The following is a 62,247-nucleotide window of genomic DNA, read 5'->3' as shown; positions in this document are numbered from 1 at the left end:
TGCAGTTTCGTAATTTTTGGAATTTTTTTGTTTTTTTTTTTTTTTTTTATTTTTTTTATTTTCTAGTTTGGGTAGAGTAGAAACGGTCTGGATCGAGAATTTCTTTTTCTCTCTTTCTTACTTTGTCTCAACCCGTTTTGGCCTAAAATAATGCCGGAATGCAGTTGTTTAATTTTTGGAAATTTGTTTGCTATTTTTTTTTTCGAAGTTTTCTAGTTTGGGTCGGGTAGAAACAATCCAGGTCGAGAATTACTTTTTTTTTCTCTTTCTTGGCCTATGCCGACCCGTTTTTGCATAAAACAGTGCCAAAGTATGGTTTTTTTAATTTTTTTTGAACTTTCAAGCTAATTCTTTTTCTCAATTTTCTAGGTTTGGTCGGGTAGAAACGGTACAGATCGAGAATTTCTTTTTCTCTCTTTCTTGGCCTGTCCCAACCCGTTTTGACTTGAAATAATGCTCGAATGAGGTCTTATAATTTTTGGAATTTTTTCGCTATTTTTTTTTCCAAAATTTTCTAGTTTGGGTTGGGTAGAAACGGTCCCGATCGAGAAATTCTTTTTCTCCCTTTCTCGGCCTGTCTCGACTCGGTATGGCCTAAAATAATGCCAGAATGCAGTTTTGTAATTTGTGGAATTTTTTTGCTATTTTTTTTTCGAAATTTTCTAGTTTGGGCCGGGTAGAAACGACCCAGATCACGGATTTCTTTTTTCCCCTTTCTCAGCTAGTCCCAACCCGTTTTTTCTTGAAACTATGCCAGAACATGGATTTTTAATTTTTGGAATTTTTTTGCTATTTTTTTCTAAATCTTCTAGTTTTGGTAGGATAGAAACGGTCCAGATCGAGAATTTCTTTTTCTCTCTTTCTTGGCTTGTCCTGATCCGTTTTGGCTTGAAATAATGACTGAATGAGGTTTTCTAATTTTTGAATTTTTTTGCTATTTTTTCCGAAATTTTCTAGTTTTGATTGGGTTGAAACAGCCAAGATCGAGAATTTCTTTTTCCCTCTTTCTCTACTTGTGTCAACCCATTTTGGCCTGAAAAAATGCCGGAATGCAGTTTTGGAATATTTTTGCTATTTTTTTTTTTTCAGAAATTTCTAGTTTGGGTCGAGTAGAAACGGTCAAAGATTGAGAATTTCTTTTTCCCTCTTTCTCGGCCTGTCTCGACTCAGTATGGCCTAAAATAATCCAAGAATGCAGTTTTGGAATTTTTTTGTTATTTTTTTTTTTCTAAATTCTCTATTTTCGGTCGGGTAGAAACGGTCCAGACCGAGAATTTGTTTTTCTCCCATTTTTGGCATGTCCTGACCCGTTTTTGCTGGAATAATGCCGGAATGAGGTTTTTTAATTTTTTGAATTTTTTTGCTATTTTTTTGGAATTTTTTGTTTGGGTCGAGTAGAAACGATCCAGATCGAGAATTTCTCCTTCCCTCTTTCCCGGCCTGTTCCAACCCGTTTTGGATTGGAAAAGTGCCAGAATGCAATTTTTGAATTTTTTTGCTATTTTTTTTTTAATATTTTCTAGTGCGGTTAGCATAGAAACGGTCTGGATTGAGAATTTCTTTTTCTCTTTTTCTCGGTTTGTCTCATCGCGTTTTAGCTGGAAATAATGCCAGAATGCAGTTTTTTAATTTTTGAAAATTTTTTGCGATTTTTTTTCGAAATTTTCTAGTTTGGGTCTGGTTGAAACAATCTAGGTCGAGAATTTCCTTTTTTTTTTTTCTTTCTCGGCCTATCCCAACCTCTTTTTGCTTAAAACAGTGCCAGAGTGTGGTTTTTTATTTTTTTTTTTGAACTTTTCAGCTAATTTTTTTTCTCAATTTTCTAGTTTTGATCAAGTTGAAACGGTCCAGACCGAGAATTTCTTTTTCTCTCTTTCTCGGCCGGTGCCATCCTGTTTTTGCTTGAAATAGTGCAAATTTTTAGTTTTTTAATTCTTTGGAATTTTCTTGCTATTTCTTTTCGGAATTTTCTACTTTGGGTCGAGTAGAAACGGTACAGATTGAGAATTTCTTTTACTCCCTTTCTTGGCCTGTTCTGAGCTGTTTTGGCTTGAAATAATGCCCGAATGAGGTTTTTTAATTTTTGAAATTTCTTTGCTATTTTTTCCGAAATTTTCTAGTTTTGGCCGGGTAGAAACGGTCCAGATCGAGAATTCCTTTTTCTTTCTTTCTCAGTTTGTCTCAACCCGTTTTGGCCTCAAATAATGCCGGAATGCAGTTTTGGAATTTTTTTTGCTATTTTGTTTTTTTAATATTTTCTAGTGTGGGTAGGGTAGAAACGGTCTGGATCGAGGATTTCTTTTTCTCTCTTTCTCAGTTTGTCTCAACCAGTTTTGGCCGGAAATAATGCCGGAATACAGTTTTTTAATTTTTGGAATTTTTTTGCTATTTTTTTTTTCGAAATTTTCTAGTTTGGGCCGGGTAGAAACGATCCAGCTCGAGATTTTTTTTTTTTTTTCTTACTCGGCATGCCCAACCCGTCTTTGCTTGAAACAGTGCCAGAGTGTGGTTTTTTAATTTTTTTGAACTTTTCAGCTAATTTTTTTTCTCAATTTTTTAGTTTTGGTCAAGTTGAAACGGTCCGTATCGAGAATTTGTTTTTCTCTCTTTCTCGGCCGGTCCCATCCCGTTTTGGCTTAAAAAAGTGCAAAGTTTTTGTTTTTTAATTTTTTGGAATTTTCTTGCTATTTTTTTTTTGGAATTTTCTAGTTTGGGTCGAGTAGAAATGGTACAGATCGAGAATTTTTTTGCTCTCTTTCTTGGCCTGTTCTAAGCTGTTTTAGCTTGAAATAATGCCCGAATGAGGTTTTTTAATTTTTGGAATTTTTTTGCTTTTTTTTCCGAAATTTTCTAGTTTGGGTCGGGTAGAAACGGTCCAGATCGAGAATTTCTTTTTCTCTCTTTCTTGACCTGTCTCAACTTGGTATGGCCTAAAATAATGCTGGAATGCAGTTTTGTAATTTGTGGAATTTTTTTCCTATTTTTTCCGAAATTTTCTAGTTTGGGCTGGGTAGGAACGGTCCAAATCGAGAATTTCTTTTTCCATCTCTCTTGGCCTGTCTCGACTCGGTATGGCCTAAAATAATCCAAGAATGTGGTTTTGTGATTTGTGGAATTTTTTTGCTATTTTTTTCTAAATTTTCTAGTTTCAGTCGGGTAGAAACGGTCCAGATCGAGAATTTAATTTTCTCACTTTCTTGGCCTGTCCTGACCCTTTTTGGCTGGAATAATGCCGGAATGAGGTTTTGGAATTTTTTTCTAAATTTTCTTGTTTCAATCGGGTAGAAACGGTCCAGATCGAGAATTTCTTTTTCTCTCTTTTTTGGCTTGTCTCGATCCGTCTTGGCTTGAAATAATGTCTGAATGAGGTTTTTTTAATTTTTGGAATTTTTTTGCTATTTTTTCCGAAATTTTCTAGTTTGGGTCACGTAGAAACGGTCCAGATCGAGAATTTCTTTTTCTCTCCTTCGCTGCCTGTGTCGATCCGCTTTGGCCTGAAATAAAGCTGGAATGCAGTTTTGGAATTTTTTTGCTATCATTTTTCAGAAATTTTTAGTTTGGGTCGGGTAGAAACTGTCAAGATTGAGAACTTCTTTTTCCCCCTTTCTCGGCCTCTGTCGACTAGGTATGGCCTAAAACAGTCAAAGAATGCAGTTTTGTAATTTTTTGAATTTTTTTGCTATTTTTTTCTAAATTTTTCAGTTTCGGTCGGGTAGAAACGGTCCAGATGAAGAATTTCCTTTTCTCTCTTTTTCGGCCTGTCTCAACCTACTTTGGCTGGAATAATGCCGGAATGAGGTTTTTTTAATTTTTTGAATTTTTTTGCTATTTTTTTGAAATTTTGTTGTTTGGGTCGAGAAGAAACAATCCAGATCGAGAATTTCTTTTTCTCTCTTTCTCGGACTGTTCCGACCCATTTTGGCTTAGAAAAGTGTCAGAATGCAGTTCTTTAATTTTTGGAATTTTCTTACTGTTTTTTTTGGAATTTTCTAGTTTGTGTCGGGTAGAAATGGTCCAAATCAGGAATTTCTTTTTCCCCCTTTCTCGGCTAGTCCTGACCCGTTTTTTCTTGAAACTGTGACAGAACTTGGTTTTTTAATTTTTTGAACTTTTTTACTATTTATTCTGAAATTTTCTAATTTGGGTCGGGTAAAAACGGTCCAGATCGAGAATTTCTTTTTCCCTCTTTCTTAGCCTGTCTCGACTTAGTATGGCCTAAAATAATCCCAGAATGTGGTTTCGTAATTTTTGGAATTTTTTTCTATATTTTCTAGTTTCAGCCGAGTAGAAACGGTCCAGATCGAGAATTTATTTTTCTCTCTTTCTTGACTTGTCCTGATCCATTTTGGCTTGAAATAATTCCCGAATGAGGTTTTCTAATTTTTGAATTTATTTGCTACTTTTTTCAAAAAATTTCTAGTTTGGGTCGGGTTGAAACGGTCCAGATTGAGAATTTCTTTTTCTCTCTTTCTCTGCTTGTGTCAACCCGTTTTGGCCTGAAATAATGCTGGAATGCAGTTTTGCAATTTTTTGAATTTTTTTGCTATTTTTTTTAAGAAATTTTTTGTTTGGGTCGGGTAGAAACGGTCACGATTGAGAATTTCTTTTTCTCTCTTTCTCCTCCTGTCCCAATTCGGGATGGGCTAAAATAATCCATGATTACAGTTTTGTAATTTTTGGAAATTTTTTGTTACTTTTTTCTAAATTTTCTAGTTTGGGTCGGGTAGAAACAGCCCAGATCGAGAATTTCTTTTTCCCTCTTTCTCGGACTGTCCTGACCTGTTTTGGCTGGAATAATGCCAGAATGAGGTTTTTTTAATTTTTAAAATTTTTTTGCTATTTTTTTGGGAATTTTTTTGTTTGGGTCGAGTAGAAACAATCCAGATCGAGAATTTCTTTTTCACTCTTTCCTGGCCTGTTGCGACTCATTTTTGCTCGGAAAAGTGCCAAAATTCGGTTCGTTAATTTTAAGAATTTTTTTACTGTTATTTGGGAATTTTGTAGTTTGGGTCGGGCAGAAACGGTCTAGATCACGAATTTCTTTTTCGCCCTTTCTCCGTTAGTCCTGACCCGTTTTTTCCTGAAACTGTGCTGGAATTTATTTTTCTCTCTTTCTTAGCCTGTATCGACTCGGGATGGCCTAAAATAACCCAAGAATGCAGTTTTGTAATTTTTGGAATTATTTTCCTATTTTTTTTCTAAATTTTCTTGTTCTGACCCGGGTTAGCTAGAAATGAACCCAAACTAATATTTTTTATTTTGTTAAATTTTATTACTATTTTTTACGGAATTCTTTTGCCTGGGACGGGTTGGAACAAAAATCGGAACGAAGTTTTTTATTCATCTTTGTCAGGCCCTAGTGACCCAGTTTCCCTTGGAATATAGCCAAAAATGATGTTTTCTAATTTTTTGAATTTTTTTTACAATTTTTTTGGGATTTCTCTACCTCGGGTCGAGTTGGAACTAAAATCGGAACGAAATTTTTTTTTTTTCCACTTCTTTGGGCCCTCCTGACCCGGGTTACCTAGAAATGAAGCCAAAATAAAATTTTCTATTTTGTTAAATTTTTTTATTTTTTTTTTCGGAATTCTTTAGCTTGGGTCGGGTTGGGACGAAAATCGGAACGAAATTTTTTTTTTCCTCTTTTTGAGGCCCTCGTGACCCGGTTTCACTTGGAATATAGCCAAAATAACGTTTTCTAATATTTTGAATTTTTTACAATTTCTTTGGAAATTGTCTAGCACGGTTCGAGTTGGCACTAAAATCAGAACGAAAATTTTTTTTTTCCTGATTTTTTGGGCCCTTCCAACCCGGGTTTGCCACAAATTGCGTCGAAATGAGGTTTTTAAATTTTTTGAATTTTTTTATTCTTTTTTTGGGAATTCTCTCGCTCGGGTCGGGTTGGAATGAAAATGGGAATGAAATTTTTTTCCCTTTTTCGGGCCCTCCAAACCTGATATAGCCTGAAATGAGGGGAAAATGATGTTTTCTAATTTTTTGAATTTTTTTATTATTTTTTTGGGAATTCTCTAACTCGGGTCGAGTTGGAACTAAAGTCGGAATGAAAATTTTTTTGTCCGTCTTTTTTGGGCTATCCCAACCAGGATTGGCCAGAAATGAGGCCAAAATGATGTTTTCTAATTTTTTGTAATTTTTTTACTATATTTTTGGAAATTCTCTAGCTCTGGTCGAGTTGGAACGAAATCGGACCCTCCTGACCTGGTTTAGCTAGACACGAATCGAAAATAATGTTTTCTATTTTTTTCAATTTTTTCACTATTTTTTTCGGAATTCTTTTGGTCGGGTCGGGTTGGAACGAAATCGGAACGAAATTTTTTTTTTTTCCTCTTTTTCTGGCCCTCGTGACCCAGTTTCGCTAGAAATGAAATCGAAATGATGTTTTCTAATTTTTTGAATTTTTGTACAACTTTTTTGGGAATTATCTAGCTCGGGTCAGGCTGGAACGAAAATCGGGACGAATTTTTTTTCCCCCCCACTTTTTCAGGTCCTCCTGAGCCGGTTTGGCTAGAAACGAAGCCAAAATGGTGTTTTCTAATTTCAAGATTTTTTTTATTATTTTTTTTTTTTGCGAATTCTCTAACTCGGGTCGAGCTGGAACTAAAATCGGAAAGAAATTTTTTTTTTCCTCTTTTTTGGACCCTCCTGACCAGGGTTGGCCAGAAAAAAGCCAAAATGAAGTTTTCTATTTTTTTTTTTTTACTCTCTTTTGGGCCCTCTTGACCCGGTTTCGCTAGAAATGAAACCAAAATGATGTTTTCTAATTTTTTGGGGATTGTCTAGCTCGGTTAAGGTTGGAACGAAAATCGGAACGTAAGTTTTTTCCGCTTTTTCAGCCCCACCGACCCGGTTGGCCAGAAATGAAGCAAAAATGATGTTTTCAAATTGTTTAAAATTTATTTACTATATTTTTTTTGGAATTCTCTAGTTCGGGTCGGGATGGAACGAAAATCGGAATGAAATTTTTTTCCTCTTTTGCACGCCCTCCTGACCCGGGTTGGCTCGAAATGAAGCGAAAAATGATGTTTTCTAATTTTTGAATTTTTTTACTCTTTTTTTAGGAGTTCTCTAGCTCGGGTCGTATTGGAACGAAAATCGGAACGATTTTTTTTTTCCACTTTTTGGGGCCCTCCTGACCCGGTTAAGCTAGAAATGAAACCAAAATAATGTTTTCTATTTTTTTGAATTTTTTTTACTCTCTTTTGGGCCCTCTTGACCCGGTTTCGCTAGAAATGAAACCAAAAATGATGTTTTCTAATTTTTTGGGGATTGTCTAGCTCGGTTAAGGTTGGAACGAAAATCGGAACGTAAGTTTTTTCCGCTTTTTCAGCCCCACCGACCCGGTTGGCCAGAAATGAAGCAAAAATGATGTTTTCTAATTGTTTAAAATTTTTTTGCTATATTTTTTTTGAAATTCTCTAGTTCGGATCGGGATGGAACGAAAATCAGAATGAAATTTTTTTCCTCTTTTGCACGCCCTCCTGACCCGGGTTGGCTCGAAATGAAACCAAAAATGATGTTTTCTAATTTTTTGAATTTTTTTACTCTTTTTTTAGGAGTTCTCTAGCTTGGATCGAGTAGAACGAAAATCAGAACGAATTTTTTTTTTCCACTTTTTGGGGCCCTCCTGACCCGGGTTCGCTGTAAATGAAGCTAAAATGATGTTTTCGAATTTTTTGCATTTTTTTACTATTTTTTTGGGAATTCTCTAACTCGGGTCGAGTTGGAACTAAAATGGGAATGAAATTTTTTTTTCTTCTTCTCTTTTTTGGGCCCGCCCGACCAGCGTTGGCAAGAAATGAGGCCAAAATGAAGTTTTCTAATTTTTTGTATTTTTTAACTATTTTTTTGGGATTTCTCTAGCTCGGGTCGGGTCGGAATGAAAATCAGAACGAATTTTTTTTTCCACTTTTTGGGGCCCTCCTGACCCGGTTTAGCACGAAATGAAGCCAAAATATTGTTTTCTGTTTTTTTGAATATTTTTACTACGTTTTTCGGAATTATTTTGCTCGGGTCGGGTTGGAACGAAAATCGGAACGAAGTTTTTTTTTCCTCTCTTTCGGGCCCTCGTTACCCGGTTTCACAAGAAATGAAATCAAAACGATGTTTTCTGATTTTTTGAATTTTTGTACAGCTTTTTTGGGGATTGTCTAGCTCGGTTAAGGTTGGAACGAAATTTTTTTTCCTCTTTTTCGGCCCCACGCGACCTAGTTGGCCAGAAATAAAGCCAAAATGATGTTTTCTAATTTTTTAATTTTCTTTACAGTTTTTTTTAGGAATTCTGTAGCTAGGGTCGGGTAGGAACAAAAATTTGAACAAAATTATTTTTTCCTACGTTTCGGGCCCTCCCGACCCGGGTTCGCTGGGAATGAAACTAAAATGGTGTTTTCTAATTTTTTAAATTTTTGTAACTATTGTTTTGCGAATTCACTAAGTCGGATCGAGTTGGAACTAAAATCGGAATGAAATTTTCTTTACCTCTTTTTTTGGCCCTCCCGACCAGGGTTGGCCAGAAATGAAGTGAAAATGAAGTTTTCTAATTTTTTGTATTTTTTTACTATTTTTTTGGGAATTCTCTAGCTCGAGTCAGGTTGGAACGAAAAATCGTTGAAATGAAAATCGGAATTAAGTTTTTTTTTCGTCTTTTGTACTATTTTTGTGGGGATTGTCTAGCTCGGTTAATGTTGGAACGAAATTCGGAACGAAATTTTTTTTCCACTTTTTCGGCCCCACCCGACCCGGTTGGCCAGAAATGAAGCGAAAATGATGTTTTCTAAAAGAATGGGGTATCCTGATCCGTTTGAGAATATCTTTTTGAGTCGGGTAGAAACAGTCCAAATTGAGAATATCTTTTTCCCGCTTTCTAGCCTATCCTGATCCGTTTTGGCTCGAAATAGTGCTAGAACGCAGTTATTTCATTTTTTGAATTTTTTTACTATTTTCTTAAAATTTTCTAGTTTGGTTCAGGTAGAAACGGTTCGGATCGAGGATTTCTTTTTCTCTCTTTCTCGGCCTGTCTTGACCTAATTTTGCTTGAGATAACCCTGGAATGCAGTTTTTTTAATTTTTGGAATTTTCTAGTTTAGGTCGGGTAGAAACAGTCCAGATCGAGAATTTCTTTTTCTCTCATTCTTGGCCTGTCTTGACCCGTTTTGGGTTGAAATAATGCCAGAATGCACTTTTAATTTTCGGAATTTTTTTGCTGTTTTGTTTGAAATTTTCTATTTGGGGTCGGGTTGAAATGGTCGAGAATGAGAATTTCTTTTTCTCCGTTTCTCGACCTATCCAATCTGTTTTGGCATGAAATAATGCTGGAATGAGGTTTTTTAGTTTTCTTGTTTGGGTAGGGTAGAAATACTCCAACACGTGAATTTCTGTTTCTCTCTTTCTTTGCCTGCCCAAACCGTTTTGGCTCGAACTAGTGCCAGAATGTGGTTTTTTAATTTTTGAATTTTCTAGTTTGGGTCGGGTAGAAACGGTCTAGATCGAGAATTTTTTTTTCTCTCTATCTCGGCCTGTCCCCAACCCATTTTGGCTTGAAATAATGAGAGAATGAGGTTTGTTAGTTTTTTTGAATTTTTTTACTATTTTTTTTAGAATTTTCTTGTTTGGGTAGGGTAGAAATGCTCCAGATTGATAATTTTTTCTCTCTTTCTCGGCCTGTCCCAACGCATTTTGGCTCGAAATAGTGCCAAAATGCGTTTTTTTAGTTTTTGGAATTTTTTTCTAAATTTTCTAGTTTGGGCCAGGTAAAAACGGTCCTGATTGAGGATTTCTTTTTCACTCTTTCTCAGCCTGTCCTGGCCCGTTTTGGCTCGAAAATGTGCCAAAATGTGGTTATTTAATTTTTGGAGTTTTTTTACTATTTCTTTGAAATTTTACAGTCTGGGCCGGGTAGAAACGGTCCGAATCGAGAATTTCTTTTTCTCTCTTTCTCAGCCTGTCTGACACGTTTTTGCTTGAAATAATGCGTGAATGCAGTTTTTTAATTTTTGGAAGTTTTTTACTATTTTTTTGAAATTTTCTAGTTTGGGTCGGGTAGAAACAGTCCAGATCGAGAATTTATTTTTCTCTGTTTCTCAGCCTGTCTCAACATGTTCTGGCTTGAAATAGTGGCAGAATGCAGTATTTTAATTTTTGTAATTTTTTTGCTATTTTTTTCAAAATTTTCTAGTTTGAGTCGGGTTGAATCAGTCCAGGCCAAGAATTTCTTTTTCCCCCTTTCTCAGCTTGTCTTGTCTCCTTTTGGCGTGAAATAATGCCAGAATGCAGTTTTTGTAATTTTTTTGCTATTTTTTTCAAAATTTTCTAGCTTGGGCCGGGTTGAAACGGTCCAGATCGAGAATTTCTTTTTCTCTCTTTCTCGGCCAATCCCAACCTGTTTTGCTTCGAAATAGTGCCAGAATGCACTTCTTTAATCTTTGGAATTTTCTAGTTTGGGTCGGGTAGAAATGGTTCAGATCGGGAATTTCTTTTTTTCTCTTTCTCAGCCCATCCCGTCCCGTTATGGCTCAAAATTGTGCGAGAATGCAGTTTTTTAATTTACTGAATTTTTTTGCTTTTTTTTTTTTTGGAATTTTCTAGTTTGGGTCGGGTAAAAACAGTTCAGCTCGGGAATTTCTTTTTCTCTCTTTCTCTTCTTTTCCCAACCTGTTTTGCCTTGAAATAGTGCCAGAATGCGGTTTTTTAATTTTTGGAATTTTCTTGTTTGGGTCGGGTAGACACGGTCCAGATCGATAATTTCTTTTCCTCTCTTTCTCGGCCCGTCCCGTCCCATTATGACAAAAAATTGTGCGAGAATGCGGTTTTTTAATTTTTTGAATATTTTTGCTTTTTTTTTTTTTGGAATTTTCTAGTTTGAGTCAGGTAAACGGTCCAGATCGGGAATTTCTTTTGCTCCCTTTCTTGGTCTGCCTTAGGTTCATTTTGGCTTTAAAGAATGTTGGAGTGCGGTTTATTCTGGCACTATTTTTGAATTCTTTTGCACCAAATCAAGAATTTTTTTTTTTCCTCTTTCTCAGTCTTTCTCAACCCGTTTTGGCTAGAAATAGTGCAAGAATATTTTTGGAATTTTTTTCGGATTTTCATAGTTTGGGTTAGGCAGAAACGGCCTAGATCGAGAATTTCATTTTCTCTCTTTCTCGGCTTGTCCTGGCCCGGTTTGGCGGAACACTGTTTTTTAATTTTTGGGATTTTTTTGCTATTTTATTTCGAAATTTTCTGCTTTTGGTCGGGTAGAAACGGTCCAGATGTAGAATTTCATTTTCTCTCTTTCACTGCCCGTCCCGACCTGTTTTGTCTTGAAATATTGCCGGAATGATGTTTTTTAGTTTTTTTGAATTTTTTTTGCTATTTTTTTTTTGAATTTTCTTGTTTGGGTCGGGTAGAAACGATCCTGATTAAGAATTTCTTTTTCTCTCTTTCTCATCCTGTCTCGACCCATTTTGGCTTCAAATAATGCCTGAATGTAGTTTTTTAATTTTTGGAATTTTTTTATAATTTTTTTCGAAATTTTCTAGTGTGGGTCGGGTTGAAACGGTCCAGGTCGAAAATTTCTTTTTTTTTTGGAATTTTCTAGTTTGGATCGAGTAAACGGTCCAAATCGGGAATATCTTTTTCTCTCTTTCTTGGTCTGTCCCAACCCGTTTTGGCTAGAAATAGTGCCAGAAAGTGGTTTTTTAGTTTTTGAAATTTTTTTTTAGAATTTTCTTTTTCTCTCTTTCTCGGCCTGTCCTGGCCAGTTTTGGCTTGAAAAAGTGTCAGAATTACTATTTTTTCGGAATTATCTAGTCTGGGTCGGGTAGAAATGGTCCAAATCGACAATTACTTTTCCTCTCTTTCTCAGCCAGTCTTGACATGTTTTGGCTTGAAATAATGCCGGAAAACAGTTTTTTAATTTTTGAGATTTTTTTGCTGTTTTATTTCGAAATTTTCTACTTTGGATCGGGTAGAGTGGTCCAGATCGAGAATTTCATTTTCTCTTTTTCTCTGCCCGTCCCGACCAGTTTTGGGAATTCTCTAGCTCGGGTCGGGTTGGAACGAATTTTGTTTTTCACTTTTTTGGGCCCTCCTGACCCAGCTTAGGTAGAAGTGAAGCAAAAATAATGTTTTCTATGTTTTCGAATTTTTTTTTGGGAATTCTCTCGCTCGGGTCGGGTTGGAACAAAAACAGGAACGAAATTTTTTTTTCCCCTTTATCGGGTCCTCTGAACCCGGTTTAGCTTGAAATGAAATGAAAATGATTTTTTCTAATTTTTTGAATTTTTTTACTATTTTTTTGGGAATTCTCTAACTCGGGTCGAGTGGGAACTAAAATCGGAATGAAATTCTTTTACCTCTTTCTTGGGCCCTCCCGACCAGTGTTGGCCAGAAATGAAGCAAAATGAAGTTTTCTAATTTTTTGTATTTTTTTACTATTTTTTTGGGGAATTCTCTTCCCCGGGTTTAGTTGGGAAGAAAATCGGAACGAATTTTGTTTTCCACTTTTTTGGGCCCTTGAGATCCGGTTTAGCTTGAAATGGTGCCAAAATAATGTTTTCTATTTTTTTGAATTTTTTTACTATTTTTCTCGGAATTCTTTAGCTCGGGTCAGGTTGGAACGAAAATCGGAACGAAAATCGGAACGAAATTTTTATTTCCTCTTTTTCAAGCCCTCGTGACTCGGTTTCACTAGAAATGAAGCCTATATGATGTTTTCTAATTTTTTTGCGAATTCTCTAAGTCGGTTCGAGTTGGAACTAAAATCGGAATGAATTTTTTTTTCCTCTTTTTTGGGCCGTCTAGACCAGGGTTTGCCCGAACTGAAGCGAAAATGAATTTTTCTAATTTTTTTTTTATATATTTTTACTATTTTTTGGGAATTCTCTAGGTCGGGTAGGGTTGGAATGAAAATCGGAACGAAATTTTTTCTTCCTCTCTTCCGATCCCTCGTGACCCAGTTTCGCTAGAAATGAAAACAAAATGATGTTTTCTAATTTTTTGAATTTTTGTACGGTTTTTTTGGGGATTGTCCAGCTCGGTTAAGGTTGGAACGAAAATCGGAACGAAATTTGTTTTCCTCTTTTTCGGCCCCACCCTACCCGGTTGGCCAGAAAATAAGCCAAAATGATGTTTTCTAGTTGTTTTTAAACTTCTGCACAATTTTTTTGGGAATTGTCTAGCTCGGTTCGGGTAGGAACGACAATCAGAACGAAATTTTTTTAGTCTTTTTCGGGCCTTCCCAACCCGGGTTGGAACGAAAATCGGAACGATATATTTTTTTTCTCTTTTTTGGGCCCTGCCGACCCTGGTTGGCCTGAAATTAAGCCAAAATGATGTTTTCTAATTTCTTGAATTTTTTTACACTTTTTTTTTGGGAATTCTCTAACGAAGGTTGAGTTGGAACAAAAATCGGAATGAAATTTTTTTTTCCTCTTTTTTGGGCCCTCTCGACCATGGTTAGCCAGAAATAAAGCAAAATGAAGTTTTCTAATTTTTTGTTTTATTTTACTATTTTTTTGGGAATTCTCTAGCTTGGGTCGGGTTGTAATAAAAAATTTTTCCCACTTTTTCGAACCCCCAGTTTAGCTAGAAATGAAGCCAAAATAATGTTTTCTATTTTTTGAATTTTATCACAATTTTTTTGGGAATTGTCTAGCTTGGGTTGGGTTGGAACGAAAATCGGAACGGAATTTTTTTTCCCCTTTTTCGGCCCCTCCAGACCCTGTTTTGCTAGAAATAAAGCCAAAATGATATTTTCTAATTTTTTGAATTTTTTTACAATTTTTTTGGGAATTCTCTAGCTCGGGTCGGGTTGGAACGAAAATCGGAACGAATTTTTTTCCTCTTTTTCTGGCCCCCCTGACCCGGGTTAGCTAGAAATGAAGCCAAAGTGATATTTTCAAACTTTTTGAATTATTTTACAATTGCTGACCAGAAATGATGCCAAAATGATATTTAGGTATTTTTCGAATTTTTTTACTACTTTTTTGGGAATTCTTTAGCTTGGGTCGAGCTTGAATGAAAATCGGAACGAATTTTTTTTCCTCTTTTTGGCCATTTCTAGTTTGGGCCGGGTTGAAACGGTCCAGATCGAGAATTTCTTTTTCTCTCTTTCTCGGCCAATCCCAACCCGTTTTGCCTCGAAATAGTGCCAGAATCCACTTTTTTAATTCTCAAAATTTTTTAGTTTGAGTCGGGTTGAATTGGTCCAGGTCAAGAATTTCTTTTTCTCCCTTTCTCGGCTTGTCTCGTCTCCTTTTGGCCGGGTCGAAACGGTCCAGATCGAGAATTTCTTTTTCTTGCCTCAAAATAGTGCCAGAATGCCCTTTTTTAATTTTTGGAATATTCTAGTTTGGGTCGGGTAGAAATGGTCCAGATCGAGAATTACTTTTTCTCTCTTTCTCAGCCGTCCCGTCCTGTTATGGCTCAAAATTGTACGAGAATGCAGTTTTTTAATTTATTGAATTTTTTTGTTTTTTTTTTTTTTTTGGAATTTTCTAGTTTGGGTTTTTTTTTTTTCCTCTTTTTTGGCCCCTCCCGACCCGGGTTGGCAAGAAATGAAGCCAAAAATGATGTTTTCTAATTGTTCGAACTTTTTTACTATTTTTTTGGGAATTCTCTAGCTTGGCTCGTGCTAGAGAGAAAATCAGAACGCAATTTTTTGTTTTCCAGTTTTTCGGGCCTTCCAAACCCGGTTTGGCTAGAAATGAAGCCAAAATGACGCTTTCTAATTTTTGGAATTTTTTTTCTATTTTTTTGGGAATTCTGTAGCTCGTGTCAGGTTGGAACGAAAATCGGAACAAATTTTTTTTCCCCTTTTTCGGGGTCTCCCAACCCGGTTTTGCAAGAAATGAAGCCAAAATGATGTTTTCTATTTTTTGAAATTTTTTACAATTTTTTTTTGGGAATTCTCTAGCTCAGGTCGGGTTGGAACGAAAATCTGAAGGAAATTTTTTTTCCTTTTCTTTGGGCCCTCCTGACCCGGTTTGGTTAGAAATGAAGCCGAAATAATGTTTTCTAATTTTTTGAATTTTTTTTTGAGAATTGTCTAGCTCGGGTCGGGTCGGAACGAAATCAGAACGAAATTTTTTTTCCTCTTTTTCAGGCCCTCCGAGCCTGGATTGGCTAGAAATGAAGCCAAAATAATGTTTTCTAGTTTTTTGAATTATTTTCTATTTTTTTGTGAATTGTCTAGCTCGGGTCGGGTTGGAACAAAAATCAGAACAAAATTTCTTTTACCTCTTTTTCGGGCCTTCCCAACCCGGTTTGGCTAGAAATGAAGCCGAAATGATGATTTCTAATTTTTTTGAATTTTTTTTTAGGAATTCTCTACCTCCAGTCGTGTTGGAACGAAAATCGGAACCAATTTTTTTTTCTTCTTTTTTAGGCCCTCCCAACCCACTTTGGCTAGAAATGAAGCAAAAATCATGTTTTCTAATTTTTTGAATTTTTTTTTTGGGAATTCTCTAACTCGGATTGGGTTGGAACGAAAATCGGAACGAAAATTTTTTTTCCTCTTTCTAGAGCCCTCCCCGAGCCGGTTTTGCTTGAAATGAAGTCAAAATGATGTTTTCTAATTTTTTGAATTTTTTTGCAAATTCTCTATCTCAGGTCGCGTTGGAACAAAAGTGAAAACGAAGAAAAAAAAAAAAAAAAACTCTCTTTTTCGGTCTCTCCCCAGGCTGGCCTGGCTAGAATTGAAGCCGAAATGATGTTTTCTAATTTTTTAAATTTTTTTTCCATTTTTTTGGGTATTGTCTAGTTCGGGTCGGGTAGGAACGAAAATCGGAACGAAAATTATTTTCTCTTTTTGGGGCACTCCTGACCTGGTTTTGCTAGAAATGAAGCCAAAATGATGTTTTCTAATTTTTTGAATTTTATTTTTATTTTTTTGAGAATTCTCTAGCTCGGATCGGGTTGGAAGGAAAATCAGAACGAGATTTTTTTTTCCCCCTTTTTTGGGCCCTCCCGACTCGGTTTGGCTAGAAACGATGCCAAAATGATGTTTTCTAATTTTTTGAATTTTTTTTTTTCTATTTTTTTGGGAATTCTCTAGCTCAGGTAGGGTTGGATCGAAAATCGGCACGAAATTTTTTTTTCCTCTTTTTCGAGCCCACCCGACCTAGTTTGGCTAGAAATGAAGCCAAAAAATGATGTTTTCTAATTTTTTGAATGTTTTACTCTTTTTTTTGGGATTCTCTAACTCGGGTTGTGTCTGAACGAAAATTGGAACGAATTATTTTTTCCTCTTTTTCGACCCCCCCCCCCTCGACCCGGTTTGGCTAGAAATGAAGCTAAAATGATGTTTTCTAATTTTTTGAATTTTTTTACAATTTTTTTGCGAATTCTCTAGTTCGTGTCGCGTTGGAACGAAAATCAAAACGAAATTTTTTTCTCTTTTTCGGGCCCTCCCAAGCTGACCTGGCTAGAAATCAGGCCAAAATGATATTTCTAATTTTTTGAATTTTTTTTCTATTTCTTTGGGAATTCTCTAGGTCGGGTTAGGTCAAAACAAAAATCGGAACGAAATTTTTTTTGTTTTCCACTTTTTCGGGCCCTCCCGGATTGGCTAGAAATGTAGCCCAAATGATGTTTTTGAATTTTTTGACTTTTTTTTGGAATTCTCTACCTCCGGTCGAGTTGGAACCAAAATTGGAACGAAATTTTTTTCCCTCTTTTTCAGGCCCTCCCAACCCAGTTTGGCTAGAAATGAAGCCAAAATATTTATAACTTTTTGAAAATTTTTCTTTTTATTTTTGGGAATTGCCTAGCTTGGTTTGAATTGGAACGAAAATCGGAAAGAAATTTTTTTTTCCTCTTTTTCGAGCCCCCCAACTTGATTTACCCAAAAATGTAGCCAAAATAATGTTTTCTAATTTTTTGAATTATTTCTGTTTTTTTTGGAATTGTCTAGCTTGGGTCGTGTTGGAACGAAAATAAGAACAAAATTTTTTTTTCCTCTTTTTCGAGCCTTCCCAACCCGGTTTGGTTAGAAATGAAGCCAAAATGATGTTTTCTAATTTTTTGAATTTTTTTTTTGAAATTCCCTAGCTTGTGTCGGGTTAGAACGAAAATCGGAACAAATTTTTTTTTTCCACTTTTTCGACCCCTCGCAACCCTGTTTTGCTAGAAATGAAGCCAAAATGATGTTTTATAATTTTTTTTTTTGTGAATTCTCCAGGTCAGGTTGGGCTAGAATGAAAATCGAAACAAAATTATTTTTTTTCCACTTTTTTAGTCCCTCCCAACCTGGTCTAGCTAGAAACGAAGCCAAATTGATGTTTTCTAATTTTTTGAAAATTTTTTACTTTTTTTTTTTGAATTCTCTACCTCCGGTCGAGTTGGAACGAAAATCGGAACGAAATTTTTTTTCCTCTTTTTCGGCCCCTCCTGACCCGAATTGGCTAGAAATAAAGCCAAAAATGATGTTTTCTAATTGTTCAAACTTTTTTACTATTTTTTTGGGAATTCTCTAGCTTGGCTCATGCTGGAGCGAAAATCAGAACACAATTTTTTGTTTTCCACTTTTTCGGGCCTTCCGAACCCGATTTGGCTAGAAATGAAGCCAAAATGACACTATCTAAATTTTAGATTTTTTTTTTTTTGAATTCTCTAGCTCATGTCGGGTTGGAACGAAAATCGGAACAAATTTTTTTAATAAAGAACTGAGCAAATCTAAACAACAACAAAAAGAAATTCTAGGGTTACATGTCTGAGAGCAGTTATGAGAATAACAGGAAGCGGGAAAATGAAGAACAAAATCTGCCCATCCAAGCCTCTTCAAAACCATTAGTATTAACATCAAAATAATAGTTTGTGTGCTCTGAAGATGTAAAAGCATTTGTATTACCCCCATGATAGGCATTGAGAAGATAAAATGCATAGAAAATTGGAACCACATCAGTTAGCATTCTTAGATTGAGTATTAATTATGGTAGGAATATCCTCCAAAATAATTAAAACAGAGAAAGGCATAAGGTCTTTAGATCATATATCTCCTCCATTAAATTGTATCCAATAAACCAAGGAAAAGAGAAAAAACTAAAAGAAATTTGCAATGGACAAGGATATGAAAATATATGCATGCCAGATATGGAAATCATTCACACAAGTCAAAATATCAAGGTTTGGAGCTCAAGAGTGGCACCAAGAGGCTATGTACAATCAACCAAAGGGCTGACATGTAGAATGCATGAACATAAGGGCAAGTGAGAACATATGATATACGAATGCAAGGGCATTTGAGGTACATGAACATGTGAGCATAGAATATAATCTATCCTAAGTGATGACAAATGAATGCATAGATATGCGAGCATGTGACCGCATAAAGTCTGCCCTATAAGATGACATGTGAAATGCATAGGCATGTGAGCAATTTTTGTTAGAAAATAACATTAAAGAGTACAACTAAGCATGTGATTGCATCGCAATGGCTAGGAATGTAAATTGCATTCTTGATTTAAATACAACTAACCTCATTCCAAAGCATAGAATAACAAGTTCGATTAGCATTTTTCTTTTCTACGCATTTTTGTCATACAAAAAGACGCAAAGAGACAACAATGGGGCACGAAGGTTATATGCTTACAAATGGATAACTTATGAATTTGACATTTGACAAATTTTAGAAACATGTGAACATGTACAATCAATCTAAAGGATGACAAGTAGAATGCATAAACATATGGGCAAGTGAGAACATCTTATATATACCCTATACCCTAAAGCCATAAATAGGGGTGGCTAAATCTAACACAGACCGCAAACTCGACACAACTAACCCATTTGTAAACAGATCATGGATTGAGACTAAACGAGTTTAGATCATATTCAGATCAACACGGCTAATCCATTTAATGCATGGATCGTGTTCATGTTCAACATGTCATGGGCTGAGGCTAAGTAAGGATGTATGATATATGAATGCATGGGCATGTGAGGTGCATGAACATGTGAGCATAGAGTATAATATTTCCTAACTGATGGCATATGAATGCATGGATATGTGAGCACATATAGTCTACCCTATGAGATGACATGCATAATGCAAGGGCATTTGAGCGATTTATCCTAGAAAGTAACATTAAAGAGTACAGTTATATGATATATGAATGAATGGGCATGTGATATGCACGAACATGTGAGTATAGAATATAATCTATCCTATGTGATGACAAATGAAGGCATGGATATGTGAGCATGTGACCACATATAATCTACCCTATGAGATGACATGTGAAATGCATTGGTATGTGACCAATTTGTGCTAGAAAATAACATTAAGGAGTATAGCTAAGCATGTGATTGCATGGAAATGGCTAGGAAAGTAAAATGCATTCTTGATCAATTACAACTAATCTCATTCTAATGTAACAAGTTTGATTAGCAATTTTTCCATTTTACGCTTTTTTCTCATACAAAAAGACAGAGACAACAATGGGATATAATGGTTGTATGCTTACAAAGTGATAACTTAAGAATTTGACATTTGACAATCTTTTTTTTTCACAAGTAATCATTTGACAAATTTTAGAAGCGTGTGAACATGTACAATCAACCTAAAGGATGACAAGTAGAATACATAAACATATAGGTAAGTGAGAACATATGATACATGAATGCATGTTCATGTGAACATAAAATACAATCTATCCAAAGTGATGACAAATGAATGCATTGGTGTATGGATCTAAAACCCTGAATACTAAACCCTAAACCCTAAACCCTAACTGACTAAACTAACTTCCAGCTGGCTACACAGATCTAATGGTCTAACAAACTGTTAAGCACATGGCTTCTAACTAATCAACAATTAAGCAAATGACACAATCAATTAATTAGCACGTGATTCTAACCTTCAATTACAAAGATGATACAAAACTTTACTAATAAACTGCCTCTTATAATAAGCTGCTGGTGTCTAGTACCAAGTGTTGATGCTGCACTGTTGCTGTTACTGGTGCTTACTCATACAAAACTTTACTTACTCATGCTTACTGGTGCTGCATACATGATGCACTAACTGGATCATATGCATTAAGTTTAGCTACTTCCCATAGTTTCCTAACAGGGAGAACAGTCAATACCTAGGCTTGCTTGGATAGTACCCTGCGAGGAAAAAAACCACTAGGAGTCAAAACTTAGGGTTGACTGGAGTCAGCACCAAACCATGGACTCAATTTCAAAAGAAACTTTATTCATCAAAATAATCTCCCTTTCTTGGGGTACATACTTGGCTTACATAGACTATTATATTCTAATTCATCATAAAGTGACACAATACATGGAACTCATTACATAACAAATAACAATAAAATTAAAAATAGGCATCATTCATATAGAGATATTACCAATGGCACCATTAAGTATCCATATTAAAGAAAGTAACATTAAGTCTAGAAATGTAATCCATACCATACTTAGACGCCATCGGCCACCAGTTGCCAACCATCTTTTGCCACCAACCACTGGCCACCAACTGTCACAAGGTCCACCTAATTCGTAGCAGGCCATCATCACCTGCTTGATGCCAACCATCATACCACCCAACAGTTGGCCTGCCTGTTGTCATTAATCGTTGACCATGAAGAGTACAAGTGACCTAATTGGTTTCCCAGACACCTAATACTCATCTCTTTATTTCAATACAATTCTAGAAATGATACCAAACAAAATCGAATTATGATTGTAACACATTTGATATCACATTAAAGATATTTTGATTACCCAGACTGAGCGAACTCCTGCATAACAACTGCAGTTTCCCTTACAAGTTGCATAACAGGAATTCGTTCCTACAAGCTTGACATTTGCACACAAGTTATAATCTTCACAGAATAGAAAAGAATTGTAAGCGATGTAGAATACACAGTAAGGAATTCAATCCTTCCACTCCAATATGTTGCATTGATTTAGCAAAGTATATATAGAGGCAAGGAAAAAAACACAACCAAATGCTATAATTGAAACCAAAACCATGGTAACTATGTCCAAGAATAATTGGAAAGAAGTGTGAGGTCACATGATTCAAGAACCGTCGAGTGCATGTATAACTATTTACCAAACCAAAAAACAACAAAACTGGTTTCATGTGTTTTTGGCATAAACTAATATTGTGTTTTCAGGTATTTGGCATGTCAAAAAATTTTAGTCAACTGAAAATTACAGTAACATTTACACTTTTTTTTTAATAAATCAAAATCATTTACACCTTTAAAAAACATAAATGGTTTTCTGAAAAAAAGACTTGCGTTTACCCCTACCATCCTTATCCCTTCTCACTCCACATATTTCCAAACTTAAAAGGCAAAGAAGTGTTCTATGTAGCCAAAAATTCACCATATATTTCCAAACATAATGTATTCAGGGCAGTTGAAATTAGTAAAGCTTTTATGACTATCAATTGTATCCAGATTGTGCACCTTCATTCATGCTAGGTTAGTTGATTTTTTCTTTTTAGTTGACATCGTAAATACCAATTAGTCCACAGAAAAATGATGCCTAAGATCAAATAAAACTGAATAAAAATGTCAAAAAAGCAATGAATAAGTTTATCCAAAAAAGAAAACACTACGCATAAGACTTTCACCTACACATAAATCAACCATAATAACTTCGAATTTCAATACCTAGCAGGAATCAGTCAAACTCATTAGGCCAAGTGTTGGAACACGTGCAACATTACCTCAAGAAGTCACAACATAGGATTGTCATCAAGGTTAAAAGGACTGGATATTGCTTTTTACTTTTCCAAGACACCAAGCAGTCAACTGGAATAGGATCATACCTTGTAAGGCATGGCAGGAAAAAAAAAGAAAAAAGAAAACCAAATCAAGCAAATAGAACGTAAAGAAACCTGATAATGTCATCCAACCTCCTTTGTCTAGGAAGAATGGGGAAAAGTTTAAGAATCATAAGCTGAACTTGGCAATTCCAGCTTTTCTCATCATCAACACCAAAAAATTGGAAGGTTGGCAATTGATGAACATGATTAAGATCAGCATTTAATATTTTTTTAAGATGGAGCACAACTGATAAATCCTTCAAGAAATATACTCACTATTAGATATATAATAAATTTTTCTAGTAGTCTTTTCTTAAACCTATTAAAAAGTTACATGTAACAGAATGAGTATGCTTATGTAACTTATCAAAACCAAAAAAAAAAGAGTATGCTCATGTATTATCCCTAAAATTATTTGTTTCATTTAACTATATTGCTAAGTAATTGGTTTCATTTCTTTATGTATTAGCCTAGAATTACAAGTCCCATGCAAGTGAACTGTTAGACTATTTCACCTGGGTTACAAACTGTGATCTGATCACAGGTACATTTTTCCGTCACAATTCTTCAAGACCTGGCACACGGAAAAGATAAATGCCATCTCATGAACATGCATAGACCAGCGCTACCCACACACCGGCACTGAACTTTCAGCTTCAGGGAATAAACTTCAAAACAAAGGAACTGTGAGTAGCATGCCATATGGAGAATGGTGATGTAGACACGTTCTCCCAAAAATCTTTAAGCGTGCAATCACATGACCAGTTTATATCCACTTGAAAAACAGTTTATAAATGTGACATTTATGCAAGGTATTTGGAATATCAACCCAAAACCAAGACCACTTCACATCAAGTGTAAGACCATCCACATGCTTAGTGAGCAAGGAAAACAAAGCTTACCTGAATTTCTTGTCAGTGCCAATTATTCCAATCCCAATGTTGATGCTCGAAATTTGTCCTTCAAATCTGATAAAAATAAATCCAACTAATTAGAAAAATCAAAACACATCACCTTAAAGTCTACAGGAGATTGGGACCGAACATAATATCTTAATAATTAGCAAAGTCCTGCAGTGTTTTTGACTGTTAGGTTGGTATGCTACTCCCTCAAGCGTTAAAATATTTTCTACGTTTCTGTAATTATCAGCAAAGCAACCATATACATGACCTTCTTAACTAATTTTTAGGTACGAAAATATAAATTGTTAATAGTAGAAAATCTAAGTTACATTATCCTTTCCTTCTCCATATATGTGAAGAAATCATACACTCATCTAAACTCCTTTGGAAATACAGTAAGAAAACAGAAAATAAAGAGAATTCCTAAATGAAAGACAGATTATATAAAACAGTTTATAAATGTGACATTTATGCAAGGTACTAGGAATATCAACCCAAACCAAGACCAATTCACGTCAAATGTAAGACCATCCACATGCTTAGTGATGAAGTAAAACAAAGCTTACCTGAATTTCTTGTCAGCGCTAGTTATGCCAAAGTAATAGAAGAAACGATGTAATTTTACTTTCATCTCCGAATAATAAACAGAGGATATACAGTAATAGGCCCACAATAAACCACTCCATAGACAAAGGATATATAGTAATAGACTCACCAGTTTGCTGCTCCAGTTCAGACAGGTTAAAAATTTAATCCTATCAATTAATCTACATTAAATTGATCACCCACTACAATGTGAAGGAATGCAACATATATTTGATTAATAATATCTCTTCAAAGACATGGCAGGCAAGAAGAGAAAGCAGCACGCTAATCTACTTGAGCTAAATATCATCAATTTCAGCTGGGGTTAGTTCTCTACAAAAAGCAAGTACAACAAAACTAATATGAATAAAAAGCTACAAAAGAAACTTCAAAATAAGAGAATCATAAAAGTCTAGGAATGATAAGAAAATCAGAGTTTAACGAGGACAGTATCAATAATAAGTAGAGGAAACATAAATGATAAATTTTTATGGGAAGGAGACTAATTCAAGACGATATCAAGGAAAAGGAGTTTTATGTTGCCATTCTGAAATTAGTAATGACAAAGTAGAAGCATTTCATCATCATTCTAAATTAGTTTTTTTATTGGAAAGCCAAACCATGTGAATTTTAAAACCACAATCTCTGTCCCACTATTGAGGGAGATGTGCTAATTGAGCTAGAGCCCATTGGTGAAATTAGGTGGTATGCTTACCAAAAATTAACTAATGATATGAATATTTCTAGTCATGTCCATAGATTATATATGCTTTTTTAAGGTATGCCAAGATTATATACCAACATGTGCATACTGTTACAAAAAATCATGAATGGTCCAGAGCTTCAGAAAAATTTGTGATGTTCTATCAGCAAGCTGTAGACATGTATTAGCCTAGCATTACAAGTCCCATGCAAGTGAACTGTTAGACTATTTTACCGGGAGATTTAATTACAAATGTTTCATCAGAACTCATGAAACAAAAGAGAAGCTGCGCTGCATAATTACTTGGAGACTGAGAAAGTTGTCGCCATTGCAATATGACAACAGACATGACCAAAGGCTTATGAAAAAAAAAAAAAGATTGATGAGCATAACATTTGTATAAAGGAGCATACGAGTAACAAAATATGAATACTGATACCCAAAAAAAGCATGATATTATAGACAAGCCCTAGTTAAGAGGATCTCTATTCTTTTCTGTTGTGAAAAAAAATTCTTCAACAATTAACCTTGCACATGGCTTCTAATTAATCAACAATTAAGCACATGACACAATCAATTAATAAGCACGTAATTCTAACCTTCAATTACAAAGATGATACAAAACTTTACTAATAAACTACCTCTTATAATAAGCTGCTGGTGTCTAGTACCAAGTGTTAATGCTGCACTGTTGTTGTTACTGGTGCTTACTGATGCAAAACTATACTTACTCATGCTTACTGGTGCTGCATACAAGATGACGCACTAGCTGGATCATATGCATTAAGTCAAGCTACTTCTCATAGGTTCCTAACATGGAGAACAGTCAATACCTAGGCTTGCTTGGATGGCACCAAGCAAGGAAAATAACCACTAGGAGTCAACACTTAGGGCTGGCTGGAGTCGGCACCAAACCATGGACTCAATTTCAAAAGAAACTTTATTCATCAAAATAATCTCCCTTGCTTGGGGTACATACTTGGCTTATATAGATAATATTCTAATTCATCATAAAGTGACACAATACATGGAACTCATTACATAACAAATAACAATAAAATTAAAAATAGGTATCATTCATATAGAGATATTAACAATGGCACCATTAAGCATTCATATTAAAGAAAGTCACATTAAGTCCACAAATGTACTCCATACCATACTTAGGCGCCCATTGGCCACCAGTTGCCAACCATTAGTGCCACCAACCACTGACCACCAACTGTCACATGGTCCACCTGATTCCAAGCAGGCCATCATTACATACTGGTTGCCAACCATTGGCTACCAGCCAACACTTGGCCTGCCTGTTGCCATCAATCATTGACCACAAAGAGTCCAGGTGACTTAATGAGGTCAAATAATTTTTCCAGACACCTAATACTCATCTCTCCATTTCAATACAATTCTAGAAATGATACCAACCAAAATCAAATTATGATTGTAACTCGTTTGATATCATATTAAAGATATTTTGATTACCCAGACTGAGTGAACCCCTAGATAACAACTGCAGTTTCCCATACAAGTTGCGTAACAGGAATTGGTACCTACAAGCATGACATTTGCACACAAGTTATAATCTTCACAGTATAGAAAAGAATTGTAAGTGATATAGAATACACAGTAAGGAATTAAATCCTTCCACTCCAATATGTTGCATTGACTTAGCAAAGTATATAGAGGCAAGGAAAGAAACACAACCAAATGCTATAATTGAAACCAAAACCATGGTAACTATGTCCAAGAAACCTCATAATGACAAATCATCATGACCCAAATAAGATATAATCTATAATGTATATAAAAGCATAGTCTTTGACTTTTGTTAATTTCTTTAGATGACACAAATTTTGAAAGCCCAAATTTTTCTCTGTAATTTATGTTTTTCAAATCAGTTTAAATTCAATAAAGATTCCATATAAACCTAATATATTTACACCCTATATTTGAATATTGCCACATTATAGTTTCTATAAATAATAGAATAAATATTTCTATATGCAAACACAATCACATTAACAGTCATAATTACAAGATTCTATATTTATAAATAAATAAATATATCATATTTGTTGAATTTTCTCGTGCATTGCATAGGTTACCCACTAGTTGTGTATGTTCACGAGTGGCATAAGAGGTTTAATACTTCAAAACCAAAATACTAGTCAGCTGTATGCCTAAGGCAGTAGATTAACAGGGAACAGACTAATGATAAAGTAGTTTATAAGAGCTTGCATCAAGATGATAAACATATGTCATACCACAACTTAGCAAAATATTGGAAAGGAGACTGCATAACTTTACACGATCTATAATATTATTCTGCCTGCTTCCTACTTTTTCGAACCAAAACTTGAAAATCTGGACCCATACCACTGCAGAAAGACTTTGCATAGACTTTAAAATTAGGCAACAGAAACTGAATAATAAACAGAGGATAGTAATAGGCCCAAAACAAACCACTCCATAGACTGAGGTAGAAGTAGTAATAATGTCTATATGCTTGTTTAGGAGCTATACTTTTCTTTCTTTCTTTCTTTTTTTAATAAGTAAAACTTTATTAAAAATATGCACACAAGAAGTACACGCAAGTGAAATCAGGGAAATTACAATCATCAAGAAACTTGAACAAATTAGAGCTTGAATGATATGATAAAGCAGTCATCCATTCACATAAGGAATACAATAGAAGCAGCTTAAAACCTGTCGTGGGCCATTCTAACCATTCAAATGCTCTATTGTTCCGCTCTCTCCGTATAGCCCACATTAAACCAAATGGTACAGCTCTGCTAATTAACTAAACTAGTTCTGTCATCTGGCCTCCCCAGGGATGGCACAGAATTTTCACGCAACTCCCGACGCAAAATTCAACCAAGAGATAAGTGTTTGAGAAAAGAACAAAAGGCTACAACTGACAAAATATGTCACAATGTTAACAAAGGTCCAATACAATAATTCTAGAATCCAACCACCAAAACTAAAAGGTTGATTAGTTAACTGTTGATATGGCAGTACCATTGCATTAGCTGTAAATGCATCCTGGGTGGAAATTCCAACCCTTCACGTTTAAAATGAGCACATCATGCTAACAAATTCTATCTTGCACAAGAATAAAACATACTATGGTGGCTGCCATTTAAAGGAAAATCAACAACTTACTAGTGCTTATATGCACATTTGTACCTAACAAAAAAGTGTTTACCGCACATATCATGTAAATTAAATAGTCAACTAAAATTGACAAAACATACAAACGTCCTGAGTAACACAAATGTCTTCTCCTTAGTTCCTCTATTTAAAATATGCCATAAAGAAGCAAGCATGGAGAAACAAAAGGAATTTTTTTCCACTGACATGTAATCAAAGTAAAATGCACTTACACTGATGGCCTTCTTTTAAATAACCTAAGATCCCACACATCTTGAGGTATGAAACATGTGTTTATTAAATCCTGGAAGAAGAATAGGTGACATAAAAACACTTTCAGAATAAAAGCATGTACATTTTTGTAAGTCGACTCTATTATAGAAGGCAATGCCTAAATGCTTAGAAAAAAGGATAATGAAAAATGAAGTGTGAGAACACAGTCTAAGAGGATACAAGTTCTGGCACTCACATATGAAATTATGTTTTCAAGGTGCACCAAAGCAGCATCTACCTGCATGGAAATTAAAATGAATATTAAAGTGGCAGCTCAAACAAACAATTAGAAAAAGCTTGCAGGCAACGTTAGTAAATTTCCCAACATATATGATCATTAATAGGATTTATAATTTTGTGATACATAAAAAGTTTTCTTGCAAAAAAAGAGGAACTCAACCACACGAATCTGAAAGATTATTACATGATTAGGGAGAAGGCTTAACTTATAGAAAAATGCTCACACTTTCCAGCATCACTCTTATCCTTAGCACTGACAAGATCTATAGATATCGAGTCAATCTGAATAAACGACCCATCTGAAATAGGTTAGGGTTTAGCATATCCACAAAGAGCGAAGTCCCAAAGAAACATGTTAGGGTTTAGCACACCCACAAAGAGATCAAAAGTGAAGGTAAAAAAAACTCTATATGCAGTCATTTCACACATTAACCCTCTAGCAATATACAGTTACATAAAGTAATTGGGTAATAAATTTAAAACCCTAGTTTTCCATAAAATAACAAACATGTAGACGTTTTCAGTCTCTAATTCCATTCTCAAACAATCCAACCAATCCACAAAAGGTTCAAAGTAAACCATAAATTAAAACCCATATAAATAACAAAGCACACATTAGGGTTTTGTCCGTATAAAAGTTAGATATATCCCCCACACATTGAAAGAATCAACTTGTTATACCCAAAAAAAAAAAAAATCAAAATAACACATGAAAATAGTACAAAAGTGTTCAAATTCATCCCCAAAACAAAACCCAGATAGGAAAACCCAAATCAACTGAGAGAGAGTGAGAGAGAGAGAGAGAGAGAGAAATAGATCTTACAAAACCACACATTGAGAAAAGTTTAGTCAAATACCACAAACCCAGAAAAGTTTAGTTTCTCAAATCAAATAACAAAAGCGAGAAATTGCTGGTGTGTGGATCAGACCGAAGAGAAGGGAGAGCGGAGAGAATGTTGAGATAGATCGAGGCCGTTGGATGAAGAGACAGAGACACGAAGAGAATGATCAGACGGCCGAGAAGAAGAGGTGGAGATTGGGAGAGTTTAGGGTTTCGGAGAGAAGGGAGAGCGAAGAGAACGTTGAGAGAGAGAGAGAGAGAGAGAGAGAGAGAGAGAGAGAGAGAGAGAGAGACCTCTGCTCTGGGATTTGTGAGGAGAGAGAGAGAATGAGAGACAGCTGTTGGGGTTTTTACTTTTTACAAATCTGATACGTGGAGAGATAGGGTGAGAGAGCCGTTGGGATGTGTGCATTTAAATTCATTAATTTCGGCTTTTTTACAAAAACTGCCACTGTATTTGCTTGTTTTCTTTTTCTTTGTATTCCACATCCTAGTTTTACAAAATTCTTCCCTTTTTTTATACAAAATTCTTCATTCTTTTTTTTTTTTTTTCCAAAAAGGTAATAATTTATATTTATCATAATTCAGAATTGCTGCATTTCCAATTATAAAATTACCTAAGGGGCATGATGAGATTACATATAAAATTATTTCACCAAAAAAATGTCAAATTATAAATAATGAAAATTATTACCTTCTAGGGAAAAAAAATAGAGGGAAATTAGACTTAACTCACTTGTGGTTAGGCCGGTTTTGTTACTTAACTCACATATAGAGCCTTCTATTATGCAACCTTAATCCACCTTACGCCATTCCATTTGTAAACCTCTTTCTTTTTTTTTCTTTTTTTAAGGAAACTAATAACTTTACATTAGATGGTTGATAAACAGAATAGCCAAAAATTATACAAAGACAACACAAAAGCATAAGAATTGCAAAAGAAACTACAAAGTATCAGAAAGAACTAAAGCAACAAAAAAATATATATCTTCTAAAAATTCTGATGATTCTAGGAGAGAAAAACAAACATGGTGAAACCCTAAATTTAAAACATTAATCAGAAACAGGCAGAGAAATCAGTAACGAATTGAAAAAAGAAACCCTATATTATGAGATTCCAATTTACAAGCACCTACTTTGGCAGCAAATCCTAATTCCAAAAAGACTGGCTCTGCAGAGTACAAGGAATAGAAAAAGTGTTTTAGCACTTTTCAGCAATCTCTTATGGCACTTTTTAAATGATATAAAAAAACTACAGGGCCTATTATACTTTTACCACTTCAAGAGATAGTGACTGACGCTCTATCTCAAATGGCATCACCTCACCTCAAGTATGGTTATGGATTCAAAACCTACTATGCGCTTTTGTTGAGGGGACGAGGGGCTACAGAAACTAATGCTTGTGTTGTGATGACATATCAAAAAATATTTAAAAGACTAGTAGTCCTCTTTGATATACAAAAATAATTTTCAATGACACGTTATTAGTACATCTTCGCTAATACCTAATATGACAGGACACTACATAAAACATAATCCAAGCACTAATTAAATTAAACTTGACTTCACAGTTGATAGCTTGAAAAAAGCTAAATTGCAGTTAAACTACCCAAACCCAAGCATGGCTTTTAAGTATTGTCCAATATGTAGATGTTAGCCTGCAATAGAGTCTATCATTACATGGAGTCATTCAGACCTAAAAACATAAATGAAAACACTGACTCATTCTTGCCTAAAGGATAAGCATGAAAGAGTTTTCTTTGATTTATATGTAATGGTTGCTATACTTTCGCAATATCAAATTATATTGGCCCATACCATATTGTCATATCTACCATGGACACCTACCAATACAGTCAAAAAACCTGATTGTTGGAACTCAACTCAAGATAAATCCCTTCAATTTTTAAATGCTAGATTGATGAAAATGAGATGTTCTTACAAAAATTTGAAATGCAAACCAATTTTGTTTGCAAGTCTATGCAATAATCATGTCTTTCCATAGACCATTTTTTTTTTTCAATTTGATATTGAGAGCTACCCACCCTTGGTGGATGGGGGCATAGACCATATTTTCTTTTAAGCATACCTATTGGGATCAAAGTTAACTAACAGAATTAACCTCCAAATCAACCCTACTAGAAGCTAGGGGGGAAAAAGAAAGGGAAGTTCCAGCGCAACGAAGGCCCTTTTTGGTTCTAGGTGTAAAGAGACAACTTAAACGAAAGGGAAAGAACAAAGATAACTAGGAAACAGCAAGAAATACAAATGCAGGTTTTAAATTATGAACAAGAGCTGGAAATATGAGTGATGTACAAAACATGCTTCACCAACCCAAAATAAAGAACAAAAAACCCAAAAGGAAAAACCATTAATCAAAATACTAGAGATCAAATGTCAATATGTTACTTCTCAGGAAAGGGTGGGGGCAGTTATGCAACAGGTAAAATACAAGTGAGATCACCCCAAAAATGGAAAAATAGAGAGAGTACATCGAACAAAATTGGAAACATCTAAAAAGTCTGAGAAACATATCAAAGAATCAAAATCAAAACCTATCTGAACGAAACATCAAGAAAATTCAACTTTATTTCTTTTGTTCTATGGACTACTCTAAACCTTTAAAAGCCCCCTGTTTCTCTCCAACCAGAATCAAAACCCATCTGAACGAAACATCAAGAAAATTCAACTTGATTTATTTTGTTCTATGGACTTCTCTAAACCTTTAGAAGCCCCCTTGTTTCTCTCCAACCAAATGCACAACATGAGACGTTAAGAGGAGGCTCTCCATGCCAGCCCATCACCAAATGCATAGTGCTGCTTGCATGTAAACCATCTTGTTCCAAAATTATGATAAGGGTATTACTTTATCCTCTCCTTGAAGCATGGTATGTATCACAGAAAATATCAGAATATATCACAGAAAAACTAGTAAAATATTGAAGCTGAAAATCATGTTTATGTTGTCAAAAATGGTAAGACTCTAAAACCCCACAATGAAGAAATATGCCTAATATCAAGATGGAAACACAAAGACAAAGCCCCAAAAGCCACTCCCCATGTAAACACCAACAAAACCCAAGAGCCATATATCAAATCCACAAAGCTGTATGTATAGAGTACTAGTAACCAATTACATGCAATAATGCCTAACTAGGCTTAACTCATGCCAAGTTTGAGTCTTTTCCTTTTTTTTTCTTTTTCTTTTTCTTATTTTGTTTCTTTTTTTTATTAGTTGGTATCAGCAAATCTTACACTAGCTAGAGTTCCAATCTTTTTGCGTCAAGAGAGTTCAGTGGAACAGTGCCACAACCTAAATGCAATCACATTTTAATCAAGTCATTCATTACCCAATTAAATGCAAGAATTTATTTCCAAACTCCGTGGGGAATATTTGGCTATGTATATCCATGCACAAGATTAAATTAGGAAACAATGCAAGGAGGATACATTGGCTGCCATGTTTAGATATAAAAGGAAACAAAACATTATCATGTAACAAAGGAAACTAATAACAGACTAACAGTCGTATCAATCTACGAATTACTAAATCACCTTAACATGCAAGACCATATTCAATGCCATTCAAATCGATGAAATTAAGTCACAGTACCTCATTTAGCCAAGGCCACGTGCATAAGCTTCAATTGGAAACAAATCCATGATGGTAAACATTCTGATCATTCACATTAATTCCCTTGCCCATTCAAATCCTTACCAATTTGATTCTAAAAGACACTTAAGGAGGAAATAGTCAAAGCACCAAAATATGCAAAATCTCATATGCAACAAACTCTATTCTATTGTACATGTTGATTCAAATTTAAGTAACATGCTGGAGAAAAATTAATCAAAATCTGTGACTTATCCTAATCAAATTAAAAATAAATTCTAAGCCAATTATTTGAAAGGAAATTAACTTTTTTGTATTTATTAACTACAAAGAAAAGAAACCAAATGAGATATATAAATACAAAAAACAAAATAAGCTACATGAAAAAAGAAATAAAAACTATACAACATTAGTAAAATAAAACAAGTAATGACAAAAAAAATTAAATAAAAATGGAATCTAGGTTCTGCCCAGAAATGCGTATGCAGCATACTGATTGCGTACATACAATTATGCCAATGTACGTATCTAGGGTTTTAACCCGATCCCTAGATTTGTGTCATGCATAGAAAACAACAATGAAGCACATGCAGAAAACAACAATGAAGTACAGACAAACATGTTATCACACAAGAAAGAAATATCACAAGTTACATAAAAAGAACACAAGACATATAAAATAAATAACGAGAAGAAGGAAAACGAAGCTTACCTGAATTTCTTGTCGGTGCTAATTAAGCCAAAGTAATAGAAGAAATTTTCACCACATAATTATACTATTTTTATGCTACAACCAGCGTGGAAAATTCACATTTACAACTAGCCAATATTAAGTCACTAACAGCATCAATTTATATTTTAAAGAGTAAATCATATTGCATTTAAGACAAGGCAATGCCAAAAGAATTTCATAAATTTAGTGTAAAAGAAGCTTTCTGTATGCCAAAATGTTCAGAGGTGCAACCAATTAGATAATCCAGTCCAAAATTGGAGCTAGTTAGTAACTATAACTTAAAGCATATCAGAAAAACAAATACCTGATATAATTGTGGTCCATAGTTATCAAACCCAGCAACCAGCAGAGAAACTCCAAAGGGCCTTACACAACTAGCAAGAAAAGTAAAGACTCAACTGTATTCAACTTCATAAACAAACAAATAAATAAATAATAAACACGCTTCTTTAATTTTCTGATGCTTAGAAAAATATGGTGAAGATTACAAACCTTAGTTCCATTCCCATAACAAAAGCAAGGCTGATTGTTGCCTTGAAATAAAATAATGAAAAAGTCAAGGACAAGAAAGTCAAATAAATAAATTTCTCAAATTTAATGACACTAAAAATGCAGGTTCTAGGAGCATTCAAAAGTTTCCACAATTACCTGCCGTTTTTCTTTCCAAAAAAAAAAGTTCCACAATTACAAAAAATAGAAAAAAAAATTATATTCCCAGAGCTTGTATCCTTTCTTCCTTTTCAAAATAGGTAATTTTGACCAACATGCCAAATATTTTGGTTTAGAAAAAGATGAATTTATAAATCTCTATACCAGGCAACAACAAAAAAAATGCAGTCCCAACTTTATGCTTTGGCAGGGTCACTTGCTCCATTCTAAGCAAACAAAGCATCACAAAATCTTTAAGGTCCTAGCCAATAAGCTCTAGCTTAAATGGCACTTCTGCTTCCATCAATAATGGAAAGGAGTGTGAGGTCATGATTCAAGAAGTATCGAGTGCATGTATAACTACTTACAAATCCAAAAAACAACAAAACTCTAAGGTTTCATTTGTTTTTGGCATAAACTGATATTGTGTTTTTAGGTATTATTTGGTGTGTTAGAAAATTTTAGTCAACGGAAAATTACAGTATATAGGCAGAAAACATTTACACTTTTTTTTTAATAAATCAAAATCACTTTAAAAAACATAAACGGTTTTCTGAATAAAAGACTTGCGTTTATCCCTACCATCCTTATCCCTTTTAACTCCATATATTTCCAAACTAAAAAGGCAAAGAAGTGTTCTATGTAGCCAAAAATTCTCCATATATTTCCAAACATAATGTATTCAAGGCAGTCTAAATTAGCAAAGCTTTTATGACTATCAATTGTATCCAGATTGTGCACGATTCATGCTAGGTTAGTTGATTTTTTTTTTTCAATTGACATCGTAAAAACCAATTAGTCCACAAAAAAATGATGCCTAAGATCAAATAAAACTGAATAAAAATGTCAAAAAAGCAATGAATAAGTTTATCCAAAAAAGAAAACACTACGACTAAGACTTTCACCTACACACAAATAAACCATAATAACTTCGAATTTCAATACCTAGCAGGAATTAGTCAAAGTCATTAGGCCAAGTGTTGGAACACTTGCAACATAGGATTGTCATCAAGTTTAAAGGACTGGATATTACTTTTTACTTTTCCAAGACACCAAGCAATAAACTTGCAATATTTTCTCAATCTCACCCAAAAAACATCTTTCAGATACCAAAGCATAAACTAACATTAGTTTTGACTCATAACTTCAAGCAATGATAAAAATCAAGTATATAAGTTTTAAAATCAAGTCAGTAAGAAATGATAACTGTAGCAATATTACTCGGTGAACCACTGAGTTGCAAAGTTGATAGTGCTGACGGTGTTAAGGACATTTACGTATTGGAGTTGCTAGAAGGAAACCAAAGGAATGAAAAAACTACCTTACCTTCTTTAAAGGGCATTTGAAGCACTTCGAAGATTCAGTTCAACAATAACATCAGCTATATCGGAGCATTCAATGTCCTCAACTACAATCACCAACACAGTGAACACTGTTTCAAGTACCTGTATGAAGCAACAAAATCAATATCTAACAATTTCGAAAGTAAAAGAGAAGGAAGATTATGGACAATATCTCTTACACACACCTGAATGCCCACCACCTCATGATAAAGCGAAAACCCCATGTCAACTCAAACTGAATTACCAAACTCCACAACAAAGCACAAAAGAAACTTCCTGGGATAAAGGAGAACTTTTTATCACAATGATGCAGGACAAACCAAAACTTTGTAACAGGAAATTAAAGAACAGGAAAAATAGAGATGGATGAACTTAGACTCAGCACCGAGGGTTGGCTAGAGATTTGATGCAGGACAAACCAGAATTGTACAACAAGAAAAATATGTAAATAAAGGATTGATAAGAACTGATTAGGCAAATGAAAAATGGTGAGCGACTGACTAAGAGGGCAGCCATGCCTCTTAGAAGAATTGAAAGGGATTAGAGAAGAATAGGAATATGAACAGTCTGAATTCTCATTGCATGCCTCTTACAATCCATCTCCACAACTTTAAACAATTCATGAACACAACTAACTGACTAACACTAACTGCCAACTAGCTACACTGATCTAATGATCTAACTAACTAACCAACTGTTAAGCACATGGCTCCTAACTAATCAACAATTAAGCACATGACACAATCAATTAATAAGCACATGACCCGAACCTTCAATTACAAAGATGATACAAAACTTTACTAATAAACTGCCTCTTATAAAATAGCTGCGGGTGTCTAGTACCAAGTGTTGATGCAACACTATTGTTGTTTCTATAGTGCATTTAAACTTAATTAGCCTTCATAAATAACATAGGAAAGTGAGGGTGACTAGTGATACCACAACAACAACAACAACAACAACAAAAAAATCTGTCATTTGTAGGCTCTGGTCCAATGTGAGCACCTGTTCAAGCAAATAATAAGGGACATTCATCTTTGAGATTTAGTCATACTAACAAATCAGAAGGGACAGACAGAAATAAAACTTAACTAACCTGGATAGTTGCATTTTAGCAAATGTTTATAAAATTTGTCTCTCCAGTTGAATATTGACCCAAGAGACCATGGGTTTAGCAACAAAATCACTGTTTGTCTGCAAAAATACAAATAAAAATCAATCCTCTGTTACAGAGGTCTTAAAAACTAGAGTTGAAACTTGACAACAAAGCTAGAAAGATCAGAATATCTCCATTTTGCAAACGAAAGATATGCAACTTCTAGTGCCTTTGGCTTTTCAATGTACAGTCTCTTCAAGCCATCAATAATTGATGTAACTGCATTGAGAGGAAGCTGAGCAAGAGATGATGAGAGAAGAGACACATTAGGCAACAAATGAAAAATTAAGACATCCCCCCTGAAAAGAAGTATACATTGTATGATGCTTTGTATTTTTATAGGTAAAACATTTTCAATAGAAAGGCGCAATACAGGGCACAATCCGAGAACATGGCATGCAGTGTAAGAGAAGCACCAAAAGGTATATCAAAAGAATATAATGAGAAACAGAAAATAGTTCTCAAAATTGAAAATAAACCTGATTTTTTTATAATGAATAAAAAACTCAACAATAAAAAGTACTATCATTGATTTATATATGTGTGTGTGTATTTCCATCAAGCTCCACCAATGCCCTAGCTTTTATCATTCTAGCTGCACCCCACCACAGCTTTTTAAATAAAAATATATTTCTTAAAAAATAAAAATAAAAAATAAAAAAAGCTTAACATTCATTTACCCCTCCTTCAATATCAAAATAGCCGTATGTGCAGCATCACCAAGCTCCATATCATCAGTGTAACTAAATGGAAAGGGGAACTTAGTCAATATGAAGAATTGGAAAAACTTAACAAAAACAAAATTGGGGAAAAGAGAGGGGGTGGGGATGGTTTTCACAGAAAACAAAAGTTAAGTGAGAGATCCTACATCGGTTATTCTTAAGAAATGCATCCAATTGAATTAAATATGTAGTAAATATAGATAAAAACTAAAGAAATATAACTACATGCATTTTAAGTTCAAATTTAATAGCGTGGGCAAATGTTTATGACCTGCGATATTACCTCTTGTTCTTTACAGAGTTGCACTTGATCTTTAAGCTGCAAAATTAACCATAGCCATGAGACAAGCTTACCAAAACAAGTGAAAGTACGGAAGGTGCATCTCAACAATATAATGGGTAACCTGAAGGGGTCTGCTTGATTTCAAAGGGGTGGCAAGCCAGCAAATCATTTCTTAACAAAAATCTCAAGAGACTTTGCATGCTTGAAAAAGGTGTGTTTCAATAAATTCCGCCACTTTCCTGGATCCTTCACCAGACACATTGCAACAATTTCTTTAAAAGACCGATCACATATGGAAATCATGCAATTAGAATATTATTCTATAAGAGAGACATTGAAAGATGGCAATCACCTAAGAACATATCTTTTGAACATGAATACCTTAAAAACTTTCAAAATTACAAATAAACACACAGAAGACAAACCTGTAAAATTTGCTTTCTAACAAAAATATTTTTAAATAATTGTTAAAAAATCTTTTAAAAGCATATTAAAGTCTAGCCACCGATACTGTCCGCCAAGATAATGAAAAAAGAATTGTAAAAAGTTGACTGCCCTGCTTGATAGGTGGTAGACTTTTAACTCATAAAAGACAAAAGAAATTGAAAAGAAACATCTATTTGCACATCTTTTGTTCAAGAGGGTGGCTGGAGATAAAATAGCCCTTAATGTGTGACACTGTGAGGCAGACAAAGCAATAAAAAGCACACATGGGCAAAGGGGCAAATATGTAAAAGTGAAATAGGATTATAGATCTAAGAGCTGAAGAAGAGGAAGAGATTGGCGTTATAGGAAGAAGATCGGCGTGGGAGGAAGAAGAAGAAGAAGAAGAAGAAGATCGGCGTGGGAGGAAGAAGTGGAAGGAGATCGGTATTAGAGGTAGTGCATTTCAGCCTTTTATTTTGGAGCAAAAAAACGGTTGGGACACGCATGCGACCATGTCAAACAAGTTTCCCATGTCCTGTACAAAGATAACGTCAATAGAAACAAGACAAGTAGAAAAATTTACAAGAGGAAAGTGCAAACCCTTAGTGGCGCAAGCTTTGAATCCACCACATGTAGCAAACTGAAAATACACATACCCAGCTACATAGTTCCAGCAGCATTTAAAGAAAAATAAATTAATAAAGTAAAAGAGAAAATCAAAAACCCTAACGAACAATTGTTAAAGTTAAAGTAGATTGGAAACAAGTGGTTAGGGTAGAAGCACAATCAAAACTCAGGTAACCTAAAGCAAAATGCTAAAAGGACTACAATAAATAACAGTAAACAGTGACTCAAAATGAGATTAATATCATGCACTAAGAATGGCAGGAGTTGCAAAACAACAACTAGAAAAACTAGCAAAATTACCCAGCATTTAGCAGACAAATGTACAAGAGGAAAGTGCAAACCCTTAATAGCGTAAGCTTTGAATCCACCACATGTAGCAAACTGAAAAAACACATACCCAGCTACATAGTTCAAGAAAAACACTTCCAAGAATATAAAAAATAACAAAACAAATTCAACTTAGAAGAATATACGAAAGAGAACAACAAAATCAAATCAACCTAAAAGGATGCAAACGCATCACCCCTGGAACTAAATAGATTATACAAAACAAAAAATAAATGCACTAGCATCATTTAACGAAAAATAAATTAATAAAGTACAATAGAAAATCAACAACCCCAATAAACAATTGTTAAAGCTAGAGTAAATCGGAAACAAGTAGTTAAGGTAGAAGCACATCAGAACTTAGGTAATCCAAAGCAAAATGCTAAAAAGATTATGATAAATAACAGTAAACAGTGACTCAAAATGACCTTTATAACATGCACTAAGAAAGGCAGGAGTTGCAAAACAAGAAGTAGAAAAACTAGCATATCACCCAACAACTATAAAGGTAAATCCAATTAACATTGAAAGCCAAACTATAAAAACTTTCAGCAATGGGCAATATTCAAATAAAAGCAATAACAGAAGCAGGTATGCTAAATATGTCAATTCGAGCTTTTCTCATCATCAACACCAAAATATTGGAAGATTGGCAATTGATGAACATGATTAGGATCAGCATTTAAAATTTTTTTAAGATGGAGCACAACTGATAAATCCTTCAAGAAATATGCTCACTATTAGATATATAATAAATTTTTATAGTAGCCTTTTCTTAAACCTATTAAAAAGTTACATGTAACAGAATGAGTATGCTTATGTAACTTATCAAAACCAAAAAAATAAAAAAGAGTATGCTTATTTATGTATATCAATAAAATTATTTGTTTCATTTAACAATATTGCTAAGTAATTGGTTTCATTTTTATATGTATTAGCCTAGAATTACAAGTCCCATGCAAGCGAACTGTTAGACTATTTTACCTGGGTTACAAACTGTGATCAGTTGATCACAGGTACATTTTTCCATCACAATTCTTCAAGACCTGGCACACAGAAAAAGAAAAAGAAAAAGAAAAATGCCATCTCATGAACATGCATAGGCCAGAGCTACCCAGACACCAGTACTAAACTTTCAGCTTCAGGGAATAAACTTCAAAACAAAGGAACAGTAAGTAGCATGTCATATGGACATCAAGCGTAAGACCATCCACATGCTTACCTGAATTTCTTGTTGGTGCCAATTATTCCAATCCCAATGTTGATGCTCGAAATTTGTCCTTCAAATCTGATAAAAATAAATCCAACTAATTAGAAAAATCAAAATACATCACCTTAAAAGTCTACAGGAGATTGGGACTGAACATAACACCTTAATAATTAGCAAAGTCCTGCAGTGTTTTGACTGTTAGGTTGGTATGCTACTCCCTCAAGTGTTAAAATATTTTCTACATTTCTGTAATTATCAGCAAAGCAACCATATACATCACCTTCTTAACTAATTTTTAGGTACAAAAATATAAATTGTTAATAGTAGAAAATCTAAGTTACATTATCCTTTCTTTCTCCATAAATGTGAAGAAATCATACACTCATCTAAACTCCTTTGGAAATAGTAAGAAAACAGAACATAAAGAGAATTCCTAAATGAAAGAGGGATTATATAAAACAGTTTATAAATGTGACACTTATGCAAGGTACTAGGAATATCAACCCAAACCAAGACCAATTCACATCAAATGTAAGACCATCCACATGCTTAGTGAGGAAGGAAAATATAGTTTACCTGAATTTCTTGTCGGTGCTAGTTATGCCAAAGTAATGGGAGAAAAGATGTAATTTTACTTTCATCTCAGAATAATAAACAGAGGATATATAGTAATAGGCCCAAAATAAACCACTCCATAGACAGAGGATATATAGTAATAGGCTCAATTGGCTCACCAGTTTGCAGCTCCAATTCAGACAGGTTAAAAATTTAATCCTATCAATTAATCTACATTAAATTGATCACCCTACTACAATGTGAAGGAATGCAACATATATTTGATTAATAATATCTCTTCAAAGACATATGGCAGGCAAGAAGAGCAAGCAGCAAGCTACTCCACTTGAGCTAAATATCATCCACAGCTGGGCTACAAAAAGCAAGTACAACAAAACTAATACGAATTAAAAACTACAGAAGAAACTGCAAAATAAGAGAATCATAAAAGTCTAGGAATGATAAGAAAATCAGAGTTTAATGAGGACAGAATCAATAATAAGTAGAGGAAACATAAATGATAAATTTTTAAGGGAAGGAGGCTAATTAAAGACGGTATCCAGAAAAAGGGGTTTTATGTTGCCATTCTGAAATTAGTAATAACAAAGCAGATGCGTTTCATCATCATTCTAAATTAGTTTTTTTATTGGAAAGCCACACCATGTGAGTTTTAAATCCATGACCACTGTCCCACTATTGAGGGAGAAGAAGTGCTAATCAAGCTAGAGCCCATTGGTGAAATCAGGTGGTATGCTTACCAAAAATTAACTAATGATATGAATATTTCTAGTCATGTCCATAGATTATATATGCTTTTTTAAGGTATGCCAAGATTATATACCAATATGTGCATACTGCTACCAAAAATCATGCATGGTCCAGAGCTTCAGCAAAATTTGTGATGTTCTATCCGCCAGCTGTAGACATGTATTAGCCTAGCATTACAAGTCCCATGCAAGTGAACTGTTAGACTATTTTACCTGGGGATTTAATTACAAATGTTTCATCAGAACTCATGAAACAAAAGAGAAGCTGCTCTGCATAATTACTTGTAGACTGAGAAAGTAGTCGCTAATGCAATTTGACAACAAACATGACCAAAGGCTTATGAGAAACACAAAAGATTGATGAGCATAACATTTGTAAAAAGAAGCATTCGAGTAACAAAATATGAATACTGATACCAACAAAAAGTACGATATTATAGACAAACCCTAGTTTAAGAGGATCTCTATTCTTTATCTGATGTGAATAAAATTCTTCAACGGCTAACTGTTAAGCACATGGCTTCTAATTAATCAACAATTAAGCACGTGACACAATCAATTAATAAGCACATGATTCTAACCTTCAATTACAAAGATGATACAAAACTTTACTAATAAACTACCTCTTATAATAAGCTGCTGGTGTCTAGTACACCAAGTGTTAATGCTGCACTGTTGCTGTTACAGGTGTGTACTGATACAAAACTTTACTTACTCATGCTTACTGGTGCTGCATACATGATGCACTAGCCAGATCATATGCATTAAGTCAAGCTACTTCTCATAGGTTCCTAACATGAAGAACAGTCAGTACCTAGGCTTGCTTGGATAGCACCAAGCGAGGAAAAAAACCCACTAGGTTGACTTACAGCTGGCTGGTGTCGGCACCAAACCATGGACTCAATTTCAAAAGAAACTTTATTCATCAAAATAATCCCCTTTTATGGGGTACATACTTGGCTTATATAGACTATTATATTCTAAATCATCATAAAGTGACACAATACATGGAACTCATTACATAACAAATAACAAGATTCATCAAAAACAAATAACAAGAATATTAAAAATAGGTATCATTCATATAGAGATATTAACAATGGCACCATTAAGCATCCATGTTAAAGGAAGTCACATTGAGTCCAGAATTGTACTCCATACCATACTCAGGTGCCCATTGGCCACCAGTTGCCATCCATTAGTGCCACCAACCACTGAACACCAACTATCACATGGTCCACCTAATTCCAAGCAGGCCATCATTACATGCACCATTAGCTACCAGCCAACACCTGGCCTGCCTTTTGCCATCAATCATTGACCACAAAGAGTCCACGTGACCTAATGAGGTCAAATAATTTTTCCAGACACCTAATACTCATCTATCCATTTCAATACAATTCTAGAAATGATACCAACCAAAATCAAATTATGATTGTAACACATTTGATATCATATTAAAGATATTTTGATTACCCAGATTGAGCGAACTCCTACATAACAACTGCAGTTTCCCTTGCAAGTTGCGTAACTAGAATTGGTTCCTACAAGCATGACATTTGCACACAAGTTATAATCTTCACAGTATAGAAAAGAATTGTAAGCAATGTAGAATACACGCAAAGGAATTAAATCCTTCCACTCCAATATGTTGCATTCATTTAGCAAAGTATATAGAGGCAAGGAAAAAAACACAATCAAATGCTATAATTGAAACCTTTTGGTAACTATGTCCAAGAAACCTCTTAATAACAAATCACCATGAGCCAAATAAGATATAATCTATAATGTATATAAACGCATAGTCTTTGACTTTTGTTGATTTCTTTTATAGATGACACAAATTTTGAAAGCCCAAATTTTTCTTTGTAATTTATGCTTTTCAGAGTTTAAATTCTACAAAGATTCCGTATAAACCTAGTACATTTACACCCTACATTAGAATATTGCCACATTATAGTTTCTATAAATAATAGAATAAATATTTCTATATGCAAACACAATCATAATAACAGTCATAATTACCAGATTCTATATTTATAAATAAATAAAAATATCATATTTGTTGAATTTTCTCATGCATTGCATAGGTTACCGACTAGTTGTGTCTGTTCACAGGTGGCATAAGATTTAATACTTCAAAAGCAAAATACTAGTCAGCTGTATGCCTAAGGCAGTAGATTAACAGGGAACAGATTAATGATAACGTAGTTTATAAGAGATTGCATCAAGATGATAAACATGTCTTACCACAACTTAGCAAGATATTGGAATGGAGACCCCATACTACTTTATACAATCTATGATATTGTTCTGCCTGCTTCCTACTTTTTCGAACCAAAACTTGAAAATCTGGACCCATACCACTGCAGAAGACTTTGCAAAGAATTTAAAATTAGGCAACAGAAACTGAATAATAAACAGAGGATAGTAATAGGCCCAAAACAAACCACTCCATAGACTGAGGTAGAAGCCGTAATTATGTCTATATGCTTGTTTGGGAGCTATACTTTTCTTTCTTTCTTTTTTTTTTTTTTTTGAATAAGAAAAACTTTATTAAAAATATGAACATCACCTCCACACAAGAAGTACATGCAAGTAGTCAAATCAAGGGAAATTACAATCATCAAGAAACTTGAACAAATTAGAGCTTGAGAATGATATGATAAAGCAGTCATCCATTCACATAAGGAATACAATAAAAGCAGCTTAAAACCCGTTGTGGACCATTCTAACCATTCAAATGCTCTATTGTTCCACTCTCTCCGTATGGCAACATTAAACCTAAAGGTACAGCTCTGCTAATTAACTAAACTAGTTCTGTCATCTGCCCTCTCCAAGGATGGCACAAAATTTTCAACGCAGCTCCCAACACAAAATTCAACCAAGAGATAAGTGTTTGAGAAAAGAACAAAAGGCTACAACTGACAAAATATGTCACAATGTTAACAAAGGTCCAATATGATAATTCTAGAATCCAACCACCAAAACTAAAAAGTTGATTAGTTAACTGTTGATATGGCAGTGCCATTGTATTAGCTGTAAATGCATCCTGGGTGGAAATTCCAACCCTCCACGTTTTAAAATGAGCACACCATGCTAACAAATTCTATCTTGCACAAGAATAAAACATACTATGGTGGCTGCCATTTAATGGTAAATCAACAATTTACTAGTGCTTACATGCACATTTGTACCAAACAAAAAAGTGTTTACTGCACATATCACGTAAATTAAATAGTCAACTAAAATTAAAATAAAAGCATGTACATTTTTGTAAATGGACTCTATTATAGAAGGCAATGCCTAAATGCTTAAAAAAAAGGATAATGCAAATAAAGTGTGAGAACACAGTCTAAGAGGATACACGTTCTGGCACTCACATATGAAATTATGTTTTCAAGGAGCACCAAAGCAGCATCTACCTCCATGGAAATTAAAATGAATATTAAAGTGGCAGCTCAAACAAACAATTAGAAAAAACTTGCAGGCTATGTTAGTAAATTTCCCAACAATTAGATCTTTTAGTAAAACAGCAAAAAATTTCTCAAAAAAATAAGTCAGTTAAGTTTTAAGTATGAGGATAACAATATTAATTAGAGCAACACAGAAGAAATATATGATCATTAATAGGATTTATAATTTTGTGATACATAAAAAGTTTTCTTGCAAAAAAAGAGGAACTCAACCACACGAATCTGAAAGATTATTACATGATTAGGGAGAAGGCTTAACTTATAGAAAAATGCTCACACTTTCCAGCATCACTCTTATCCTTAGCACTGACAAGATCTATAGATATCGAGTCGATTTGAATAAACGACCCATCTGAAACAGGTTAGGGTTTAGCACACCCACAAAGAGATCAAAAGTGAAGGTAAAAAAAAAAACTCTATATGCAGTCAATTCACACATAAGATAACAACCCTCTAGCAATATACAGAATACAGTTGCATAAAGTAATTGGGTAACAAATTTAAAACCCTAGTTTTCCATAAAATAACAAACATATAGACGTTTTCAGTCTCTGATTCCATTCTCAAACAATACAACCAATCCACAAAAGGTTCAAAGTAAACCATAAATTAATACCCATATAAATAACAAAGCACACATTAGGGTTTTGTCCGTATAAAAGTTAGATATATCCCCCACACATTGAAAGAATCAACTTGTTATAAAAAAAAAAAAAAAAAATCAATCAATATAACACATGAAAATAGTACAAAAGCGTTCAAATTCATCCCCAAAACAAAACCCAGATAGGAAAACCCAAATCAACTGCGAGAGAGAGAGAGGGAGGTTGATCTTACAAAACCACACATTGAGAAAAGTTTAGTCAAATACCACAAACCCAGAAAAGTTTAGTTTCTCAAATCAAATAACAAAAGCGAGAAATCGCTGGTTTGGGTCGGACCTAAGAGAAGGGAGAGCGGAGAGAATAGATCGAAGCCGTTGGATGAAGAGACGGAGACACGAAGAGAATGATCGGACGGCCGAGGAGAAGAGGTGGAGATTGGGAGAGTTTAGGGTTTCGGAGAAAAGGGAGAGCGAGGAGAAAGTTGAGAGAGAGAGAGACCTCTGCACTGGGATTTGTGGAGAGAGAGAGAACGAGAGCGCTGTTGGGGTTCTGATACGTGGAGACAGAGGATGAGAGAGCCGTTGGGATGTGTGCATTTAAATTCATTAGTTTCGGCTTTTTTACAAAACTGCCACTGTATTTGCTTGTTTTCTTTTTGTTTGTATTTCACATCCTAGTTTTACAAAATTCTTCCCTTTTTTTATACAAAATTCTTCATTCTTTTTTTTTTCCCCGAAAAGGTAATAATTTATATTTAACTATTTATCATAATTCAGAATTGCAGCAATCCCAATTACAAAATTACCTAAGAGGCACGATGAGATTTACATATAAAACTATTTCACCAAAAAAAGTCGAATTATAAATAATGAAAATTATTACCTTTTAGGAAAAAAATAGAGGAAAATTATACTGAGTTAGGCCGGTTTTATTACTTGACTCACCTATAGAGGCCTTTATTATGCAACCTTAATCCACCTTACCCCATTCCATTTGTAAACCTCTTTCTTTCTTTTTTTAAGGAAACTAACAACTTTACATTAAATGGTTGATGGGGAAAGATTATAAGTGAAAAACTAAAAAAAAATTATTTTTTATTCTTTTAAATATAAATCCAGTCTAAAGTGGTGTTTGATCAATTTAGAGGGAAGTAAAATATTAAGATAATGGATAGTGGTCCCATGTTGGCCATATCATTTTTTTCTTAATTTTCGAGTTGAAAAGTATGAAATTTTATTATATTTGAGCTAAACTCTAGTTTTGAGTTAAAAATAGGGCTGTAAACAAGCCGAACTTTAATGAATAGTACATGTTCAAGTTTGGCTTGTCAATAAAAGTTAAAAGCTCTGGCTTGGCTTGAGGTCATGACAAGTCTTAAATAATGTTTGAGTTTGAGCTCATAAGAAAACCAAAAAGCTTAGGCTTACCTTGGCTTGATTAGTTAGTCAAGCTAAGCTTGAGCTTAATATCAAGCTCAAACCCAAGCTCAGGTCAAGCTTTCAAGCTTGAGATTTAAGAAAATTACATTATTAAATACTTAAATCTCCAAAATCATATATAATAATTTATATTTATCATAATTCAGAATTGCTACATTTCCAATTACAAAATTACCTAAAGGGCGTGATGAGATTTATATATAAAATTATTTCACCAAAAAAAGTCAAATTATAAATAATGAAAATTATTACCTTTTAGGGAGAAAAATGGAGGGAAATTAGACTTAACTCACCTATGGTTGGACCAATTTTGTTACTTAACTCACCTATGGAGCCCTCTATTATGCAACCTTAATCCACCTTACCCCATTCATTTGTACACCTCTTTTTTTTTTTAAGGAAACTAACAACTTTACATTAGATGGTTGATAGGAAAGGATCATACATGAAAAACTATATTTTTTTTATTCTTTTAAATGTAACTAAAATCTAAAGTGGTGTTTGGTCAGTTTAGAGAGAAGGAAAAGATTAAGGTAATGGATAGTGGTCCCATGTTGGCCATATCATTTTTTTTTCTTAATTTTCGGGTTGAAAAGTATGAAATTTTATTATACTTGGGTTAAACTCTAGTTTTGAGTTAAAAATAGGGTTGTAAACGAGCCAAACTTTGTCGAGTAGTGCATATTCAAGTTTGGCTCGTCAATAAAAGTTAAAAGCTCAAGCTTGGCTTGAGCTCATGACAATAATAAAATAATGTTTGAGTTTGAGCTCGTGAGAAAGCCAAAAAACTTGGGTTTGGCTTGGCTTGGCTTGACTTGATTAGTTAGTCAAGCTAAGCTCGAGCTTAATATCAAGCTCATTCTCGAACTCAGGTCAAGCTTTCAAGCTTGAGATTTAAGAAAATTACATTATTAAATGCTTAAATCTCCAAAATCATATATAATAATAATAATTTATATTTATCATAATTCAGAATTGCTACATTTCCAATTACAAAATTACCTAAGGCGCATGATGAGATTTATACGTAAAATTATTTCATCAAAAAAAGTTAAATTATAGATAATGAAAATTATTACCTGTTAGGAAAAAAAGATGGGGGGGGGGGAAATTAGACTTAACTCACCTGTGGTTAGGCCAGTTTTGTTACTTAACCTACCAATGGAGCCCTTTATTATGCAACCTTAATCCACCTTACCTCATTCCATTTGTAAACCTACTTTTTTTTAATAGGAAACTGGAAACTTTTATTAATTAAGAAATATAACTAACATCATGGATAAGAGCTTGTCCAAGAAAACAATAATTCTTGATGAGTCCATAAAAACTATTAAGGTCGTCCATCTTAATGGACGATAATTGCATCATTAGTGGGTCATCAAAGAAAGATGAGTAACCACTCAAATACATTCAATAACGACCATCAAAGGTCTTAAACTCTCCCATCAAGACAAAGAACGTTACGATTAGGGTAATAATCACCCTTATTTATGTCCAACGGCTACCTAAGTCACCTATAAAAAGGGACAATCTATCCATTTGCTAAGGTATGTCAAAAACCACTACAAAATGCTATCTATAGTAGAAAAGATATGGGCTGATATTAACTTAAGCATCGGAGGCTTCCCCATCGGGCACAATCTGGTGGTCTCTTCGATCAACTCTCTTTATCTTGCAGGTCCTACAAGATCGTCTAAAGCTCCAGATTAGACGAGTGATCCAACTGACGATTTTGGCATCATCAATTCTCTTTGATCAATACAAAAAAATCATCAGTGCCAACCAATCATGTTTTGCTAACAAATGAGCAGGCCTATTGACTTGTTGCTGGACATGAGAGAACACATTAAGACACATTTTGAGGAAATTTTGTTGGAGAAGAACCCTAGAGAATAGATTTGGCCAAAATGTTATTAAAATCTCATTACATGATCAAAATAATGTGAGATCTAGTTTTTTGTTACAAATTTCGAGGAAGGAGAAACAATTTTTCACCACCATTATCCTCTAGCACTAGTAAGTCTATGTTCTAGGGTTTAAAACATTTTTCAAACAAAAATTATACAGATTTAGCAAACATTATTAAGACATGTGTAATAAGTTTATTTAGCAAACACCTATAAACTTAAATGAGTTTATGCTTGAATTGTTTTTTTTCAAGCCTTATAGCTCACGAGCTTGTTCATTAATTTTTTTTTTTTTTTTTTGCTTGGGCTTGACTTGTTTATTAAACAAGTATAAAACTAAGGCTCAAGCTTAACTTATTTATAAAAAAACAAACATGAACACATTTTTTACCGAGTTGAACCCGGGTTGTTCGTGAATGACTTGGTTCATTTGCATATTAGAGACTAGACTCACTTTTTGTCTAAATAACTTACTTGACACAAAAATTTAAAAATTTAGATTTAGATGGGACATGTCTCACAAAATTAGACATTTTATGATGACAACTTAAAAAATAGCATAGAAGTATAAATTAGATGAATGAATGGGTTTTTTTGGTTTATTTATACTAGACTCCTTGTCTTTTGCACTAAATGATTCATTTAACTCAAAAATTTTAAAAATTTAGATGTTATATGTTATACAAAATTAAATTTCAATTGCATAATCTAATTAAATTTTCTCTCAAATTTAACTTTAAATATATAAATGTATCTGATATATGATTTGCCATGTTAGTCTTATTGAACAATAATATTTTTGTTGAAAAAAAAAAAAAGCTTGTTTGGTTACTAATTTTAAAATTTCATCACCTAAAAATAAAAACTAATAGAATGCATGTAAATAATTTTTTTTTTCACAAAACACATGTAAAAATATTTTGATCATAATTGATGCTTCCGCCTAAATAGAGTTGAACCTCTTGCAATTACTGGTTGAGGACTACACACAAGCCATTATGACAAATGAAAGAAGACCAGAACCACAGGAACCAACTCTCTTTATAAATATGTGTAGTATTAAAAACAACTATTCAAAAATTGTTTTTATGCCTTTTGCACTTTTTAAAAAGAACAAATTAGAATATCTTTTGAATTTGTTGCCTTGTCATGGAATTTCCCAACTTTAATTACTTAGAAATTTTAAGAATCCAAAACAATGAAATATTTATTCAAAAACTTAAAAAGAAATTTAGATTAATAAGTATAAAATGAAAAAGAACTTTACATTGACTAAAATAGGGGTGTCTATGGGTCGGATTTACACCCAACTCACAACCGACCCACTTACATTAGGTGGACGATTGAACAACCCACTGTCGACCGCAGATGAACTCGGGTTGAGTCAAATCGGTCTCTAGTGGACAATGGTTGGGTCGGTCGGCCTCACTTCTGAGTTACAACCACAAAATCTTTACTAGATCGAAGCTTAAAACCACCACACAAGCCTAAATTTGAGCAAAAATCACAAGATCTAAGCAAAAATCACCATATCAAGCCCAGATTTGAGCAAAAACTTCATCTCATCACCGGATCTAAGTAAAAATCGAAGCAAAAGCACCACATCAAGCCCAGATCTAAGCAAAATCTTCATCTCACCGCCGGTTCTAAGCAAGAAAACCAAGATCTTCACCGGATCCAACCAAAAACTACCAAACTTCTCACTGGAATATCAATGAATCTGAATGGATCTAGGTAAATCCGGCCTTCTTTCTTGGGTTTCGTTGGTCAAATTGGGTATATCAGGTTTTGAAGAAGAAAACCCGTCATCAAACCTGCCTAAATCGATTTTCGATGGTGGAGACCCGTCTTCGACCGTCACCAGTGTCGGGTCGGCCGGTTTGCAGGTTAGCCCCAATAGTTTGGGCGGGTGGGTCAATTTCTGAGTTCCGGTGGACACCCTTAGACTAAAATAAGATAAATAGATGCATTGGTTCGGTGAGTTTTGAATATAGGTTTAGCTGAGGGTATGAAGTAGTTGTTTTAAAACGTTGGGTTTTGAGGAACTTTCAATGTGTTTATAGTTTGAATATATGTTCATGGAAAGGATTGCATATGCTTGTGCCCTGTATGATTACACACTATTATAATGTCCCAAATTTCATAATAAAAAATATTAGGATAAGGCGTGTTTAGTTTTATAAAAAATGTTTGTTGCAATAAAAAACTTTGTGGTAATAAATTTAAAATTGTTGCGATTTAGACCCATTATCCATCTTGTTATTCATTTATTTTATTCTAGATTGTAATGGAGTAAAAGAAAAAGGAAAACAGTTGATTAAATTTTGTATTTCTCTTGCATAATCAATTATGATTTTATGAAAATTATTTTCTTGCTCTAAGTGAACTTTCCTCTCTAAACATGACTTTCTCTCTCTGCACTCTCTATTTAACTACTATTAGTCTACCAAATTGCATCATGAACAAGGTTTAGGTAAAGCACAAAATTTAATCTGTTAGGTTCTAAGACTTTAGGGACTAAATGTATTAGAACTTCAATTTGTAATGTGTTGGCAAACCATGAGCAAAACTTAGAGTCTAGAGTTAGGCTGCTCAAAGTGTTTTTATTTGTAAAATTGGAATCGAATGAATTGCAGGACTTATTAGCTAAATCTGCAAGGCTTGATCGATTGAAAGTTAGGCTTAGGCTCGATCGATCGAACCACGTGCAAATTAATTTTCTGCGGATTTTTCCAACTCAGCCCAAGCTCGGTTTGACGTGTAGGGTTTTATGTTTTACTCCAAGTATAAAAGGAAAAACCTTAAATGTTTTAGAAGTCTTTTTTGTATTGTGTGTTGAATCTCTTGTGAGATCTAGAGGTGTTTACATTTACACACACTTAGAGTTATCAAGATCAAGATTCATGTCAAGAACTTGGTGATCGCTTCAGTTGTTGCATAAAGAACTTAAAGAAAATCTAAAACCTTTGAGTGGAATCTCAAAGTCACAAGTGGGAGTACTTGTGGTTGCAATGAATCAAGGAAAGAAGTAGTCCATGGACTCAGAGCTGTCACGTGGTCGTGATAGTAAGTTTTCTACACAACGTAGTAATAGGATGTTAATGGTCTAAGTTCTATTGTAAAAATTTAAATTTTTTCATAGTGGATCTATTTTACCTTGAGAATAGCTAGGTTAAATCATTCCCAAGTTTTTTTACTGGTTTGGTTTTCCTGAATTATCATATCGTGTGTTCTTTATATTTCCGCATTACCTACATGATATGATTTGATTGTGTTAACCTAGATTTGAATAATTTATCTAAGTAATCACTTGGCTAAATAATTAGGTTAAATAACTTGCGTTTTAAAGGGTCTAAAATCGTACATAATCATTGGTTTCCCACTTTCTCTATGCTCTTTTACTATCTAAATTATTGAAAGAAGAAAGAAAAAAAAAAACAAGTAATGAACAGAGGCCTCAAATTAAAACACTTTTATAAATTGGGGCTATAATTAACAAAATTAAAACCTTTTTTTTTTATAATTTTATATATTTCTCCCTATATATTTTAATTGAATTTAATGCTATAAGGATTCGTTATAAATCCTATGATATTTAAACCCTCTTTTAAGGGTTTGTTTGGATATCGCTTATTTGCTGAAAACTAAAAACTTATTGCTGAAAACACTGTAGTAAAATAATTTTTAAAGGTGTAAATAGTGTTGTGGGACCCAAAAATACATGGGTATGCGTGTTATGCTGAGTTTGGTGGTCCTATGAACAGTGTCGTGGGACCCAAAAAAAGGCCAAACGCAGCTGAAACGTGCATTCAGTGCTAGGCAAACGCATATTAAGAGTAATGCTGGATAGAGGTGGTAAAATTGGACACAACTTGTAAACTTGGCATGGTATGACACGTAATTAACAAGTTATGAGTTGAGACTTAATAGGTTAGTGTCACATTTGGATTGACACGATTGATTTGTTTAATAAATGAGTTGGGTTAGTGGCCAACCCATGAAACCTGTTTGACTTGTCTAATCCGTATAATCAAATGACATTTTACAATATACCTTTCAAACCCTAAGTATATAAATTTATTAGTTGTAGTAGTTTATTTTCTATAGATTAAACATGAACACAATTTTATTTTCTAAAACTTATTAGTTGTGTATTTTTTTTTTTTTTTTTTTTTTTTTTTTTGTTTTTTTTTGTTTTTTTTTTTTATAAAATCTAATAAGTAGGTCGACACGATTGACCTGTTTAAAAAATGAGTCGTGTCAAGGTTGAGGAATCTTAACCTGTTTAATAAACATGTCAGGTTAGTGTTGACTTATATAGTTAGACACTTATAAGTTGACACGACACAATTCGACACGCGAACACGAATTGCCACCCTTAATACTAGAGATACAAACTTTTTTACAAAAAAAAAAAATTACAAATTATTGACATGATGAGTGATTATTGGTAATTGAAAACGTGATGTTAGTGGCAAGCCTAGACTCGTTATCGATCTTGTTATTCATTTACATTTTTTTGGATTGTAATGGAGTAAAAGAAAAAGGAAAACAGTTGATTAAATTTTGTATTTCACTCACATAATCAATTATGATTTTATGAAAATTACATTCTTGCTCTAAGTGAACCCTCATCTCTAAACATAACTTTCTCTCTCTACACTCTCTATTTAACTACTATTAGTCTACCAAATTGATTCGTGAACAAGGTTTAGGTAAAGCACAAAGTTTAATCAATGATTTCCCACTTTCTCTATGCTCTTTTACTATCTAGATTATTGAAAGAAAAAAAGAACAGTGATAAACAGAGGCCTTAAATTAAAACACTTCTGGGGCTATAATTAACAAAATTAAAACATTTTTTTATAATAATTTTATATAGTTCTCCCCATATATTTTAATTAAATTTAATGCTATAAGGACTCCTTATAAATCCTATGATATTTAAACCCTTTATTAAGTTTAATGCTAGATAGGGGTGGCAAAATTAGACATAACTCATGAACCCAACACGACATGACCGTAATTAGCAGGTTATGGGTTGACACGATTGACCCGTTTCAGAGATGAATCTTGTTAGGATTGAGGAATCTTGACCCGTTTAATAAACATGGTAGGTTGGTGTTGACTTATATAGTCATATATTCATAAGTTGACACGGCACAAACACTACACGCGAACACGAATTGCCACCCCTAATGCTAGAGATACAAATATTTTTACAAAAAAAAAAAAAAAAACATTACAAACTGTTGACATGATGAGTGATTATTGGTAAATGAAAACGTGATGTTAGTGGTAAGTTTAGATGAAAATCAGTAAGAAGTTAGCCATGACAACAATTTGAAAAAATGTTGTAAAATAATACGTTATTATAATTTCTTCTTGTAGAACATATAATTTTATATACAAACATGATTATAATAAATTCTTATTAATACAAACATAATTCTCATAAATTTGTATGAATGACTATCATAAGTTTTTTTTTAAAAAAATAATAATTACTATCATAATTATTTCTTTTGTACTGAAAAAGAAAAAAAAATCATATTTTGTTGATTTTTTTTTCGTGTCAAATAAAATTGTTTTCTTTAATATTATGTTTCGTTTGAGTAGGGGGGGGGGGAGAGAAAACAAGAGTTTTCCTTCATTTAGTTGAGGGGAGAAAATAGAGGAGAAGGGGAATGTGATGAATGTTTTTTTGGGGCCCAAAAACTTCTATCCCCCACAAATTGGAACGAAAAGTAGGTATAAAATGTGTATAATAAATGCTTTTACTATTTTACCCTTTGAAACCCATTTGACCAAATATGTTATTGTTTTTTATTTATAATAAATGTAATATGAGCAATATAGTAAATCCAACTAAACCATTTTTTTTATCCTCTCATTATTTTTTCCAGCCAAATAAAGGGAATTCATATTTATATTTTACCCTTCCACATTTATTTCCTCTTTACCAAACACACATGATGGAAAAGTAAAATATTTTGTATCTCCTCACTTTTCCATCTTCCTAACTAGATAAATTTGTGTATGATTGCTAAAAATAGCATTAAAAGTAACTAGAAAATGGCTAAAAAGAAAACTTAACTAACCATCGTTATAGTTTGGTCAAAGGAATATTTTAAAAAATTGAAATATTTCAATAATGTTACTAATTATTATTTATGTGTTGATTTGTTACAAAACTCACGGAGAAGAGTGTCATTTTTGTTAAGGTTTGGAGCGAAGTTTCATTCCTAAAACTTTAGGAAATTTTTTTGTAATTTACTCCAAATATATATATATATATATGATATAGTTTCCCCCTCTTTACTAATTAAAAAATAAACATTTGTCTTTACTTGAAGAAATTAATATTATTTATTTATTTATTAGTTTTATCATTTTGTGTTTTTTTATATGTCCAATCACTACCCCTAAGGTCTCGAAAGATGATTCTTTCCCTTTATTTATTTATTTTTCCTTTTGAACAAAAAATTGCTATAAACTATTTGTTGAGTTATAAATGAATTTGACTGTGGGTGGATGAAGCCTGGCCCAGACCAAATTCGGGTCGATACCCATAAATATGTGGCTTTAATCCATGTGTCATAAAAAATACAAACAACGTGGAGATTATAAACGAGAAATATGAGTCATAGAAATGCAATAAAAATGATAAATATTCAAAAGTCCTATTTGGACCACTTTGGTCCTATTAGGTCCATTTATTTTTCTTTTGTCCACTTTGGTTCTATTTGGTCTATGTTGGTCCTATTGGGTCCAATTGGTCCAAATTGGTCCTATTCGGTTCACATTGGTTATATTCAATCCACTTACATTCTATTCAGTTCATATTGGTCCTATTCGGTTCATTTTGTCCACTTTAGTCGACNAAAAAATACCTCATCTCTTTGGATCTGGATGCTAAACAATAAACATAGAACAAAGCAACTGAATGATTAAAGAAGTATAATATTGTTCCTAGCAATTGGATTCTCTAACCTCACCAGGTGATACTAGTGAGAGAAAGATCAGGAAGCATGTTGTTCTTCCAACAAAATTTGATCAAGTTTTGCTTCAAGTCCCAAATAATCACAAATCTATTCACATAATCACACCGCAAGCAATTTCCAAATGACTACATCAATTACACGGTGATGATGCCACCTACGTCAATTGCAGACCAAACCAACAACATTAATTTGATACTCATCAGAAGAGTGGTGCCGGCAGATTCAAATCGAAAAGAAAGGGCCTTTTCTCTGGAGACGAGGAGGTTTTGGTGTCGTGCTGAGTATGAGTCTGAGTGGTCATGACCGCCAAGTTCTCCATCTTGTAGCCCCTGTACTCTGATCTCACCGGTGGAGGAGGTGAGGGAGGAGGGAGGATGAAGCCGAAGTTAGTCTTGGCTTTGGGACCACGGAGGCTGAGGGCGGCCTCATCGTAGGCTAGAGCGGCTTCCTCCGCCGTGTCGAAGGTGCCCAGCCACTCACAGGTCTTCTTCCAGGGGTCTCGGATCTCCGCCGCAAAATGGCCCCACTGCCTCTTTCGGACGCCTTTGTAGTGTGTTTGGTGCTTGGGAGGCGGCCGTGTGGTGGCGACTGAAGAAGAGTCTAGGCGGAGGAGGGGAAGAACAACATGCTTCCTGATCTTTCTCTCACTAGTATCACCTAGTGAGGTTAGAGAATCCAGTTGCTAGGAACAATATTATACTTCTTTGATCATTCAGTTGTTTTGTTCCGTGTTTATTGTTCAGCATCTAGATCCAAAGAGACAAGGTATTTTTAAAAAAGAAAAAGTAAAGTGGTAGCAATTCAGTATTAACCTTTACAGCTAACCCCAGTTAAACTTGCTGAGTTAAGTCCATTGAATTTTAATTGACGTGGCATGCTTCAGACCTTAGATTTATTTCAAACTAATCCTGTCCATAAAATGGACACTCTCCATTTCAAATAGAAATGGAGAGGATCTGGACCCCAATCAGCATCAGTGTAGGCTTTTACCCGTAGGTGACCATTAGCTTTATACAAAAGACCACGACCTAGATGTGCTTTAAGATACCTCCCAATTCGAATAACTGCCTCCCAATGTGGAAGGCGAGGATCTTTCATAAACTGGCTCAAAACACTAACTGCAAATGATATATCTGGGCGAGTAATTGTGAGATAATTTAGTTTATCAACCAAACGACGATATCTCTCAGGATTAGATAACAGCTCCCCTTGTCTTCATACAATTTGACATTAGGATCCATAGGAGTCTCCACTGGTTTAGATCCTAACAAGCTAGTTTCTTCCAAAATATCCAACACATACTTCCTTTGTGATAAACTGATGCCTTCTTTAGATCGTGCTACCTCAATACCCAAGAAATAACGAAGTTTACCCAGATCCTTAGTTTGAAAGGAGTTTTGAAGGTATCTTTTCAAATCATCAATGCCTTGCTTGTCATCTCCAGTTATTATAATATCATCAACATATACTATCAACAAAATCTTTCCTCTATCAGAGGTATAAGAAAACATAGAGTGATCAGAGTGGCAACGTCACAATCCAAACTTTAACACTACTTCACTGAATTTACCAAACCAAGCTTTGGGAGATTGTTTAAGACCATAGATGGCCTTATGCAACCTACACACTTTTCCAGACTCCTCCTGAGCAACAAACCCAGGTGGTTGCTCCATATACACATCTTCCTTCAAATCCCCATTCAAGAAGGCATTTTTAACATTTAACTGAAATGATGGCCAACCCAAATTAGTAGCCAAGGAGATCAAAATCCGAACATAAGAAATTTTAGCAACAAGTAAGAATGTCTCGGCATAATTAACACTGTATGTCTGTGTATACCCTTTGGCAACCAAGCGAGCCTTCAAACGCTCAATAGAACCATTAGGCAAATACTTCCTAGTATACACCCAATGACAACCAACAATAGTTTTCCCTAGAGGACGAGTAACTAAAGACCAAGTAGCATTTTCAGACAGGGCAGACATTTCTGCCTCCATAGCAGATTTCCAACCAAAGATGGACATAGCCTCCTGGACAGACTTAGGAACAACAGTAGAATTCAAGGATGTGGTAAAGGCATGAAGAGTTGAAGACAAGTGACCATAAAAGACAAACTGAGAGATAGGGTGAGAGGTACAAGAACGCTTACCTTTGCACAAAGCAATTGGAAGAGAGGCAGGATTAGGAGTCGGATCACTAGGTGGGGTAGAGGTCTCGGTTGGAGGTTTCTGCCAACGACAATATACCTGGAGTGGTTTCTAAGGAGATTCAACAGGAGACACAGGTGGTAGGAGAGGAAGACAAGGAGGAGAACTGTCACTAGCAACCGAAGGAGATAAATAGGACTGAGATTCATCAAATGTGACATCAGCACTAATGAAATGACGCCGAAGAGTAGGTGAGTAACATCGATATCCTTTCTGAGTACGAGAATACCCAAGAAAAACACATTTAATGGATCTAGGATCAACTTTGTCACTCCTTGGACCTAAGATATCAACATAGCACACACAACCAAAGATCTTAGGAGGTAGATGAAACAAAGGTGCATCAGGAGAGAGCACAGTATAAGGGATCTGACCACCTAGAATAGTGGAAGACATACGATTAATTAGGTGACAGGCAGTGAGAATAGTAAAACTCCAATATGATTTGGGAACATGCATATGAAACTTTAAGGCACGAGTGACCTCTAACAAATGTCGCATTTTGCATTCAGCAACACCACTTTGTTGTGGAGTATGAGGGCATGAAGATTGGTGAATTATAACATGATCATCAAAAAATTGAGACAAAGGTGTATGAAAATATTCGCGGGCATTATCAGAACAAAAAATACGAAGTGAAGCATTAAACTAAGTCTTTATTTCCATATAAATGATTTGAAAATTGAGTACAATTCAGACCGTTCTTTCATAAGATAAAGATAGGTGACTCTAGAATGATCATCAACAAAAATGACAAAATATCTAAATCCCAACAATGAGGGAGTGTTTATTGGACCCTAAATATCAGAATGAACTAAATGAAAAGGACTACTAACACGACTCTAACGCCTAAAGGCAAAAGGCACCCTATGGTGTTTACCCAATTGACATGCTTCACATTGTAAAGACTTAATTTAACGACACGACGGAACTAATGACTTCAAATTCTTGAGAGATGGATGACCAAGGCGACAATTATGCTGAAGAGGCAAGATAGACAAATAAGAAGCCACTAAATGGGAAGAACCACATCGATCCAAGTAATAAAGTCCACCAGCTTCATGCCCTCCACCAATAATCTTCCCCATCTTGAGATTCTGAAAGATACAATGAGTGGATAAAAAAATGGTAGCATAATTCAAAATTTTAGTAAGCTTACTAATTGACAAAAAAGGAAAATCAGGAATATATAAGACAGAAGAGAGAGAAAGATTAGGACTAAGATTGGCAGTGCCCAAACCAGAAACTGTAGTGGCTGAGCCATCTGCCAACGTAACATTGGGAAGACTACTAGATTGCTCAAGGTCAGAGAGTAAACCTGAGGTACCTGTCATATGATCAGTAGCACTTAAGTCAATGACCCAAGGATCCTGAGTGGTAAGACAAGCAGTGGAAGTACCTTGTTGAGCCAAAGTAGCAATAGAATTAGACCTAAAAAAGTTGGAATGCAGAGTCAAGAGGCGATTGTACTCTTCCTCAGGAATAAAGACTACTTTAGATGTTGGTGGAAGTGACTGTGAAGGTGGTTCTTGAACTTGAAAACTAGCTTAGTGAGCCGAGAGTTTACCATACAACTCCCAACAAAAGTCTACTGTATGATTCTCACCATGACAATAAGTGCACTTACGAAGACCATGTCCTTTACCATGACCCCCTGTTCACTCCCACGACCCCCTTGGTCACGACCTCTACGGCCTCGGCCCCCACGACCTTGACCTCCACGACCACCTCTATTACTCCCCATAGAAGTGGTAAAGGCAGATTTATCACCAGAAGGTAGTGCATCAGTATTGGAGGAAGAGAAATAGTCAGTACTTGAATCAGATAATATGGCTTGTTGAAGTCTACCAAAAACTTCACTCAATGAAGGGAGGTCTGGACTAGCTAAAATTTGTGATTTTACTGGATTCAAACTTTCAGGCAATCTAGAGAGGAAGCGAGCAACATGCATAGAATCTCGTTGTTTCTTCATAATTTTAACATCAGAGGAGATAAGCTGATAAATATTGAGTTCTTCACATACACCCTTAAACTTGTTATAATAGTCTTCTAAAGACATATTACTCAAACTCAAGGAGAAATAATTTTGACGAAGATCATAAATCCGCTTCAAATTGTTAACACTAGAGTAAAGTTCCTTGGCTTGCTCCCAAACAAGTTTAGCAGTTGGTAAGAAAACCAAACTACAACTGATCTTAGACTCCATGTTATTCCACAAACAGCTCCTAATTTGTGCATCTTCGGCTCTCCAATCAGCAAATTTAGGGTCTGTAGGTACAGGAGGTTCCTTAATCACATAATCAAACTTTTTTCTACCAAGAAGAAAGACTTCAACTGCTTGTGCCCACCGAGCATAATTTCTACCATTTAGACGAATGGAGGTAATTGATAACATATCAGGAGATAAGAAATAATTAGGGGGTTGAGCACTGTCTTTGGACTCCATAATAGCAATATGAAGAACAAACTAACACTAAAGAAATAAGCTGGACTGAATTAAAACAAACTCCAACCAGCAACCAATGTACTTGAACCAATCAGCCACGTCAATAGTAACTCATCTATCAAAGAATCAACACCAAACTATTCCAAAAACAAGGCAGCAACAAATCCAAACCAACAAAAAAAAAAAAAAAAATTGCCCAATCCACCACTAAACAGATAAGCAGAGAACGTATTGAAGAAGAGAAGAAAATCAGACCGTGGTTGAAACCCTTAATTGAAAATTTTTGGCTGCGGCGCGAGGACCGGCGAGTAAGCTAGAATGGTCGCCGGAGGAGGGCGAGTAAAACCTTGCCTTTCTCGTGATCAGGCGACGTCGATCTAGTGTCGCGAGACCAGAGAGAGGGTCACTGGTGTTGGACAGCTCCTTCAGCCACTAAATCGAGATTGTCGGAGTCTCTATTGGGGTTGTCTGAGCTAGCGAGTAAGGATATGGTTGCTGGTGAGTGGTGGTCGGAGGGTTAATGGCAGCGGCAGGTTGGTGGCTCTGATACCATGTTGTTTACTGTGAAAGTGTTTAGGGTTTGATAAGTCAGCCCTAACACATAAAATATTATTTATATATAAAGTACATGATATTACCATTTTGCCCCTATTACTCATAACAAGGATAACAATATTAATTAGAGCAATACATAAGACATAAATGATCATCAATAAGATTGTGTCCCATATAGTAAATGTCTTAGTTGTACCACTGGTAATAAGCAGTTGCGCACTTGTAACCACTTTAGAAAGTTCAAATGCCACGACCCTACCATCTTGTATCATATTTGTATTAGAAAATATTTCCCTACATTTTACAGTTTCAATGAAACAAAATCTAAGCCTCACAACCAAGTAAATGTGCACGTGTCAAGTTCCTACTATAATAAACTCAAATAGAATATAAAAATCACCATAAGAAAATAATTGGGAAGAGAAGTTAAAACAAAGTGCAAAGTTAACTGTAAGGACTCAATTTGAATTGAGTGTTGGGTTTTCAGCCCAACAAGCCCAAACAATACATTTATAGAGAGTGGGCTGACAGGCTTAGGCGCTGGCCGTTGATCACCATGCCCAAACTTATTTATAAAAATGGCTAAGTGTTTTCTTACAAATGAGGGAATGCTCCTCGGCCTGTGGCCGAGAAGGCCTTTCTCTTTTTCCCCCCCTTCTTCTTGGCTTTACTAGCCCTTCTTTTATAGTTTTAATCTTCCTATCTTTTGCTTCCATCTGTTGATTGTCTATTCGCCTTTTTTCTAGTCGTCCATCCCATCAGAATCTTTATCGATACTCAAGTGGCTCACTCTGACCAACGTTATCCTGCCAAGGGGTTACCTCTCCATTAATGCGGCCAGGAGGGTTAGTTGAGTGCATTAAATGCGAGAGTGACAGCTTACTTTGGGGTTAGCCACTCCCTGAAATCACTCTTGTCAGGCCGAGGACAAGGTATCCTCGGCGTGGATTCAAGAGAATAGGCTTCCCCCCTTCTCCTCAGAAATAGCTTGCGCTCCTCGGCATGGGCCTTGGGCCTGCTATATGATGGACTGAGGCTATCAGGCCCACGAACCCCACAATAGCCCCTCAAAACTCTGCTGCACGTTCCCTCGAACGGGGAGGAGGGTTTTGATACATGCGGATCCACTGGACGAATGGCCTCACTTTAGTTTATACTGATGCTGGCGGCTTCTTTGTAATTTGTGAATATCGGCAAAATTGTGTAGTTAAAAATGTAATTTGGAAAATTTGTGGGGTCAAAAACGGAATTAGAAAACAAATTGGGGTCTAAAACATAATTTTGAGAAGTTTTGGGGTCTACAACCTGCATTGTTTAATACTCACCAATAGGGGTGGCAAAATTTGACACGACCCGCGAACCCGACACGACTAACCTGTTTATAAACAGGTCATGGGTTGAGGCTAAATGGGTTCGGGTCATATTCGGGTCGACACGGCTGACCCGTTTAATAAACGGGTCGTGTTCGTGTTTAACATGTGAACCCGTTTGACCTGTTTGACCCGTTTAGGTAATAAAGATATTAAATTTTGTTATTATTGCTTAATTTTTGTTGTTGTAATTATATGTTTATTATTATATTTATGGTTGTAATTGTATTTTAATTTTAGATATATAGAAATTAATAATAGATTATTTAGATCATGTATGACCTATTAATCAAACAGGTTATTAGTATTAATTTTTACATGACTTATTAATTAAACAGGTTAAACGTGTC

General features: G+C 34.7%; 2 long non-coding RNA genes across 7 annotated transcripts; both read right to left on the bottom strand.

Annotated features, from left to right (window-relative positions):
- Positions 1 to 17,747: 17,747 nt before the first annotated feature.
- On the bottom strand, positions 17,748 to 29,036 carry LOC136066820 (uncharacterized). 6 transcript variants are annotated; one of them, XR_010628319.1, is made up of 4 exons: positions 27,594 to 29,036; positions 21,857 to 27,428; positions 20,416 to 21,770; positions 17,748 to 20,109 (listed from the first exon to the last, which is right to left on the bottom strand). It is a non-coding gene; the product is annotated as an uncharacterized LOC136066820 (long non-coding RNA). The 6 variants fall into 6 exon arrangements; XR_010628321.1 differs by having other exon boundaries at positions 20,416 to 22,041; positions 22,300 to 27,428; XR_010628320.1 differs by having other exon boundaries at positions 20,416 to 22,452; positions 22,687 to 27,428.
- A 10,141-nt stretch (positions 29,037 to 39,177) lies between these two features.
- LOC136066819 (uncharacterized) lies at positions 39,178 to 45,550 on the bottom strand. The gene is made up of 4 exons (XR_010628315.1): positions 43,139 to 45,550; positions 39,729 to 42,432; positions 39,579 to 39,644; positions 39,178 to 39,402 (listed from the first exon to the last, which is right to left on the bottom strand). It is a non-coding gene; the product is annotated as an uncharacterized LOC136066819 (long non-coding RNA).
- Between the last annotated feature and the right edge of the window lie 16,697 nt (positions 45,551 to 62,247).

This window comes from Quercus suber, unplaced genomic scaffold (assembly GCF_002906115.3).
Source record: "Quercus suber isolate HL8 unplaced genomic scaffold, Cork oak 2.0 scaffold_48, whole genome shotgun sequence".
Taxonomy (NCBI): Eukaryota; Viridiplantae; Streptophyta; class Magnoliopsida; order Fagales; family Fagaceae; genus Quercus; species Quercus suber.
Note: the sequence above shows the minus strand (reverse complement) of the source record. Positions and strands in the feature narration are given on the sequence as shown.